At 38.7% G+C, this 64,170-nt stretch overlaps 3 protein-coding genes across 9 annotated transcripts; 1 reads left to right on the top strand and 2 right to left on the bottom strand.

Annotated features, from left to right (window-relative positions):
- Positions 1-6,075: 6,075 nt before the first annotated feature.
- Positions 6,076-15,477, bottom strand: HAUS2 (HAUS augmin like complex subunit 2). Of its 2 annotated transcripts, XM_065872377.1 has the most exons (6): positions 15,385-15,477; positions 11,894-11,986; positions 11,472-11,541; positions 10,137-10,269; positions 7,962-8,070; positions 6,076-6,349 (listed from the first exon to the last, which is right to left on the bottom strand). In XM_065872377.1, exons 1-6 carry the CDS (start codon positions 15,475-15,477, stop codon positions 6,185-6,187), a joined length of 663 nt encoding a protein of 220 aa, XP_065728449.1. In that variant the 3' UTR covers positions 6,076-6,184. The 2 variants fall into 2 exon arrangements, with proteins under 2 accessions (XP_065728449.1, XP_065728450.1); XM_065872378.1 differs by lacking the exon at positions 11,894-11,986 and having other exon boundaries at positions 6,185-6,349.
- Positions 15,478-15,536: 59 nt separating this feature from the next.
- LRRC57 (leucine rich repeat containing 57) lies at positions 15,537-21,247 on the top strand. Of its 4 annotated transcripts, none has more exons than XM_065871593.1 (6): positions 15,537-15,589; positions 15,882-15,987; positions 16,093-16,231; positions 16,903-17,171; positions 19,484-19,669; positions 20,302-20,343. In XM_065871593.1, exons 2-6 carry the CDS (start codon positions 15,904-15,906, stop codon positions 20,341-20,343), a joined length of 720 nt encoding a protein of 239 aa, XP_065727665.1. In that variant the 5' UTR covers positions 15,537-15,589; positions 15,882-15,903. The 4 variants fall into 4 exon arrangements, with proteins under 4 accessions (XP_065727665.1, XP_065727664.1, XP_065727667.1 ...); XM_065871592.1 differs by having other exon boundaries at positions 15,537-15,640; XM_065871595.1 differs by having other exon boundaries at positions 15,552-15,647; positions 20,302-21,247.
- A 2,922-nt stretch (positions 21,248-24,169) lies between these two features.
- Positions 24,170-57,450, bottom strand: SNAP23 (synaptosome associated protein 23). 3 transcript variants are annotated; one of them, XM_065871202.1, is made up of 9 exons: positions 57,349-57,408; positions 56,286-56,342; positions 39,103-39,204; positions 38,495-38,536; positions 38,030-38,078; positions 37,165-37,282; positions 28,015-28,173; positions 26,799-26,943; positions 24,170-25,607 (listed from the first exon to the last, which is right to left on the bottom strand). In XM_065871202.1, exons 3-9 carry the CDS (start codon positions 39,157-39,159, stop codon positions 25,542-25,544), a joined length of 636 nt encoding a protein of 211 aa, XP_065727274.1. In that variant the 5' UTR covers positions 39,160-39,204; positions 56,286-56,342; positions 57,349-57,408; the 3' UTR covers positions 24,170-25,541. The 3 variants fall into 3 exon arrangements, with proteins under 3 accessions (XP_065727274.1, XP_065727273.1, XP_065727275.1); XM_065871201.1 differs by lacking the exon at positions 56,286-56,342 and having other exon boundaries at positions 57,349-57,450; XM_065871203.1 differs by lacking the exons at positions 28,015-28,173; positions 56,286-56,342; positions 57,349-57,408 and having other exon boundaries at positions 25,542-25,607; positions 39,103-39,159.
- Between the last annotated feature and the right edge of the window lie 6,720 nt (positions 57,451-64,170).

The following is a 64,170-nucleotide window of genomic DNA, read 5'->3' as shown; positions in this document are numbered from 1 at the left end:
TGCACCTCAACTAGAGAGACCGTGTGCCACAAACTACAGAGCCTACGTGCTCTGGAGCCTGCGTGCCACAACTAGAGAAGAGAAACCCACACGCCACAACTAGAGAGAAGCCCGCGCGCCACAACGAAAGATCCCGCACATCTCGACAAAGATCCCGCGTGCCTCAACTAAGACCCAACGCAGCCAAAAATAAATAAAATAATATAAATAAATAAATATTTTTAAAAAATAAATAAATCATGGGGATGTACTGTACAGCTTAATGTGGTTCCTTTTAGTATGAATTGCTTTTCAGAGACTATAATCTTGGTGCTTGTTGCTATTGTGTTTGTCATTGATTTAAGACCTTTTTTCCATTTGCATAGTTTTATTTATTTATTTATTTATTTATTTCTATTTTTTAAATTGAAGTATAGTTGCTGTATACATACATTTAATTCAAATTCAGGACCACAGAGTTTTTAGTCTCATTGAAATCTTACATCTATAAATACTGTCTCTCAATAGAGAACAGACTTGTGGTTGCCAAGGGGGAGGAGGGGAGGGAGAGGGATGGACTGGGAGTTTGGGGTTAGTAGATGCGAACTATTACATATAGAATGGACAAACAACAAGGTCCTACTCTATAGCACAGGAAACTATATCCAATCTCCTGGGATAAACCATAATAGAAAAGAATATAAAATATTCTTTTCCTTTATGTATATATAAAATATATATGTGTATACCTGAGTCATTTTGCTGTACAGCAGAAATTAGTACAACACTGTAAATCAACTATACTTCAATAAAATCAAAAAGTTTCAAAAAAAGAGTATAAATACTGTCTTCCATAACATATACTGCTAACCTTACTACATCAACATAATTAGTCATTTGCTTATCTCATGGTATACTCACAGTCTCTGAGTAATAATGATAATAATAATACCATCAATAAGAAGAGTACTGAAAACAGTTTATTTTTTTGGAGTTTTTCTGTTCATAGGGAATATCTCACTAGGAATATTCAGTCAAATTTACTGAATTTTAAAATCATTTGAAATAATTCCTCTCAGTTTGATTAGGTCACCAACTTGATATATAGTCAAATGTTTCATTTTTCTATCAATGTTAGGAATCCTTTAATTTTGTTTTATAATTATGTATTTACCTGGTTCCAAAGTCAAATTTACAAAACGAGATCTATTCAGAAGTTTAGCTTCTTACCCTGTTCCCTCTACCCTGTTGCCTCTCTCCCCCATAGGTAACCATGCTTTTTAGTTTTGTGTGTATATATATATATATATATATATATATATATTTATCTCCCCCTTTCTTACATAAGCAGTAACATATCATACATACAATTCTGACTGGTTTTTTTTGTTTGTTTTTTTGGTCACACTGCGCAGCTTGTGGAATCTTAGTTCCCTGACCAGGGATGGAACCCTGGCCACAGCAGTGAAAGCGCCGCCGAGTCCTAACCACTGACAGCCAGGGAATTCCTGATTCTGACTTTGTTTTATACTTTACAATGGATCCTGTAGATCACTCCTTGTCAGTAAATATATACTTCATTCCCTTTTACAACTGCATAGTGCTCTACAATGTGGATGTCCATGGTTTATATTATCACTCCCTTATTAACTGCAAATTTGGTTGTTTCCAGTCTTTTGCTATCAGAAATATTCCTGGTATGAATAGCCATGTGCATACATATTTTCTATTTTTGCCAGTATATCTTTGCAATAGTTCCTATAAATAGAATTGCTGAGTCCAAAAGGAAATGCTTATGTAATTAAGCTAAATATTCCCCAGTTCTCCTCTGTAGGGGCCATATGACTGATCTTTGCATTCCCATCAGCAATGCGAAGCATGCCTGTATTTTCACAGCCTCATCAACAGAGTATCTCGACAAACTTTTGAATTTATGCCCATCAGATAGGTGAGAAACGATAACTCAGAAGTTTTCATCTGAATTTCCTCTGTTGTAAGTGAAGTTACACTGTTCTGTGATTTAACGAAACTAGCTCTCTCCCTCTTGACTCCTTAGAGTGACCTCACCATGATTTACATGGTAAAATTTCAGGGAATCCAGAAAGGTCTCTTTAACTAAGTTCCACCATATCTAACTCATATGTTTGGAACTTATTGCCTGAAGGAATAAAAGGAATAGCTTAGAAAGGGAGTTACCAAAGCCATCTTTGTTTTGGTTATAACTAATAACAGCAATGACTTTCAATTATTGTGTACTAGGAATTGATTGTTTTTTATGCATTATCTCACTTAATTTTCCCAAGAATCCATGAAGTAGGTACTGTTATCATCTCATTTAGAGCTGAGGAAAGTGAGACTGATATTAAATAAGTTAGAAAGAACATAGGGCTAGTAAATGGTGGAACTTGGATTCAAAACCAGGTATAATTCTAAAGCCTTTGCTATTACTCTCCATATTGTAGTAGCTAAAGGCAAGCCCTGTCTCTAAATCTCCTGAACTTGGGGGTGGAGATGGAGAGAGGAATATAAGATTAAGATGAGCTTGGGGAGATAAGGCAGTTCAGATTACTGATATCCTATTCCATGATTCCCACCTACCGTCAGGTATTCTACGGAAAGACTTCCATCCAGCAGTTTTTCAAGTAAATCTTCATTGACCAAGGTAAATTTTTGTCCCACAAAAGCTAAGACTCAGAAAAGAAAATGTAAGTTACAGAAAATTTTATTAGCATCTACTGATCAAAAATAAGTATATGGGACTTCCCTGGTGGTTCAGTGGTAAAGAATCTGCCTTCCAAGGCAGGGGACACGGGTTCGATCCCTGGTCGGGGAACTAAGATCTCACATGCCGCAGGGCAACTGAGCCTGCGTGCCACAACTGAGCCTGCACGCCTCAAATAGAGAGCCCGTGTGCCGCATACTACAGAGCCCAAGCGCCACAACTAGCGAACAGAAAAAACCCTGCATCCCACAACTAGAGAGAGGCCTGCGCGCTGCAACGAAAGATCCCGTATGCCTCAGCAAAGATCCCACGTGCCACAACTAAGACCTGAGATAGCTCCAAAAAAAAAAAAAGTGTATGTTGCCCTCTAGAGGTAAATTGATTTTTGATAAGGAAGCATATTCAGAGTTTGTGTAGGGTCTCCTTGAAAATGTCATCTCACCACAACCTTCAAGAAATGAATGACTTTTCACTTTTACTAGCCTTCCACATTAAGAAAATAAAGTGATTCAAAGTCTCAAGTAAGATATTTGACTCCTATTTTTTTACCCTAAATTCTGGTAGAGCAACATCAGAGGTCTATAGTCTCCCAGGAAAAGTTCATAAACTGCTAATGGGACTCCTGCTCCTACCACATCCTAATGTAAATTTTTCCTACAAACATTTATGAGGTATTTCCAAAAGGAGAAGAGAAAATATAACTTGGAAATGGTGAAAAAGGAAAAAGAAAAGGCAAAATTAAAAGAACTCTAGAACATGATCTGCTTATCTTGAACTAATTTAAAGTAAACTCAATTACATGAGTAGATTCCCCAAATTGTAGAATAAATCTCTTACATAAATTCATTTTACATCTCAGGAAATTCCACAATACATTGATTATTAATATCTAAACTCTATATTTTGCATGTCAAGAAACCCTTTGGGTTTTCCTATTCCTCAGACTATTTTCCTAACTTTATGGAGGTTTGAGAGGATAACAGGGGTCAGGCTGACAGAGTCACAGATCAGAGCAAGGAGTAAAGTAAGAAAAATGCTGGAAAAACCAGGTAGCATCTCAATTCCTTCAGAATAGTCTTCATAAAGTGGCATCATTATTATGTTGGAAGTGAATTCACAAATCTCACACAACTTCTGGTGTTAAATAGAAAGACATTCAGAGTTATTTTTGTTTGTTATTATCCACATACCTAGAAGCTGAGGAAAAAAAACCTGATGCACACTTATTGACTCTAGCACAGACTAAATTAGCTTTTCTCTTTGTAGTAGACCTGTCTCAACTTACCTCAAGCTTTTGTGAATCAGATAACCTGTATGCTTACACTTTAACTGTGTATATTAAATAAAGAATCTGTCCTTTTAATCATATAGGATTCAGACAAGAGCCACAAAATTTTAGTTAAAAATCACAGGTTTATTTTTTTATTTTGAAAAAGACATAAAAGTCAAAAAAGCAAAAATAAAACCCAAAACAACCAGGTGTATCAACAATTGTGACATATGTGATGTAAAAAAAAATATATATATACACATATATATGTATATATACACATATGTGTATATATATATACATACATATACTCATATATATATGTTTGACAATACATGACAAAGCTTAGTAAGATGTTTGAAACCAAGGCTGGGCTTGAACAGATTTCTAATGAAATACAACTAAATGTTTTGCTTAAAGAGTCTATGCAATGTTCAAGAAATTATGACCACTCTTCTATAACCCATTTGCAAAGGTCAGCAAAATAGGCTTCAAGACGTGTTTTTTTAGCAGGGTAGTTTTGGGTAATGATCCTGTTTCCTTATGAACAACTACTTAACTCATCCACTATGTTGAGGTCTTCTTGCCTTTAAGAGTGTGATGAATACAAGGATGAGTGAACTCCAATGATACAGCGAATAGGACAGTATAAAAATATTGAAGCATCCATTTAAAGCAGAAGAGGGGACTTCCCTGGTGGTCCAGTGGTAAAGAATCCACCTTCCAGTGCAGGGGATGCAGGTTTGATCCCTGGTTGGGGAACTAGGATCCCACCTGGTGCAGGGCAACTGAGCCTGCGTGCCACAACTACTGAGCCCTCGTGCCTCAACTAGAGAGCTCGTGTGCCGCAAACTCAAGAGCCCATGTGCTCTGGAGCCCGCACGCCACAACTAGAGAGGGAAAACCTGCACACCACAACTAGAGAGAAGCCTGCGGGCTGCAACAAAGAGCCTGGGCGCCACAACAAAGATCCCGCATGCCACAACTAAAACCTGACGCAGCCAAAAATAAAATAAATAAATAAAATAAAAATTAAAAAAAAAAGCAAAAGAGAACCCCAAGTCTCAAAATAAGCCAAGGGTAGTTCTACTACTGATATAAATGAAAGCATCCTGAGACTTAGTATACCACTCCCTTTTATATGCATAATAATCTCAGGTAAAATATCTGAGCAATTTGTAAGGTAAAACCTCTATAAGTTTTACAACAATGTGCCTTTTTCTTTGCTTTGCTCTACTTTTCTTCTTTGCCTATTTCTAAGGCTGCCAGTGAACACCCTCTGCAATTGCTTAGTGTGTCAGGTCCCCAAGAGCCCCCTCCCCACCTCCTGGGTTTGATGATATGCTTGGAGGAGTCATAGGACTCAGCATAAGACTGTACCCATGGGTATGATTTACTACAGCAAAAGCATACAAAGCAAAAGAGCAAAGGAAAAGGTGTATGGGGCAAAGTCCGGGGGAAACCAGGCACAATCTTCCAGAGTCCGTGCCAGTGGAGTACCACAGGAGGTGCTTAATTCCCCTAGCAACTGAGTTGTGACATGCGTGAAATGCTGTCTACCACAAAAGCTCATTAAAGATGCAGTGCCAGGGTTATTATTGCAGGAGTCACATAGGTACCTTCTGCCTAGCACATACCAAAATTATCAAAACACACTGTACAAACGCCTTAGTCACAGCAAGCAACTCGTATCAGTGAGAGTGGAGGGAACCCTAGAAATCTAAGTTCCCAGATGCCAGCCAAGGACCAACCTTACAAGCAGGCCTTTCAAAGCATAGCGGTCAGGTCTGCTATTTTGCTGTTTTTTGCATACTTAGTGACAATCTCACAGGAATAAGCAACAAACTTTCAGATTCAAGACTCTTCTAACCCAGAAACAAGCATCTTTTAAAAAAACAAAATAATAAAGTTTGTTGCCTAAGATATGGTTAATGCACTCATGTTAATTATAGTTGTATTTGAGTTTTATTGAAAAGTGGAATGAAAATACATGAAAAACAAAAGAAAATTCAGTTTTGTCTTAATGAACTTGGAATCTCGGTATTTCAATATAAAGAGGGCTCTTTCAGTATTGCTAGTGGCAAAGTCTATAAATACCCATGTTATAATTGACTAGAAATGGATTTCACATGACTACATATAATGAAACAAAAATAAAAAGTTGATAATTACTTTTCATTAATAGTTTGAACATTAATTTTAGAAATAAAAGGTTAAGGAGGCACTGTAACATCATATTTATGAAGAAAATTTTCTTCAGCTAATACTCTGGGGATACAAGAGGAAATTTCCTTCTGTTGTTCTCGCCACTTGAGTATATTCTCTGCCAGTTCTGCTGTCTCAGCCACCAAAATATCCATCTCTGCTAAGGCTGTGCTCTATAACATTTGAAAGAAGGGGAAAACAGGAGAGAAATCATGTGTCATTAATACATTACTATATCATAAATAATTATGACACCAAAAGTTGACAACTCATCTTTTCCAGCCCCTTAATACAAAGGCTCCTTAAAATTGTGCTGTCCTACATGTTTTTCTTTGTGAGTTCATCTCTCCTTTGTCTTCAATGATCACCTCAATGCAGATGACCCTCAATCTATATTGTCAAACCTAATCTTCTTCCTAAAATTTAGTCCTACATTTCAGTTTGCTGGAAATCTCCATCTAGATGCATATTCAATATCTCAAGCTTAATTTAACCACAGTTCAACAAACCATGACTGAACATTTACTGTCTCTGCAAGACATATCAAAAAACAAACTCATTGGCTCCTTTAATCTCTTGATCCTACTTATCCTCAAGTCCCCAAGGCTAGAAACTTCATTCTTTGGATGTGTCCCTTGTCCAAATAGTAGCCACGTGCTAGAAATTTGACCTCCAAAAATCTACACAATCCTTTGTATTCCTATGCTTTAAATCTTTTATCTGAATGACTGTATTTATTCTCCAAGTTCCTCTGCCTTTTGTTCCTCTGCCTAGTCCTCTAACCCACAGTTCATCAAACTTTAATGTGCATAGGAATCACCTGAGGAACTTGTTAAAATGTAGATTCAGATTCTGAAGGTCTAAAGTGAATCAAGTCTGCAATTCTGCATTTCTAGCAAGCTTCCAGGTGATGTTGATGCTCTGCCCATACTTTGAGTGACAAGCCTCAGTCTACTTTATCCAATATTTTCTCCGTGATTAAGGTACAGTCCTGCTCAAGTCAACCCTCTGTGCCCTTCTCTAAAAAACAGAAAAAAACATCCAGTGATTCCCCAGTACTCAGACAAAGTCTAAACTTCTTAGTCTGGTTTTCAAAATATTCCATAAACTAACCCCGAGTCAATCTCCCTCTCAATACCTTGAAGCACCAGCCAAAGTGGAGTACCACTCTTCCCTCAAACTACCTGTGCTCTCTAATTTTCATGGCTTTCCTCACATTGCTGCTTTCGGCTGAACTACTCTTTCTGATGCACATCCAGTTTTCACTGATTCTTCAAGATAGAGCTTGCTATTAACTCCTATTTAAAACTTTATTAAAGTATTCCTACTTCCTATCCTATTCCTAATCTCCCTAAAGTGAAAGTAATCACCCCCTTCCCTGTGTTAAAAGACAGCATCTTCTTTATAATTCTCTGCTGCACTCATTGTGCAAATACAATACTATAAAGTAGAGAGTATCTTATACTTTCTCTCACCAAACCTTGAGAATTTGAGGGCAGGGATTGGTCATATCCGTTTATCTCTCATGATACCTATAGCACAGTCCCTTGCACAATGAAGATAACACATATTTAATAAATATTGGAATAAAACAATGTAAAATGACTTCTAAATAAAGAAAAGGCATCTTGATTTAAAAAAAGTAATTTGCTCATAATATTAGCCAACAAAAAAGTTAGACAAGGAGATCACACATTTGAGATTCTAGTATAAAAGAACTAAAGATAGCTAAAAGCAATGTGAAAGGAGTTGATGAGGTACTTAAATGCTATTGGTAATACTCACCATTTTCTTTAGATTTTCATCTAAATGAGGGACATTTCTAATTATTTCAAGATGATCTTCTAATCTCTCAATGAAAGTTACTGCCAACTCCAGCAAATGCACCATGTATCTGAAGGAGGGAGAAAAAAAGTCAACTCTTTTTTTTTTTAGTTCAGGTATTTTGTGTTCTTTTTCCCTTTAATTAGGACTTTTAATATGAAATTAAGAGAATTACAATCCACCCAATGAGCCTTTAATAACCTTTCTGCATTCATGGAAATATCAGTGATAAAAAAGGTTCTTCTTCCGGGCTTCCCTGGTGGCACACTGGTTGGGAGTCTGCTTGCCGATGAGGGGGACGCGGGTTTGTGCCCCGCTCCGGGAGGATCCGGCATGCCGCGGAGCGGCTGCGCCCGTGAGCCATGGCCGCTGAGCCTGCGCGTCTGGAGCCTGTGCTCTACAACAGGAGAGGCCACAGCAGTGAGAGGCCCGCATACCGCAAAAAAAAAAAAAAAGAAACAAAAGGTTCTTCTCTTTCACTTTAAACAGGAATTAACTTTTCATCCAAACACAAAAACAGAAAGAGACAACACTAATCATATCTGTAGCCCAATCTAATGTTAGACAAACATCAATGTTAATAATTTTCTCATATAAGTAAAAAATTGGGACTTCAGCGCAGTGGTTAAGAATCCGCCTGGGGCTTCCCTGGTGGCGCAGTGGTTGAGAGTCTGCCTGCCAATGCAGGGGACACGGGTTCATGCCCCGGTCCGGGAAGATCCCACATGCCGCGGAGCGGCTGGGCCTGCGTGTCCGGAGCCTGTGCTCCGCAATGGGAGAGGCCACGACAGTGAGAGGCCCGTGTACCGCCAAAAAAAAAAAAAGAATCCGCCTGCCAGTGCAGAGGACACAGGTTCAATCCCTGGTCCAGGAAGATTCCACATGCCACACAGCAACTAAGCCTGTGGGCCACAAACTACTGAGCCTGTGTGCCACAACTACTGAAGCCTGCGCGCCTAGAGCCCGTGCTCTGCAACAAGAGAAGGCACCGCAATGAGAAGCCCATGCACCACAACGAAAGAGTAGCTCCTGCTCGCTGCAACTTGAGAAAGCCCGTGCGCAGCAACGAAGACCCAAGGCAGACAAAAATAAAATTTTAAAAAACTTTAAAAAATAAATAAATTTTTTAAAAAGAGTGAAGAACTTAAAAAAAAATTTCTCCAGGTAAAACCTCACTCCATTTCAATCTACACATTCTTGGTGAAGGGTGAAGACAATAAGGATAAATGTACTTCACTGAAATAGCCTACACATGAAACTACTTTGAATCTTTGTATTTGCAAAATGCCTTAAAACTATTACTCAGTTCTTCTGATATATATAATGTATAATATACACATTAATGATATTTAACTACACTGAATAGATACTGAATATATGCACAAGAATGGGATTTGTATATTTATTATTTTACTGCAAGATAAAAGATCTGACACTTAGAGGAAATATTGATTTGCTCAGGGTCAGTTAGTGAGGCACTGGTGGAGAAAGTTAGCAATCAGATCCCCAGATGACTGCTTTTTAATTTTATTGTTATTTATTATTAATAATTACCTACACCTTCAATTTGATACTTTCCATACTCCTATGAGAAAGAGAGCAATAGAAAGCATCCCCATTCTATGGATTGGGAAACTAAGGCAAAAACTTAAATCATTTGCCCAAGGCTTTGAGGCATATAAACAGCAGAGGTGAGATCAGAACTGTTATTTTTCTCCTTTTAGTTGACATTGTTTTCATCTGTCCCTGCTTAAACTCCCCCAACAGAATTTTTATATAGAGGCAACATTAATGCAACAATAAATTTACATCACAGAAAGCTGTCTATACATAATAAAAATGATTTTTATCCACCTTACTATATGTTATGGATCTAATTTCTTTCATTAAAGTCATTATTTATAATTCCTAAGACACAATGGGCAAAAGGAATGTCTTTCTCTTAACCATTGCTACAATTCTTTAAAAGTAAAGGATTTTCTTTCTGGTTTAATGTATCAGCATTAATAATAATATTAATAGATACGATCACTCATATACTGTTTAATGAATTATGCTATGAAATAACTATTAGTCTAAACAAAAACTACCCTCAGGGAACATGTGTGACTGTTAATGTCTACTTTTTAGTCTAACCTGTGATAAACAGCTTCAATAGGCAAGTTTTCTTGGCACATGGGTTTCAACAGTCTTTGCCTGAGGGACCGCTTTTCTTTTAGCACCGCTTCCAAATGATTATTCATGCTTTGCAGAGTATGACACTTCTGTGCTACACAAACCAGAAACAGTAATTATAATTAGCAACAGGACAAGTTTTGAAGTCACTAATACTATCAATGGTCAAAAATTAATCCCACCATTTCTCTCCTAAATATCTCCCCTTTGCTGTCTTTAATACCAATACCAGTTTCATTTTCAACTATTTTCTCTTACTTTTCCTACTGACAACCCAATCTAGTGCTAAATTCTGTTTCCCAATTCTACTCCTAGTTCAATTTTTATAGCCAGAGCCATATTCTTCACATAAAGTGTCTGTCTCTAATATTCTATATTAGAGCATTAAAAAACAAACATTTGGGGCTTCCCTGGTGGCTCAGTGGTTGAGAGTCCGCCTGCCGATGCAGGGGACACGGGTTCGTGCCCCGGTCCAGGAAGATCCCACATGCCGCGGAGCGGCTGGGCCTGTGAGCCATGGCCGCTGAGCCTGCGTGCCCGGAGCCTGTGCTCCGCGACAGGAGAGGCCACAACAGTGAGAGGCCCACGTACCGCAACAACAAAAAAAAAAAAAAAAAAAAACAAACATTTGTCTTATAAGCTACTTTTATTTCAATATTTTCCCCAGAATTGTTAATGGTTGTCAGTTGTCTCTTCTTTTAAATTTTTATTTAGAAAAAATTTCAAACTTAAAAGTTTCAAGAATAGCTCATTGATTGAACTCTCATATACATTTCACCTAGACTCACCAACTAACATTTGGATACGTTTTCTTTTTTTCCCCTTCTTCTCTACATGCCCATACATATATTTTTGCTAACCAATTTGAGAGTAAGTTGCAGATGTCAGGACCTTTTACTCCTAAAACTTCAGCATGTATTTCCCAAAATAGGAACATTCTCTTATATAACTATACTACAAGTATCAAATTCAGATAATTTAACATTAGTACAATACTACCAATATTTAATACAGCCTATATTTAAACATCACCAAATATCCCAATAATGTCATTTATATTAAAAAAAATTTTTTCTAATCAAATATTCAATCCATGACTACCCTGTGCTTTAGCTGTCATGTCTCTTTAGGATCCTTTCATCTGGAAAGTTCCTCAGCCTTTGTCTTTTAAGCTCTACTGACTTTGTTAGCTTTGGGGCAATACCTGGAAAAATTATAATTTTATAGCCTAGTGCTTAAAGTAATCCAAGAAAAAGTTGAAATTTCAATGATTACTCATTTAACTAAACCACTTACCCAAAAAGGAAGGATGGACAACATCTGCTGCATCTTTTTCTAGTCTTAGGAGTTCAATTTCCAGGTTTTTCTACATTAGAAACAAAAAAACACTTAGCTCATGCAGAAAGTAGCCTGAAGTAAAGGCTTTGATAAAAATGGTCTTTAACTCAGGAATATTTAAGGGGACCAGGAGGATGATTTGTTATGAGAGCCCAGAGATTTACTGAATCTTTTCATTTTGGTGTTCAAGCCCTGTTGCTGCTACTGCTACTACTCCTAACTACTACTATGACCATTACTACTATTATTAACTACTGCAAAGAAAAGCCTATACGACTATGTGCTAGACACTGTTCTGCGTGCAAGAGGATTACTGCTGGAGCCAGTTAAGATTTTTTTCCATACTAGAGGTAGAAAGTAAAAACTCCAACATAACTTACCTGGTAGATTTCAGCTTGAATATCTGTGATCTGCTGTAGTCTGGAGAAGTTCACAAAGCAAGAAGTTGATTTCTTAGATATATTTAACATCTCCTATTGGTAAGTGAACAGAGAAAGCAGCAATATGTCAGAGTTTATGTGTGTGTTGGAATAGCATGGCCATGTGTCTAAAATATGAGGATATATTATGTCCAACGCTGCCCCTGAAAAATGAAATACAGAGTAGGACAGTGCAATGTATATTTCCTGTTTTTTAAAACCTGCATCATCACAAATCTTTTGCCCAAATATTAATATTTTAAAAATAAGAAAAACAAAGAAGAAAATCACTTTGTACTATTTCTTAAGGCATCATGCACAATAGACTGGCATTGCTGATAGCTTACCAAAAAATTCTAAAGTTGAAATTGTTGGAGAATCACTTCTACACAAATGACCTAGTCTCTCAGACCTTCCTGGGGCTAAAATTAAACACTTCCTGGGCTATGGAATCATTCACCTGATTCATTAAATGACCTCTATTGGTTACAAGTCATTCATACTGTCTCTTTCTGCATTCTCCCTCTCTTAGATAAAGGAATGTTTTGTCCAGGCATAATTATTCCTTGAAAAAGCCTACCCCCCCACCTCCTTTTTATCCTTTCATTCTATATTATACTGCTTTCTTAAATTGCAGGTTATCTCAGAATAAGAATATTATCTTGTTCATCCCTTGGCTTCATCTATAATTTTTTCTATCCTCTTTTTCTTCTCTAGAATGTTAGCACAGGACAGAACTTCAGATATCATATAGGCCAGGGATTGGGAAGCTACAGCCTATGAACTAAATGCACCCATTGCCTGTTTTTGTATAGCTTAAGGGCTAAGAATGGTTTTTATATTTCTTAATTGTTGGAGAAAAAAAATCAAAAGAAAAACATTGTGACACATGAAAATTATATGAAATTCAAATTTTAGGGTCCAGAAATAAAGTTTTATTGAAATTCAACTTCACTCATTCATTTACTTATTATCTCATGTTGTTTTCATACTACAACAGCCTAGTTGTGACCCTATGGACCTAAAAGCCTCAAATACTTATGCTCTGGCCCTTCATAGCAAATGTTTGCTGACTGATGATAATCAATTTTATAACATTTATTGAGTTAGGCAATAGAAGATTCAAGGATGAACGAAACAAGCTCTCTGCCCTTAACAAGCTCATGATGGTTGGGAAGGAAAAGGTATTCCAGACAGAAAGAACTAAACATTATAAATGCTCAGTAACTGGGACTTCCCTGGTGGTCCAGTGGGTAAGACTTCGTGCTCCCAATGCAGGGGGCCTGGGTTTGATCCCTGGTCAGGGAACTAGATCCCTCATGCATGCCACAACTAAGAGTTTGCATGCCTCAACTAAAGATCCCATGTGCTGCAACTAAGACCCAAGGGAGCCTAAATAAATAAATATTTAAAAAAATAGAACAAAGCTGAAACAAACAACATTTTCTATAAGAGTTGTATCATATCACATCACAATTTTAAGCATCACTCAATTTTTAATTCACATGGGAGGATGTGCACTTAAGGGATGGACTGCTTAAAGGGATCATATAATACATCATTTTGAAAGAATCAATGACAAATCCTTGTAATAAAAATAGGTTTTTTATATGTAAAGTTTGATTAAAGTAAAATCATGCTACAAATCTTCAAAGTTTCCTCACTGGGCCTAGCTGTGCAGTGAGATTATAAGAAGGTCTTTTCAAAAAACATTTATTTGCTTATTTATTTGTTTATGGCTGCATTGGGTCTTTGTTGCTGTGCATGGGCTTTCTCTAGTTGCGGCGAGCGGGGTCTACTCTTCGATGGGGTGTGCGGGCTTCTCATTGCTCTGGCTTCTCTTGTTGCGAAGCATGGGCTCTAGGTGCACGGGCTTCAGTAGTTGTGGCACCTGGGCTCAGTAGTTGTGGCTCACGGGCTTAGCTGCTCCATGGCATGTGGGATCTTCCCAGACCAGGGGTCGAACCCGTGTCACCTGCATTGGCAGGCCGATTCTTAACCACTGCACCACCAAGGAAGTCCCTATAACAAGGTCTTATGGAGCTATGGATTGGCAAAACAGGTATCTGTCTAATTAGTGTTACTTGAAGGACCCTACGAAGATCGTCCCAAAGACAACCCGCAGCCCAATTCTCAGTCCCAAATGTCTTATAGTATGAATTTACCAAATTACTTTGTTACAGAACTGGACAATACAGGTGAGAGCACTAGGTAATCTGGTAGCAAGAAAACACAGGAGAGAAGTGAGGAAGGTGAGAACTGGGGAGTGCTGTGGTTATGTTTTGCCTATTTTCCAACGCATTCATTCCTACCCCTCGTTTCTCCCCAAATCCATAAGGTCTGGCTACTAGGTCTTCAAGTAATCTAGAAAAGTCCTTCAACAGACGTTTAAACTCTTTCAAGATAGTGTTACAGTATCTATCGTCTATTACAGTTCATTTTAGAGATGATATAATGTGTCAGAAAAGGGAGGGCTCTGGGATCTAACTCTACTTCACTAGTTGAGTCGCCCTGGACACGTTTCTTGGTCTCCTCAGGTCTTAGTTTCTGCATCTTAAAATTACTGTAAGTAGATAGTAGAATTCTCTAATGACTCTTCTAGGTATAAAAAGTTGTCTATTTTTCATAAATCTTTCATCATGTGCATGGTGCTAATCTCTGTAGATGGTTTTACCTTTTCTATTTTTCTCAGTTGCCTTTTTGGTGAAATTCCTCAACTTCCTCATTGTCTCAAATTTTCTTTCCCTTCTCTCAACCTTCTCCCATTCCCTCGTCACATCTGCCATTTCTATTCCATTATTCCCTCACATCTTCAATTTCTCCCTCTGATGGCTTGTTCCCTTTGGCCTATGAACATGCTCTTCCCGCCGAACCTAAAACTACCACCCCTTGGCTAATCTCCCTCTTTTCTCCTTCTCAAAATTAATTCCTTCCTCCAATCATGTTCCAAGGTCTCTCGGGTCTTTTTCACCAATGTTTTTTTGTCCCCCCCGCCCCCGGCCTTTAAAGATGCGTGCTTCCCTTACCGCTCTCCTGTACCCGACGCCTCCCGTAATGCTTCAATATTTCACACAAACGAGCGTTCTTTGGGAACGTATGTTTTAACCACCTACCCGTTATTTCCTAACCCCGCCACCGATTACAATCTGGAGGCGGTATCATTGGATGAAAAAAGGCGGGTAACACTAGTCTTTATTACCGCCCAAGAACTGACCTGGGATAACTCGCCTGCCAGACACTTGAAACACCATCTCCTTAGAGCCCCGCTTTTGCAGAACCCACCGCGGACCAGTCACTTCTGCTGCCTACAAGGAGCTCCATCGGCCCCGACTCTAGAACAGCCCCCAGCCAGCACCCTCCCACCCACTCCCGCAGCCAGCACCACCACCTCACAGCTATCTTCTGTCGCCACCGTGGGCACCCCCTTAATGACGCCATCGCCCCCCACGCACCTGAGTAACCAACCCCGAAGCTACGAAATGTCCCAGCAGTAGCCCCGCAGCGTTTGGCTCGGACGCCGGGTCCCAAAGGGTCGCCTCAGCCATGGCTGGCAGCCGCCTTTCCGGGTGGCGCAGAGAGTGAGCGGAACGCACCGCGCGGCTCGATGACGTCACAGGGCGTTTCCGCCCCGGCGGAAGCCTAGGGAGCGCATCCCAGGCGAGCGCGGGTCCCGGGTCCTACCCTGCGGAGACGGCTGAGAGCTGAGGGGTAGGAGGCGAGTTCGGGGATCCCTGATCCTCTGTAGGCTCCTAGCGGCGTCTAGCCTTGGAACAGCTGCAAAAGCGGCGGGGCCTGGTGTTCTTCCCTTTCTTCCTTGCCACTCTTGAGCTGGCCCCCAAGATCCAGGGATCGGCAGGAGGTGACAGCTGGAGCTTGAGACCTAGCCGGGAGGCCGACGGGGTGGCTGGGTGCAGGGCCGAGTGGTGACAGCTGCTCTTCCTTCCCTCAGAGACCCGAGCCTTGGCGCTAGGATGGGAAACAGTGCCCTCCGCGCTCATGTGGAAACCGCGCAGAAAACTGGTGTCTTTCAGCTTAAGGACCGTGGGCTGACCGAGGTGAGACTGGGAGGGATCCGACCAAGGGAATTTAAAGGGAGAGGGACGGCGGGCGGTGAAGTTAATAGGTAAGGGATTCTCCGCGCTGAGACCCCCTTTCTTCAGTTCCCCTCAGAGTTGCAGAAGCTGACAAGCAATCTCAGGACCATCGACTTGTCCAACAACAAGATCGAGAGTCTACCGCCTATGATTATAGGGAAGTTCACTCTGCTGAAGAGCCTGTCCTTGAACAACAACAAACTGAGTATGGCTTTTGCGCCTGGGAATTTTGCTAGTTATCAGCTGTTAAGAAGGGTGGTTTTTCTCTTGGAATAGAGTGTGGAGTACGATTATAATGTTATTAAACTGGTTTTCAAATAAATGTATCAGAATCTTACAAAAGAAAAAGAAGGGTGTTTTTTTTTTTTCTTACAAGCTGATTTTTGTTGTTATGAAGCTGTTCAGGAGCTCAAGATGCAGAAGAATGTCAGAGTCCTTGAAGCTTTCTATCTCTTGTAATTACATATATAAGCCTCCTCTCCTGGTGTAATGATTGGTAGGAGGTTAATTTGGACTTGAAAGGGACCATCTTTGGGTTGTAATGTAAGCAGAGCTAACTTTGCTGCTAATTTGGAAGGGCGGATGGGATGGGAAGGAGAGGGCCTTCCAAATCCCACAAAATTGCTGTGGGATTGTGCAGTGGCCCCTTCACAAAAGGAGCCTATTATACACATAATGCTTTCCTGAATTTTGATGGCACCCTCACCTTCTGAAGACGATGTTGGTAAAAATGCAATACTTAAAAATGGCACAACATGTGAAATGCCTATGTATATTAACAAGAGGCATAACAGACTGCCATACAGTTTTTATAAACTTCATCAAAGGTGTTTTTCAGCTGTATTGGATTCAGGTTTTTAAATTTTTCTTTGCCAGCTGTCCTTCCTGATGAGTTATGCAATCTGAAAAAACTAGAGACACTAAGCCTAAACAACAATCACTTGAGAGAGCTGCCATCTACTTTTGGGCAACTATCTGCCCTTAAGACCCTGAGCCTCTCTGGGAACCAGCTGAGAGCACTACCATCCCAACTTTGTAACCTACGGCACCTGGATGTAGTGGATCTCTCCAAGAACCAAATTCGGAGCATACCTGACACAGTGCAGGAGCTGCAGGTCATCGAACTCAACCTCAACCAGAACCAGGTCTAGAGCTTAAGGGTTTTTTTCTACAGCATGTATGTGGGTTTACGGTCTCCTGAATAAACAATTGTTCTCTAAACTGTAATCATGGAGAGGGGTATCAGAGGCTAGAAGAGAGGTATATTCTATGGGCTGGACTAATTACAAAGCCCAAAGTGCCATGAAGTTAGTTGAGACACTGGGTGTGTTTGTTGTGTAGGTGTTTTTTGGAGGGTAGGATAGGTAACATGGTGAGGCAATTTCAAAAGTTAAACCTCTGTTTCACAAACTGTGAGTTCTTCAGATCATCCTCAAATATTCCTCTAATCCTCTAGCAAGGAGCTATGTCAGGAAGATAGAGTGGAAAAGAGGCTTAAACTCATATGTTCTCAGAGTTGGACATCAGAGTTCATTCAGTTGTCCTTTTGCTGACATCTTTGTCAAGTGTGTGTCCTGCTTTTGTGGAAAAACCATCAGTGGTAGGATTTTTGGAGATTGTTGGACAGCTTTAATTGCAGTATTTGAAATTTATTTCCATAACTTCAGAAACTCTTTGGTTAACACATATCTGACTGGAGAAACAATCTTTGGTCTAGACATAAGGCACAAATGATGAAACACTGATCATAGTGAGACTGGGTGGTCTTTAGTTTTTCTAGTGTCTATGCTTCTAGATCTGCAGAGTCCATTACAGTAGCCACTAGCCACATGGCCATTAAAATTCATTTAAATTAGACTTAAAAATTCAGTTCCTCGGTTGCACTAGCCATATTTCAAGTATGGCTCAATACAGCCATAGGTGGCTAGTGGCTACCATATTGGACAGCACAGATATAGAACATTCCACTAGTTGCAATAAGTTTTATTGGACAAAACTGTTCTAGAATGTCCTGACCTTACATTGTGATGAAATTCAGTCAGTCTTGAATGAGATTGGCTTTATCTTTTCCTTAAAGTGGATATTCTTGTATGTTCTTGAGCTTTTTGGAAAAAAATTCTGAATATTTGGGGAAAAATATTGGAAAAAACTTGTTAAGCAAATTGAGCACTTGCTCCACATTCACCTATGCTGCCTTAAATCAATGGTTCTCAGGTTTTAGTGTGCATCAAAATAACCTGGAGAGCTGGTTAAGAGATCACTGGGCTCCACACTCATTGTTTCTGATTTTGTAGGTCTGGGGTAGGGTCTGAGAATTTGCAGTTTTAACAAGGTCCCAGGTGATGGTCTGAGATGATACCAGGCATAGTAAATATAACTAGGTGGCTTGGAGCATTTAAAGGGCAGAAGAGCTGAATGAATCAAAGATAACTGCTTGGTATTGAGCTCAAGAGCCTAAAAGAAGAGTGGTGCTATTGGGAATGGGCATGCTGAGTGGGTTATGATGGTGAAACATCCAATGTGTTTTACTAAAAATCAGAGACATAGGAGTGGAATAGAGGTGGGCAGAAATGAATGTAGATAGATAGCTTAAAAGAAGTGATAGCTTTAAGAATGAATGAGGGCTTCCCTGGTGGCGCAGTGGTTGAGAGTCCGCCTGCCGATGCAGGGGACATGGGTTCGTGCCCGCGTCCGGGAAGATCCCACATGCCGCAGAGCGGCTGGGCCCGTGAGCCATGGCCGCTGAGCCTGCGCGTCCAGAGCCTGTGCTCCGCAACAGGAGAGGCCACAACAGTGAGAGGCCCGCGTACCGCAAAAAAGAAAAAAAAAAAAGAGAATGAATGAGCTTTCTAGGAGAAAGTTTAGAAAGATTGAATATTAAGTATTAGGGACTGCTGCTTGAAAAATGTCCATACAATCAAGAAGGGAAGCCAAAAATCAGGAATAATTCAAAAGATAGGAAGAAAAACACAGCACTTAGGTACAAGAAGTGGGAGTTTCAAGAAAGGGATAGCACAGTCAAATGCAACAGGGAATGAGGGCAACGAATCCTTGACTTTGGCAGTAAAGTGGTTGGCATCTATGTACACGTAAAAGATTGGCAGTAATTGTACCAAAATGTTTACAGTGATGGATTACAGGTAACTTTTTTCTCTAACCTCGTATGATTCTCAAATTTTCTATAATGAACAGTGCTTTTATTATCAGAAAAATTTGTTTCCAAAAAGCCACTGGTGACCTTCAAAAAAGATTTGTTTTTTTTCCCCAAAAAAGTGTAGTAGTAACAGAAGCTGGATAACACAAGAGGCTTCTGGAGTGAGTGGGTAGTGAGAAAATGGAGGTGGTAGAAGAAAGAACTAGGACAAATAGTCAAGTAAAGATTTTTTAATTTAGTGAAAAATAATCATTACAGTGCTTATACATTTTCCTATTATCCCTTTTATAAATTGTTCAATAGATAGCTCAGATCTCAGTGAAGATATCTTGCTGTCCTCGCCTTAAAGTTCTTCGTTTGGAGGAGAATTGTCTTGAGCTCAGTATGCTTCCACAGAGCATCCTCAGTGATTCCCAGATCTGTCTGCTTGCTGTAGAAGGCAACCTTTTTGAAATAAAGAAACTTCGAGAACTGGAAGGCTATGATAAGGTATGTATTAGTGTACTTCTGAATTTCTAATCACTGCTCCAGAGAAGAGAAAGGTGAAGTAACTCACACGAGTGTTTCTAGGTATGGGACGTATGTATAATCCATTTATGTCAATAAGGATTTGTTCTCCATTTTGGAGGTGTGTTCTGAGAATCAGCCAAATGGTATTGTGCCAAGATGATATTTTTCTCTAGAGAGCTTATTGTAAAGCATCTTTTTCTTTTGATAGGTGTCCTATTAAGATATAAAGGAAAGAAAAAAACACCCCACAAAACCATGTGCTTTAAATTTGCATCTAGAATAGGTAGATTTTGTAGGAAATGAAGGACCATAAAAACATAAAGGATGGGCTTCCCTGGTGGCGCAGTGGTTGAGAGTCCACCTGCCGATGCAGGGGACACGGGTTCGTGCCCCAGTCCGGGAAGATCCCACATGCCGCGGAACGGCTGGGCCCGTGAGCCATGGCCGCTGGGCCTGCGCGTCCAGAGCCTGTGCTCTGCAACAGGAGAGGCCACAACAGTGAGAGGCCCGCGTGCCGGAAAAAAAAAAAAAAATCATGAAATCCTAAATAACCAATAAGTTAGTTATTTGCTCAGGGAAAAATAACACATGTATTCTTTCATGATTTTCAGTACATGGAGAGGTTCACAGCCACCAAGAAGAAGTTTGCATGATGTTCTCCAGGAGCATGTGAACCATACAGGACACTGACTTGGAACCTGTTGCAATCTGGCTGAATGAAAGGCTCCTGTTGTTGTCAAGGATATCTGCAGTGAGGAGATGATATTCCAGGAGGTTATATTTCACTCAATGATCTTTTTCCTTTCCAGGGCTCATCTCAAATAAGCTAAAGGGAATCAAACACAGGAAGACGCTTCCATTTTGAGTCATGGATAGGGCAAAGGACAATGTTGATCTTTGAAACCATCATTTGTTGGGCTTTGAGAAACCCAGTAGCTAGTTGCTATGTATACAGTGAGGGGATGCTGCCTGGTACCAGAATAGCTCCACACAACAGCTTGAAATTTCATGTGTCTCAATGTGCGAGCTTTCAGAAAATCATTTGCCATTCCACCCTGTGTTGACACTTCATATTTTTATGAAATTCAAATAATTCATGAGAGGCTGCTATGGTTAATCTAAGGATTTATGATTTTACTCCAGTCCATTAGTTCAATTGCAATGTTTATACTTGGAATTTAGGATGTACATAAAGGTATGACTCTTGATTAAAAGTGTACTTTGTCAGAGAAGCAACAACACAACACTAAGAGGTGTTCCCAAGGCTGCAGTAGCAATTTTTTTTTTTTTTTTACTATTGCAGGTGCCTTATTGATAGAGGGCTCTGAAGAGCTAAAACTGTATGCAAAACTTTTAAGATACAAGGGTTTTAATAATCAAGATTTTCCTGAAGCTTTGTTAGAAACAGTCTCTTATTTCTGGTCATCTTTTTGTATTTAGAACTCTAATAATCAAATTACCTATCAAAAAGCTACTGTTACAGTATTTTACAACAACTTATGTTTATCAAATTTATTCTCTGAATGAGAGAATATACTAAAGATTTTTTAATAACTATGGCTGGAAGAAAGGTTAATCCTTTAAAGTAAGACGACAGGGGAACTTTAACCTGTAAATGGCCCTTTGTTTGAAAGTAAACTGATAAGAAATGTTTTATGTTCTTGTTCGGGTTGCAAGAGTACTGAAATGCCTTCATGTGACTTATAAACATTTTGTGGTACTGGAAACCATGCTTATTAAGAGAAACTGAAGCTATAAAAGTAGATTTTTTCAGAGTGTTACTGGCATGAACATTTAGAAAGCTACAACTCTGCTGTTTTCTGATGTTTTGTCTTAGCCAAGGGGCTGTCATTTACCATGTACTGTTAGTTCTCATTTTACAAACCTAGTTTAACCATTACGTCAAGAGATCACAAGAGCCTAGTGTTTATATGAGGAAAGTCTCTCTGACCTTAAATCTGGTCTAGGGGTTCTCTTTTTCCCATGTTATTCTCTGTTTCTCAACTGGGGAGGGATGGGGGTGCCAGTTTACATTACCAATTGAATTTTGTTTTTTATAAACTTTGTTTAATGCTTAATCTTATTGATCTACTGAACATTTCTCTATTTTATCAGTACTTATCTAATAAATCAGAACTTATAAATTAAATAACTTAAATGTCCCAAGACATTTATTAATGGGAGTTTTAAAAGTCCCTACCCTTATGAGAATCCCGTTTTGATGGCTAACTTTCACAACTTGGACCCAGCCTTGTTTCCAGATACCCTCTCTTCACTCTCATTCACTTGCCCAGTCTTACCAGGTTATTCTGCTCCTTAAACCCACAGTACAACATCTGTCTCCTTTAACTGTCTTTACATTGTTTGTTCAGTCAGAATGCCCTCTCTTACTAACACGCTCCTTTTCTAAGTCTAAGCCCCTTCCTGAGAAGTCTAAGCCGAATTAACTGCTCCATCTGTTACGGCAGCATTTCTCACATTCTGTATTCATCTGCCTCTTGCTAGACTGAGCTACTTGAGGGCAGGGATTAAGTAAAGTAATATGCCCAAAGATATAGTACACAAGTATTTAGACTTAAATATGAGCTAATAAAGTGGGTTGACTTGAGGTCTGGAGACTGAGATTCTAAATCACCTACCTTCTTTTAGAGCTTGGTTAGAAGTCAGTGTAGTATACTGAGTAAGAACATGGGCCTTGGAGTCAGAAAGATCCTGATTTGAATACAAAGTCTATCATTTACTAGCTTTATGAATTTGAGCAACTTACTCTCATCCATAATATGGGGAAACACCTCCTACCTCTCATGTATGTTATGAGGATTTGGTGAAAAGATACATAAAAGCACTTAGAATGGTGCCTATGACAGAGTAAGCGCTCAATAAATGGTGCTATTTATTTTACCTGTAAAACATTAAAATAGAATTTAGCAAGTTGTACAGAAATGGAAGGCTTGGAGCAAACTCTACATTAGGATGAAAAACAAATGAGTAGAGAATAAGGAACCTGAATATCAACCTGAAAACTATAAGTATGCTTAGGAATGTAACTGGGATAACTTAGGATTTTAGTAAGGGAGTAACCTAAAGAATAGCGTTTAAAGAAACTAATTCTAAGAGCAATTGAGTATAGGATGTCTGGGAAGTAGAAGTTTAAGTTAAGGGGAGATTCCTAATCCATACATGACATGAAAAGATCTAGAGTTGAAATGTGGTAAACAAAGGATGGATTAAAACTGTGAAAGAAGAAAAAAACAGGCACAACTATAGGGGATAAAGATCACTGTCATTATAAGACCAGAAACCTGAAGAGGGAGCTTATTGTTAAAAAAAAAATTAAGTTCAGTGGAGAATAATGTTTAACTCCTTAATTATAGGTCAGTTTTATGCTCAAGGTCACAAAACTAGTAAATGATTGAACCAAAACTTGAACACAGTTGGTCAGACTCCAGAGCTTGTGCTAACCACCTCAGTCACTACCTTTCAAAAGTAATAGAAACAAGTTTCCAGACAGTGTCACAGGAGAAGACTTTTAAGTCAACAGCTTCTATTTCTAGTGTATTATGAGCCTAAGTTCTAGGTCCTCATTCCTCTTTTCTCAGTAGCAGAAGCTTTGAAAAAATATGTAACCTGGGATCCATGGATGGGCTTTCAAGACCCATTTATGCATGATTCACGTGTGTGTGTTTGTGTGTCTGTTTCTCTGGAGAGATAGGCTGTGTTGTCTTTCATCAAATTCGCGAAGAGATCCTTGACCCAAAAAGAGCTCCACTCTAGAGAGAATAGCAGCTATCATTTAATAAGCTCTTACGTTTGCTGGGCACTGCTCTAAGTGCTTTACATGCATTACCACATTAAGTCTTCACAGCAACTCTATGAGGTAGGAATCATTAATCCCACTTTACGCACAAGGAAACAGGCACAGAAATGGTTTTATAGTCACTCAGCCAGCAAGTGGCAGAGCTAGAGTGTAAATCCAGACAATATGGTGCCTTAGCTCACACTTCTAACCAATTATACTGTTGGAACAGCATACTGGTATGTTTAGAACTATTTCCTTCAGCCACAATAGTGTTAAAAAATTTTTTTTAACGCTTTTAGGAAGGATATTTAAGTATAGAACAGCCCCCAGTGTTTTATACCTTCTTATTATACACACACATTTACTACCACCTGCCAAACTACTCCTTTCTGGCATGTGGCATTTCTATTACTGAAGGCCTAATTAAATCTCACTATAAATATTTTCCTTTTCAGCCTTTGAAAGTTCCCATGTTAACTCTATCTCCTCCAGTAAGTGCGTTGCAGTTTTCACTCATAAACGCTTTCAGTCGCTAGTGTATTATAAGCTCAAATGAATAAAACAACTAGTAATGATTAAAATGAACCTCATGACAAATCATAGCAATGAAAAGTCCTATATTTCCAATGAAAATGGGAAAGGTGCTAATAAAGTCAGGTGTTTGTTGGAGTGCCTTTTGATTTATGGATCTTTGCTCTATTCAGTTTGTCAAATAAAAGCTGACAAAATTATTGCTTTCCACCCCCCAAAAAGTACTCACAGAAGCACATCACTTATTTGAAAAAACAGTTCCATTAGTTAGTTACAAAATTTAATTGTAAGGATCAAACAGTGGTTATTGGTCAAACCAATCGACATTAATAGCTTTGAAGTGTGCAGAAGCTAGTTTTTAAATAAAGGTGACAAATACCAATCAGATTCTTATAACACTGTTCAGGATCTAAGCAAATGTGATTCTGGAAGTTGAATCCAAAAAGCTAAGAGAATCATAGTGCAATCATCAATAAGTAAACCAAAGACATAATTTTCTAAATCATTTTTAAACAGAATAAATTCTAGTTTTTAAAAAAGTTTAAAGCTACATAAAACTCAAAGCAATCTAACTATTTTCTACCTGAGATCAAAACAAGTTTCTTTTTTCCTATCTAAACAATTCTTGGCATTGAGGTAAATCTGAATTCACGTGATATACTTTGTCAAACTTTTCCAAAAAATTTTAAGCCCTGCTGTAGAGAGAAATTCTCATAATATATATACATATTTACATATTTTTTCTTCAAAGACTAATGACATTTATGAGGTTAATAGGCCTGTAATGGGACCATGATACTATTAATAATATGAAAATAAAAAGCCATTCATTTATACCATGTGTTCCTATATGGTGCAATATGAAATGGGATCATAGAATCTATGTACATAGATGAACCACCAAGAGTTCAGAAATTAAGCTCACTTTAAGAAAACTCACTCTGTTTTTTGAAGCAGAGGTTGCAAAGTTGTGATGTATAACAAAAATATTGTGTATACAGGCTCCAAAACCAAGCATTGGCCTAAACTGGCAAAAACTGCAACTTAAACAGAAATTAAACCCAACTAGATCTTCACTGTGGTTATGCAACTTTTGGCTTTAGGGTCTGCAGGTTTTACTGAGGTAACAACCTCTTATCTCTTGCCTCTCCTCCTTGTGCCTGCCCCTACTGCCCCCAGCCTTTTACATGGCTGTCTTTGGCAATGCTTCCAAAGTTTCAAAGCAGAAGAACTTGCTAAGTAAATGGAGAGAATGAAAAATAACATTATATATGATGTATGAAAACCAACCTAAGAGTATGGACTGAGAAAGAAAGTACTAGAAGGAAAACTAAGCCGCAGTCTACCCTCAAGGGAAAAAGAGAAAATAAAAGAATAGGGGGGCTGTTACTCCTAGATCTTCTTCCACATCATCTCCCGATTAGAAGAGTGTGGAACCAAAATTTCAAACTCTGGAAAGGTAATGACTTTGAAGGAGGAGCTAGGGAAGTGAACAAATGATAAAGAAGTAGAGCAGTAGCTTTAGCTGTCAATGAGTTTCTTTGCTCTGGCATTGGCATTGTCAATACGATCTTTGTTGGTGTCAGCCTGGAAAAAAGAAAAATATACCAGCATTACTTCACAAGGTAAGCTGCTCTAATAAACGTTAAATTTCACGTACTTAGAGTAACTGACACATTGAGAAAATTCAGGAAATAGTCCAAGCCACATTACAAAACTCATTTTGGGCAAGAAGTGACAGAATATCAAATTCATTTGGAAAAACCTGGGTGTATAAACATGACAAAGATATAACAGAAGAAGTTGCCAGTATTTCATGAGTTCTATAACATTTTTTTTCATAGTTTAACATGTCTGAAACTAGGATGCATCTTATAATCAATGGCATGTAGATGCAGTGAAAATATAATGCTCTTCTCTGCTATAGATCTGGACCTTGCGGGAGTCCCCTGAACTGAATCATAGAATCTCATCTGGAGCTAGCCTAGATCTCACCCAGAGACTGAAATAACCTACCCCAAGATCTGTGGAACAGATGTATCACCATCCATATCAATATGTAAGTTAAAATGATGGGTAATATGTAGTCTAAACCCACATAACAGCATTGAAAACATCTTATGAACCATTATTTGCCTCAATGAAATCCATCATAAGTGATTAAACAGAAAGCCAAGCTGAAAAACTTACCCCAACCTTTAAAGTATACTGAGATTTTAATGAAGTAACAATAAATAAGAACAGCTTTTAGATGTGACACCACCAAACACAACACAATTTCAGTATATTTTATATCATATGAAGTAAAAAATAGCAACCACACTTTTTTGTTACTCTTGTTTTTGTGTGTCCCCCCCATGAGAACCATTCTGCAGAACTGATTTTTACCTACTGACTCATGAGATGAAGATTCAGGAACTTACTAATTTGTTATTAGTTAACAAAATAAAATTCCAAAAGCTAACTCGCTCTTTCAGGGGGGGAAAAAAAAAAACCCGACAGCTCACAGAAAGGTTAGAGGAGATTGTGAGCTTCATGTGTGAAATTTTAAATAAAACCACTTCGTCCCAAGGTCTTGGTTTCTAAATGAACCAGTTGAGTAAGAGACAGGAGGACTTGACTATTGTTTTTCAATGTGTTAGAACTCATCAAAACTGCAAGGCCTGTGAGGACAGGATCTTATCTCTGTTGTTCTCCCCCAGAGCATCTAGCACAGATGTCTATTAATAAACACTATACCGGATGTCCCATTTTCCTGTGGCACTAAAAAGCTCTTACCTTTTCTGTGATCCGTTCTATTTGTCGATTTTGAGCCTCAATCTCATTGCCTATGTCCAGGGCCATGTTTTTTAGATTTCCTAGGATACTGCCCACTTGAGTCAGGTTCTCTTCCATTTCATCTTCCCTGGCATCATTTGTTATACTATCACAAAAAGATAGTTAATTCAGTACTTTGGGGTGAATTAGAAATGGAGTGAGTCTGGATTTAGTTTTTATAAAAATAAGTAACCAAAATGACCTCAGCAAGTGTTAGACCCAACAGATGCAGGTTACCATTCTTGGGAAACATTCCATAGTAAAAATGGAAAGACTAATCCAAGAAAGCACAACATCTTAAAGCCATTTAAGATTAAGAAATAACTTTAGGATAGTGGTTTTTCAAAGTGTAATTCCCAGCATAACCTGAGAACTTGTTAGACATGAAAATATGCTAATTCTCACACTCCACTCCAGATCTCCTCAATCAGAGACTGGAAGGGACCCCAGCGATCTGTGTTTTAATAAACCTCCCAGGTGATTCTGATGCATGCTTAGGTCTAAAGAACTACTGCTCTAAAATAAGGGTTGCAAAATCCTGGCCCAAAGCCAAATCTGGCCTGCCTTCTGAATTTATAAATAAGATTTTATTTGAACACAGCCATGCTCATTTGTTTATATATTGTTTATGGCTGCTTTTACCCTACAACAGAGTTGAGCAGTTGAGTAGTTGTGACTGAGACTGTATGGCCTGTAAAGTCTGAAATATTTACTATCTGACCTTTTACAGATATCCTTATAGGGATTTGGTCGACTCCTACTCTAGATGATACATTTTAAAACACATCTTCTTATTTACAGAAGTAAAACATGATTACTTGAATAATTTGGAAAGTACTTTACAAAGAAAAGTTAATCCATCCTTGAATGTCAACAATCCCAGTCACCATTTTGTCAGAAGGCAAATATTAATGTCAGAAGGCTGGTGGTCCAGTGGTTAAGCCTCCCCGCTTCCACTGCAGGAGGCACGGGTTCGATCCCTGGTCGGGGAACTAAGATCCCACACACCCCCACATGCTGTGTGGCCAAAAAAAATTTTTTTTAAAATCCAAAAAAAAAAAAGGAATAAATGCTATTTCTAATTAATAAGTTGGGGTTCATGCATAATTACACCCAGTCTCCAGAGAGAGCCATTCATTTAGGAAAATAAAAAAAATATCGGGAAGAGCTGGCATACCGTTTAATGTATCCGCCGCTGGCTGCTCCTGTGGTTGCTTGCTGAGGCTGACCATTTGTCACTCGGCCTGGCTGCTTAGATACTACATTGCTAGGAGAGTTGTCTCCACCATCTCTCCATGTTGCCTTATAGACTTTACTAGACTCAAAGTTCTTTGTCCTATATAAGAGTCAGGAGTGTAGAGAGATACCAAAAAGCAGGAGAGGGAGAAATGACATTATTAGTGCTTGTTACCTTAGGGATGCCCTAGCACCCTTAGAATAAAAGCTACATGCAGCTAGATCTAGATTATCTACACTATGCTCCATCACAATCTGGCATAGGAAAAAGATGAACTGTGTAAGCCCACTGACATTAAAAACATTTTTTTAAAGGTTAAACTACTTCCACCAAATCTTCACTGAGCAGTAAGCAAGTACCAAAATGTAATTATTTGATTTTTCAGGTTCTCCTAGCCTCTGACACTCTCTAGAAAAGAGGTTAATGGACACTAGGAAAAAAATTCCTTAGGAAAGGTGCTCTGGGATGCCTTAATGGTTCCTTGGAAGCATCTCAGATGTTGATGAAGGATGGAAGAGAAAGAAGGCTGAGTGGGCAGTACTTAGACCTCAGTTGCTCACTTACTTAAACTGTAGTAGTTTCAGCTGATCTGTTTTTTAAAGTTAGAATTGTGCATTAAATTTTTTAAAAAAGGTTTCTTTGGGGGTGGTGGTGATGTGATGAATTGGGAGATTGGGATTGACATATATACTCTAATATGTATAAAATGGATAACTAATAAGAACCTGCTGTATAAAAAAATAAAATTTTTAAAAAGTTATTATAAAAAAATTTTTTTTAAGAAAGGTTTCTTAAGAAACAAACATTATGAAGGAAAGGCAATGAATGAGTTCCTTGTCTACAGTGGTACCAGTTACAAATCCTTTGGTTTAGGACTTTTTCATTTAAGAGTTTACTGTTACACCTTAAAAAAAAAAAAAGATCCTAAATCCAAGCCTCTTAAAAATAGAAGCATATGTTTAGATTAACTGACATAGCTAAAAATCAGCCAAAGCCAGAATTTTACCATGGGATTTACTATTTGAACTGGTATAAATGGCAAGAAAAAGAACCTAGTAAAATGACTTTTAAGTGGCTATTACAAAAAACACAAATAAAACTTTTTCTTACTGATTATTTGGCTAGGTAAAGTTTCCACTCACACAATTTTAGTTTTTGCTTTTCTATAAACAAAAACAAAGTAGTATATGGCTATAACATTGGTTTCTGATTTATTCCACATGATACATTAATGAGGAAGTTTTGAAATCGCAAAAGCAAAGGAGAGATTTTAGGAAAGCAGTGGCTCCTTTCTTAATAGGATCCTGTGAGGATTCATGTTTGGCAAACCTAGAATTGGATCTTAGACCTTAATCATCAATGCCACAGAAAGGGTACTATATGTTTAATAAATCAATCTATTTAGTTATTAATAAGCCATGTTAAATCCTTCCTGGAACAAGGTGGGATACACATTATTTAGTACTACTTTTTTCTTTTTGGTTGCATCGGGTCTCAGTTGCGACACACAGGATCTTCGTTGAGGCATGCGGGAGCTTTCCTTGCAGTGCGCGGGCTTCTCTCTAGTTGTGGCGTGCAGGTTTTCTCTTCTCTAGTTGTGGAGCGCAGGCTCCAGGGCACGTGGGCTCTGTAGTTGTGGCGCTCAGGTTCCAGAGTGTGTGGGCTCTGTAGTTTGCAGCATGCGGGTTCTCTAGTTGAGGCACACGAGCTCAGTAGTTGTGATGTGCACTTAATTGCCCCGTGGCATGTGGAATCTTAGTTCCCTGACCAGGGATCGAACCCGCATCCCCTGCATTGGAAGGCAGATTCTTTACCACTGGACCACCAGGGAAGTCCCTGATATACACATTATTTAAATGAATATTTATAAATAATTTCTGTTTAGTAAAAAACCCATTTACGTGTATTCTTTGTTAATAAGATGGGTCTCGGGCAAAATTCTGAAGCAGAGTAATAGCAACCAAGCAAAATAAACAACATATAAGTTTATCAGAAAGTTAACCAGAAATATTAATAGAAGTAATATAAGTGAGGCTTTTATCAGGATGTTAGACTGTAAAACAGGTCAAAGATTGAAGGCTGGAATTCTAATGTCACTAAATAATAAGACACTGTGCTTCTGAGAGTCTTAGCACAGAAGCACTGGGTTGGGACAGACTTGTGAGCTCTTGGTCTAGTAAGGGATATACACATGCTCCAACCACCTCAACCTTAAGAAATAATATTTGAAATTCCTTCAACTTCTGAGAATTCTTCCTTCAATTAGATATAAGGGGCATAAGATGCAAACGAATTGTCTTAACATGATATTGTGAATGAGGTTCAACTAAAGTATAGTTTATAAATAAAGAATCAGACTGGTTATCAAACCCTTCTCCCTTTAAGAGGACTGGATCTTTGATGTTCTTCCAATATCAAGGGGAAAAGGTACAAAAAGCTGACTTGAATTGTCACATTTATTTTCAAATGGATTGGGGAAAAAAATCTCTGCACTACTTTTTCATGCAGTTTTGACATGCTCTGCATGTTTATAAAGCAGTGATTTTTATATGCTGTTGATTTCATATCTTCATCCTTGTGATAGTTCCATGTCTCTTTCAGCACCTCTACTCCAGGTAATAATGCCTTCTGCTTGCTCAAGGTCCTGCCACATGCTGTTACCCTGGAGCTTCTCCCACTGAGTTGTAAAACCCTTAAAGACACCTGTTTTTAAGGGCATTGTCAGATAGCTGAGTATCTAATAAAAACAACAATGGTTTTAATCTAATTTGTCTTCCTTCAAAGGGTCTTAAGTACTTTAAAAGGTAGTATTTCCTAAACTTAACTGAGCACCAAAGTGACCTGGATGATTCTGAATACACAGATGTGTATTTCAGGCTACATTCTGAAAATTCTACTTCAATTTTTGTCAGATGGAGCCTGGGAATCTTCTGTTGTAACTAGGATTTTATTTAAATTCAATAGATCATTTAGCTGCCCAACCAGGGAAGAGAAACAGTGTTCTAAGAGACTTCTAATCTGTTGTAGAAGGAATATTTTAGATTACTATGGTAGTACACCTTAGTATTACTATATATTGGGACACTGAGGAATTAATCTGGAGGAAGCGAACGTATACACAAGGTTTTTTTTTTTAAGCCACAAGATTTAGAGTAAATTGACTTGAATCCCAATCCTAGACCTGTCATTCAGTAGCTACAGAACCTTATGCAAACTTCCATCTTTGAGCATCTTTTCCTTACATGTAAAACTAAGATGATAACAGTACTTAATAAGTCACAGAGCTGTTGATAATAGATGTAAAATTGTTCTGTAAAGCATTAGACAATTTTTTTTTTCCAGTATGCGGGCCTCTCACTGCTGTGGCCTCTCCCATTGCGGAACACAGGCTCCGGATGCGCAGGCTCAGCAGCCATGGCTCACGGGCCCAGCCGCTCCACGGCATGTGGGATCTTCCTGGACTGGGGCACGAACCCGTGTCCCCTGCATCGGCAGGCGGACTCTCAACCACTGCGCCACCAGGGAAGCCCAGACAAATATTTTTGTTCTTTGGTTTCAACTCAACCTGATCCTTAGTTAAAAGTTCATGTCTTTAATTGCACAGATTACCAATTGGCATGTTTATTCTTATAGCCCATTAACATTCCCTAGCTTTGAGATCTACAAGCAGCTGAATATAGTTGGAATATAGCTATATAAAAAGACATCTAGGCCAGGGTTGTTTCTGGTCTACAGTAAGAAAGAAATGGTTCTGATTTGCAACAGAACTCTTCTGCATAACAAAATTAACAGCCCCTCTGGGAAGAAATTAGATTTCATAATAAAATGCTTAAGCAAATTTGTGGCAGATTTTAATGCAATTAAGAACTCCATCTAGAAAGTTAGATTTACCCCGACTGTCAGTTTTGAAGAGTTTAATAATCTTTAACTACTAAATTTTTTCAGATAAATATCACATTCAAAAATGGCATGTTTGAAATAAGAATTTGAAATATCCCTTAAGAAGCTGCTATAAATATAGAAAACAAGTATCAGGATATGAACACAGTAACTTTAACAATTTCTTTTTTGAGTTTTGGTTGTCAACATTAGTACTAACTGAATAAAATAGCAAAAAGAAAGCCCAAGCTGGGGGGCGGAGGTGGGGGAGAGAGGTGATCAGGTTATAGGAAAGAAGAAAAAGAAGGGCAAGAAACAAAGGGTAGAAATCAAACAATTTTCTAACATTTAACCATGGTATTCATAGTCCCCATAAAGATCCAAAATTAAAGAGTCAAACATTATAATAAACAGTAGGCTGACTAGAGGGTTAACTTCCATAAAAAAATTAAGATTAGTTAGCTCTGCATTAATTCAATATGAAACCACAGCAAGCTAACACATGACATAATAGGTATTATGGAACAGATGATAATATATATAAAGAGGGTAAACCCTTATTTAAAAAAAGGAGATAACTAGATATGGCAACATTTTAAATTTATATCCCACCTTGTTCCAAATGGCATTTAAGATGACTTACATTGGCAGTTAATTCCTCAATTTGGTAGTGGCCTAAATCATGGGGAATCCAAAATCATTAGAAGCAATACTTCAAGAGAGGAAATATTGATTCTGGAACCAGAAAGGAGTAGGAAAACTTAACAGAAGAAAGGAAGCTGAAATCAAAGTCTATGTATTTAGCCTGAATTCCCTTACCTTTGATCAGAACTAGAATGCAGCAATTCTCTACAAAGATCAACCTATTTAAAACTTCTTAGGAAACTTTAGGTGTGTTTTTACTTTTATAATCTTAAGTGTTTTTTAGTAAAAACTTAGTATCAGAGCCATTAGTCAAAGGGTGGTATTATAAATTAAGATCCTTTCATCAATCCATCTTCTGGCAGACAGCACTCATCAAGAACAAATTCACTTTACATTACACACCACAGCACAGCTTTTAAAAGTCTCTACCATTCACAATATCCATGCACATGCACAGAAAAGCCATTTGAAGCATCACCTTTAGATAGCAGGTTAACAGCCCAAATTGCGCCACAAGACTGCATCTTAAAGTTCCCTTTGATCAGTTACTGAGCTCAGCTTCTGATGTTAAATCTTCATTTTTAGTAAGCGTATTAGAAAGGAAGAGATTAGGTGAGAGAATGAAATGCAGAAAACAGTGAATCCCAATCAAACAGAACAGAAACAGGTTTAGTTTTCAAAGCATAATGCATTTAAATTCCTGCCTAGTTTCATAGAAACAACCAACATCTGAGAATCTAGATAAAAAGAAAAACATGAAAACTATTTAAACCAGAGCATACTTCGTTTTTCCTAAGAATGTCTGAATGATGATATTCTGTCCTAAAATTATGAAAATTAACATGAAGAGAAGGCAAATACTTTGTATCTCCAGTGAGTAGGATGGAGGAAGCACTCAAATATTGACTAAAATACAGTAATTCAATATTTATTTTAACTAATCAGAGTTGAATATTTACATTTTAATATGACATAAGATTCAATAGTATAAAACCTGTAGTACCAATTTTCAACTTCTCTAGTAAGTGGTCCAGAAATACCAACGTATCTTCAAACTATGTGCCAATATGTTTGACATTTTAAGCACAGAATGAAGAGAGGCAGGTTAAGACAGAGGAATACTTTGTCTGACAATGGTTAAACTGGGACATCAGGCAGTTTACTATTCTGAGACTTCCCATTTTAAACCTGCCTCTTTTTAAACTCGTTAATTAGAATTACAACTTATCAAAGTTACTGACAAAGGGACTTCCCTTGAGGTCCAGTGGTTAGGACTCGGCGCTTTCACTGCCAGGGGCCTGCGTTCGATCTCTGGTAGGGAACTAAGATCCCGCAAGCAGTGTGACACGGCCAAAACAACAAAACAAAAAAACCCCAAACTTACTGACAAAGATATAGGATTTTTAATAAGGATTTGTTCTATTTTGCTTTTAGGATTCAAATAGTAGCAAGCTAAAAGAATGACATTTATTCACAATTTTAAAGTTTAATCCTGGTAGTCTGTTTTCAAATTCTAGTAGTCCTTTAAAAAGAATTAGCTAAAATTAAAATTCACTTCTAATATAGGGTTCTGTTAAGTGAAGCTATTTCCATGTCTTATTAGAAAAAGATCTACTGATATGGCTTTAATGAATACTACTAAAAAAAGAAATCTCAAAGAACAAATCTACTCAAGACATTTTCTATATAGTAATACATCTAACAAAAGCAACAGCAAAAAGGTTCATTCTTTTCTTGCCAGTCAAGCAATGTAGCATACAGTTAAAAACTAGGGCTCAAAAAAAAAAAAAAAAACTAGGGCGCTGCCTGGTTTTGAATCTCAGCTCTTCCACTTGTTAGTGTAGCCTCCTTATGCCTCTGTTTCCCCATATGTAAAATGGTGATAATAAGAGGAACTATCTCACATTAAGGGTATTGTAAGGATTAAATTTAAAGTGCTCAGGATAGTAAGAGCCTAAATTAATATACAGGCTCACAACTCTCATGCAAACCTTTGGATGTGAGACATTTTGAGCAGTACCACACAATCACATACATCAATATTTCTGCAGTGAAACAGATTAACATTTATGCTAAGTGTAATAAAGACTATTAAATAGCTTCAGTTCAGGTTACATCTCGTAGCCTAATTAATAAGTTGTGGCACTACATTCCGAAAAAAACAAACCTCTGGCTTTCAGAGTTTTTTAGATTTCTAAATGGCAGATAAGAGACTGTGGACCTGAGTTGTTGTTACTAGTACCAGAACTAGTACTAGCTTTATACAGAAGACTAAGATACCGTCTCTGCCTTTCAGAAGCTCATGTTATGGCTATTTATATGATAAGCCTAACTGAAACACAGATTAGCAGATTAAGCTTAGAAAGATCACGCCCCTGGCAGGAGTGAAAATAGATAAAGCTGAGGACAAGAGATACCACAGAGGGCAAGGACTCAATGGTGTAAAGGAGAGATGGATGGAAGGGAGGCAATTAAAATCGGAATATTTAAAGTGAAACACTACTCTCTCCTCTTCAGAGAACAAGTGTTCTGTTATAGGAGCCCCTTGATTCCAACTGTTAAGAAGTGCTTTCTTCTCTTGACCCACTAGGAAAGGGCTCTGCTGAGGTTAGAGGCTGACGACGGACTGCTTCAGGACCATACTCTACCTTCTCTCTCAGACTGTCCAAGAAAATCCTGCCTATGCTTGTCTGGGTACACAAAGAAAAATAAAATTAATACTTATGTAGCTCCATTTCCCACTTTTTATGATATCAGACCACCTTATTCCCTGCTCTTCCTACTCATCAGAGATAATTTGCTCTAGGTTCTAGGGAGGACTTCCTCTTCCTTGCTCTTCTCTTAATACGTATCTCAATGAAGTTCATTTACTTTTTCCCCTCTTCCAAGAGGGTACATAGAACATAGGAGAAAAGTGCAAGTAAGTTTGCAAAACATAGTTAAAAAAAGAGTTTAGATTAAAAAAAATCTGTGCATTTCTAACTTGTTTGCTGAAAGTAATCTGCTAAACCCTGATTCGCAGGTCATAGTTATTAAAATATGCACTTTTGGAGAGTCAACCAAGGTCTAAACAGGTCAATAGACTTGTCTTTCTTAGCTTCTTATGCCCAAAACAAACACCAAAGTTGACCAACAAGTAATTTAACTCTATTTTCTCCAGTAGAAATGGCACAGAGAATGCTGTCACATGAAACACTTATCTGAAAGCATGACAGAGCAAAACCTCCTCCATTCCTAACTCCTTTGAGGAGTAAACAAATGCTGAGAGTCTGTAAACCTTCGTATCTCATTTTTGGTTTACCACACCAGCTGAGACAACTGGATGGAAGCAGTAATGCTTACAAAGCTCTTTAAAAATGAATACTCTCAGCAGAAAGGATAGTCACTCAATCTCCAGACAACGTCATTTCAGCCAAAGGTAAAGTTCAAAGTTGCTTTGTTAATGACTCCTCATCTTTGTCTGAATACATGTACTTTTGTCAACACCATGGAGTTTGTATTATCCAAGATTAAGTAGAGAATTTAAATGTTAATAATAAAGTCACTAAAAAGAATGAATTCCTTTCTGTCAAGTATAATCTCATACACTATACACAAATAATTTGAAGACTTTTCATCTCCTAGTTTACTAGAGGCCTCAAATCTTCAGAGTCTTCTTTAATGTTTCCTTCTTCATGTTTGATATATAATCAGTTGATTTAACATGAATTTTTTTGACTTACATTTTTCTCTCTAATCTTGATGATAAAGTTATACCCCACAGGCCTAGTTTACAAAAGGTTCCTAACTAGTTTCTTGGTGTGCGGTTATATACTCCACTCCAATCAATCAACCCCTTAGGCTGGCATTCAAAGTTCCTCTATTGCCCACTTATGTATTATTTTCCACTTCTCATCTATATGAATCATGTAGTACAGTTAAGTCAAGCTCCTCTGTAATCTTTATTTAAATTAAATCTTCCACAGGAAATGTCTTCCCACTTCTTTCATGTCCATCCAGATCTTTCTAGTCATTCAGAGCCCAACTCAAGTCCTAGCTCTCCTATAAGATGGTCTCCAAACCAACCTTTATCAGTTCTATACCTTTAGCCTCAGTTGATATCACATGATCTAGCCCTAGATTTATATAGTTCTTACTTTTTGCTATTCTCTCTCATATAGCCAACCACATGGTAAGTCTTTTGAAGCCAGGATCCAAGTCCTTTATTCCCTTGACCATCCCTCATGTGCCTACCACAGAACATATATTTTATTAATTCTCCTTATCTGAAGGGAAAAGACACTAATTCTATCCTGCTCTGTATTACCCAGATGTATATTTCCTAACCTTTTCTTGTATTATTAAAAAATGAAATTGGGACTTGATCGAAAGATTGATCAAATTTAAGCGATGGTTTGCAGTGAACATGCCCATTTATACAAAAAGTTTGATCTGACTGAAGGAGAAACAGCTTCACTTGATCTAACAAAGTTCCTTATTTAGGCCCTGTCGTACTTATTGGGAAGTGGGGAGGGGTGTGCTCTCACTTTAGATTTATTTGAAAAAGGTCTTGATTTATCAACTCACCTATTACAGGGGCATACACAAAGGCCACAGCACTTGTTTAGTTCTGTTAAAGTCTTCTCTGCTTCTCTCATGTCTTTGTTTATTTGGTCCATGCCTTCTTCTACGCGTTTTAGTTGTTCTAAGAATAAGTTGTGGAAGTTACATTTTGTGTTACATTCTCGGTGCCAACCAGAAAACGCCATTATGATGGAACAGCAAAAACTTTAACCTCGAATTCACCAATAACCCATCACAGTGACTGTATCAGGGCCAGATGGTATTATAGACTGTCCAGAATGAAAATAGTCTTTCACATACTGATCCTGGGGCACCTAGCCTCTGACTGTGGAAAGATTTGTTCTAAAGAAATTTGTATAATAGGAGCATGTGAGGATTGGTTTAGACATCACTTCTGCAACCAAATTAAGTGTACTGTGACTAGACCAGATCCCCAGCATTTCTATTATTGGATAGGCTCAAAACCTGAAGGCTGTCATAAGATTAATAAAAACTAGACCAGATTGCTCAGGGCCAAATCAAACAATGTTTCCAAGCCTGCCTGAATCTGACCTATTTAAGGACTTAACTTGATTTCTGAAAATGATGCAAAAATATCATAATGTCTAGTTCATGTACAACCAATACACACAATAAGCCCTGCTACATAATAAATACTTGGTATACAATGGGGTATTGTGGCCCCCACCTCAAATAGGCAACAAACATGATATAATTCAAATCAGCAGAAAAGAAGTAAAATGTCACTCTTATCTTACAAAGGGAAGGTACTCCCAAAGGCTTAATTAATTTTATACACGGCTGATTTGAAAAGGCTTTCTGGCATCCTAAATCAAATCAAGAATTTCTGCCAATGACTGCAACTCACCCCCTTGTTCATCCAGCGTAGTGATAGTCTTGATTCCTGCATCCTGAGACTAAAAGAAGGGAAAAATGCTGAGAGCACAGCAAAATAAAAACAAAACAGAAACAGAACCTACAAAGTCTGAAAAACAGCAAGAGAGAATCATTAGAAACTTAAGTTTCTCAGAGGACTAGAGCTACAGAGGAAACTAATCTCCCCAAACCAACACACTTTAACATATTAACCCCCCAAAATAAGTCGCAGACTCATGGTGAATTGTCTTCCTTGTCATATTCCAATACTATCAATTAGAAAAACAAAAAAGGCCCATTACTGCATGGTTTGACAATTTCAGCAATTGCTGGTTTCAAATAATAAAGCTTATTGATACAATACCCTTCTGATTCTTAACAGTAATTCCAGCCTGTGCTATCAGAACCCCTTCTATACAGTTACTATACTTAACTTGATGATTAAACACCTTCTTACCTCAATGGCTAAACCCAGGATTCTCCTTGTACTTTCCAGAGACTAGGAAAAAACACAGAGTTTCAGCATTCTACAACAATTCCCCCCCCCCCACCGCCCAAAACACAGGCCATATTCATAATGCTACTCTATTTTTAAAGATTGCCAGCCCATTCACCTCTCCCTTTAAAACAAAAAGAGAAAGCTTATTACTATAATTTTGGTTACTTTCTTCCTACCAGATGGTCCTTAAGAGAAAATTTGGAAGGTGAAGTTAATGGGATTTATAAAAAATTTAATGTAAGCAGAAATCTAGGTATATTACACAGATATTAGAAAATTCTGTTAAAATTAAATGTCAGAATTCCTCAAATCTAGAGTATCTTTGTTGTAAGTAACTGTTCAGTAATGACTAAAAAAAAAACAAAAACCATACAAATTGTTTTCACTTATTTAGCTTTTTGATAAGTTGAAAAAATAAGGAGCTAGTAATGGTGCTCTAGAGCAAATGCATTCTTTGATATAAAGAGACTAGGAAGAAGCCAAAATGGTCTTCTAAGAAGGTCCTCTCATCCTTCCACTGTGAAAACTGAAAGAGAATTATTACTTATTCCAAGTAAAACCTTTACCTCATCAGTAACCTGGTTAGCCCTCAGCTGAATTTCTTCTGCTGACAGATTATCCATGATGAATTAAAACTTGATAGGTGGAGAAACTGAAATGTGGATATTCTGTAAGAATAAGGACACAAAAAACAAGTTTGTTTGAGCAAAGAGTATATATTTATGGAATTTAGGATACTTGGAAAACACGATAAAATAGCCTATCTTTATCCCTATCTATTTATCTGTCTATCTATCTATCTACCTATCTATCTATATTTCAGGTGAAGAAATTAAGGCTGAGAGATGGTAAGGAAATGCTTAAATGCTAGTTATTACCAGAGGTGAAACTAAAACTCAGGTTTCAGGACTTCCAGTGAAGCACTGTTTCTAATAGGAAAGTGGTCCTTCTACTTTGAGAAGGAAGGCATTACTAGAAGACAAGCTTCAAGAAACTATTAAAATGAATTCCTGGTGTACAATGTTCTTTGTACATTGTCTGAATATGGAAAAGCGATAAGGTGAAAAAGTTGAAGTTAGGTAGTGTTCCATTAGTAAAGTAACAAATTCAAAGTCCTGTGCCTGCAAAGCACAGGAAACATTCTAAAAATGTGCCAGTTGTCCAGGCTACTCATTGGAAAAAATGAAATACTTTCATTCTTAACAAGAAAAGGATAATGCTGATACAGAGAGCTCAGAAAAGACCTAGTTTTTATTAAGAGTAGACTCTCCCTGGGCTTCCCTGGTGGCGCAGTGGTTGAGAGTCTGCCTGCCGATGCAGGGGACACGGGTCCGTGCCCCGGTCCGGGAGGATCCCACATGCCGTGGAGCAGCTAGGCCCGTGAGCCATGGCCGCTGAGCCTGCGCGTCCGGAGCCTGTGCTCGGCAACGGGAGAGGCCACAGCAGTGAGAGGCCCGCACCGCAAAAAAAAAAAAAAAAAAAAAAAAAAGAGTAGACTCTCCCTTTCCAATTACTGTATGGTTTGTTATTTTAGTGAAGTCCCTAAGAAACTGTACAATTATTCTTCTATACTTAGTAACTTAGTAACTCATAGTAACTCAGGAAGTGATCTCACAGACATTCAAACTGAAACACAAAACTTTTAATAGGTGAAGATTCCAAGAGTCCTGCTCTCTAATATTAACAGCGATACACTGTTGTATAGTATTCTTCTTTGAGCAGTCATGTGGAGTAATAAGCACTGTGTGACTTACCTAGGTTGTTTTCTTTTTATTACATTTGCTAGCTTCGTTATTAAAAATTTGAAAACCAATTTTACCAAAGCCCTTTGTCAATGACACATATAAAAGTGTGGTTCACATTCTGGATTTATCCCCAGGGGACATGTGGCAATGTCTGGAGAATTTTTTGATTGCCAGGAGTTGGGGTGGGGGGTGGTAAGGAGGAGTAATGTTACTGGCATCTAGTTGGTAGAGGCCAGGGATACTGCTAAACCTCCTATAATGCTCCTTGGGACAGTCCCACAACAAGAATTATCTGGCCCAAAATGTCAAAGTGCTCAGGTTGAGAAATCCTGCCATGGAGTACACTCACTGACGAGCAGGGAACTTTGTTAACGTCTTAGTACTGAACACTTGGAGGGAAAGGATTTTATTATATCTTTGTACCTCTAACACCTAACAGGATCTGACAGTTTGTACCCCAGTAAATGTGTGCTGAATGAACAAATAAGTAGAAAAACAAGATGTACGCTCATTTAAGTGGATCTTAGAAACAAAGCTACATGTAATAGTAGCACAAAGCCTTCAAATAAACACTAGAACCACAAACCAAAAATTGCCATTACATGTGTATGATTTAGAATGGCCTGCTGGTCACATACAGATATTTTTAGTCACATCCATAGCTAACCAACACTTTTATTAGAATCATCTAAACAAAAAGCGACAATATCCCATTCCTAAGACAGGAAGGCATTACATTTAGAGCCTTGTTTATAATTCTACTGTCATTGCTAACCATTTCAGGATTTAATTAAGATTTTGAGCCTTGATTAAAGACATTAATGCTCATAAAACTACTGTTATTAAAATTATTAAATTGCCAAAATTTGCAAATTTAATCTCATAGCTTGTATGCCATAGTAGGACTGTGGCTCTGCCAAAAGGTTCATATACTAAGATACATAATCAAGATATAAAGGCCTCTCTTAAATTAAGAACTGATCATTCATTAGATATAAGCATAAACAGAACCACATGCTTTATTACCTTGCTAATTGTTTATGAGACTTTAGCTTTAATCACACATATGATTATGCTACAGTTTCTCTTCTGTCAGTCTTTCATAGTTGTAATTATAAAAAGAAAAGGAAGTTGCTTTGTACCCTCCCACCGTTTTTGTATGCTTTTCCTTTCTATAATATCCCCATCTGCCTGCCCAGGCAGTCTTGTGCTTTCCCACACAAGGTTCCTTTCAAAGCCTGTCCTTCCTAGGCGGTACGCTCCAAAGTTATCTGTCTCTCTCACGTGAAACTCCTAAATGCCCCACAGAGCAGAAAGTGTTAAGAAAAGCAATACACACTAATCAGTTAGTATCTGGAAATGACATCCCAATTAGGTTTTCCGATATAGTATACTATGGGTAGGAAGATATTTTGGGAGTAAGGAAGCTCAGATCTCTCAAACTGTATAATTTTGTAATTCTACTCCTAGAAGTGATTCTTGCCAATTACAAGTCAATATTTGTTATTCTCCTAGTAAATATGAGCAAAACTCCATGTAGGTTCAAAGAGAGGCTTGAATGTAAAACTGACCTCTGTCAAACTTAAAGATTCCAAGAGTCCTTGCCTTTAATTATCAAAAAGGCAGATTAAAAAAAAAAGGCAGATATAGCTGGGAAGCAGATGTGAAGAGTCACTCCTGGCATAGCAGTGGTGCCATGTTTTAGGACACACCTTTTAAGTGAACTCAAAGTGCTGCCTAGTACTTCTTTTTTTCCCTCCCTGAGCAGATGACACACAAACAAGAAACAGACTTCTGTAAAGTTCTCACATGTTTGGCATGCTGATATCAGGACAGAGCTGCCTAAGACTTCTCTACTCTGGATTTTTGAGGATGTTGAGCACATTATTATAGTAAATGGGAGTAAGTGAGACAAAGCAGAATTGTAAGGGGAAGGCCAAAGAGAGACAAAGAATAATACTCCCTAGGCTATTTTAGCCTTTACTAAACTGCTCAGAAGTGTCAGGCAGGGTGCAAGCTAGAACTAGCTATATAGCTTTACTCGTATTTATTATCTCCAGAAGTTTTTCTCATGCAGTCAGGAAAGCCTATCCAGAATGGTAGAGTAAAGAGAATTAGAGAAGGGGAAGGGAAGGAAAAATGAAACATCACTTGACACAAAGATTCCATTAAACTTACTTTTCTTAGGTATAACCCAATAGATTAAATATCTGTGTCATTTTCCCAGTGCTCCTGGGAACTTACGCTACATGTGTGCCTTTGAGATGAAAATGCAAGATTTTTCTCATTGCCTTTACATCCTATTTCCCTTACTATGGTTCATTTGGGCTTACTAGCAGACTCCTAGTTATCTTTCTTAATTTCTTTTCTATTATAAACCTTGGGGGGAGAGGGGAGGAAGAAATGCTCACTGAGCATGTACTATGTATCATATAACCATCTAAGTTATTTATATATGTCATTATGTCTGTTATACCACTTTATAGGTGGGGAAACTAAGGCTCAGTTTAAGTAAGTAATTTGCCCAAGGTGACTGAGTAAAGAGCAGATTTATTATTCAAGGCTGGATCAACTCTGAAACCAAGGCTAGCTCATGGTCTGGTAAATAGTCTTACTGTTGGATGTACCACCCCTTAATAAGATATGAGAACTGTTGAATATAAGAATATAGGCTAAGCACTCTACCTGATGGCTCATTTCAAAATTTCAGATACTTTCTATAGTAATACCATGAAATCTTATCTCTTCCACAGACTCAAAGATGGTTTAACTGAAGGAAGAACTAGAAAGACCAGAGTAATCATGGCTTTCATCTGTTTTATAATAATTTAGAACCTGAAAAATATCTACATTAATTTAGAAAATGAAAATAATACTACTGGGAAGAAGAATACAAAGTAAAAAGGACTCAGAACTTAATCAACAGGAGATCCACATGTCTTCGTTGATAAAAATGGAGGGATACTCAGGAAGTAATGAAGAAATAGCACTTTAAATCACTGATTCCTGAAAAGACCAATATAAGAATGATTTTATAAAGTATTAACTCAGTTTATACTGGAAGGCAAGGATTTTGCATTAAAATATTCTACCATTAGTTTCCTGCCTATTCCTTCTCTTAAAACATAGTTAATCACAATGTAAGCTGCTCTATGAGTTACACTCATACAGTTATTACTGTACTCTTTAACAGTTTGATAAAATGTGCAATTCTCTTTGGCATATTTTGATTAGACTTTCATGGTAACTAATGTATTTACAACAAGTAGAAACTTCTGTTCAGAGCAGGCTAGCACAGTGGTGAGTAGTGGGAGCTCCAGCATCCAAATTCGGGCCTCAAAAATGTATTTGTTGTGTGACCCTGGGCAAGCTACCTATCCCCACTAAAGTTCAGTGTCTGCATTTGTAAGATAGAGGTCACAGATCTATTTCAAAGGCTTTTTTGGTGAAGATTAAAAAAGATGATCCATACAAAGTGCTTAGCACAGTGCCTGAAGCATAGCTGGTATTCAAGTGTTAGCCATTATTTCAATATCATTAGGGAAGCAGAAATAGTAGGCAAAACAAAAGTAAAGTAACAATGTTAAATATGAGTGATATCAATGTAAATGCAACTGAAAATAATCGCTACTAATTAACTGTTCCATCTGAAGACTAAATTTGAATATTAAAGTTGATGATACTGTATAGGCTATACTATTTTCATGCCAGTCATGAGGCCTGTGGTTCTCCCACTTAATCAATCAGCTCATGGAAGTGATGCTGGTCCATGAAGGTTACCTTTCAGTACTGGTTAATTAAACTTCACTGCTTCTTATCAAAAAAAAAAAAAAAAAACCATCAAGATGGAGAACTAAACCAAGTTTCCGGTTGAAAGATACTTAGCTAGACAAATATATATAACTTTGCATGTCTAAAAAATTAAAGACTGCCCTTAAATGATTCTTTTTTTCTGGCTAAAGCTGGCAAACACAAACCACAAAAGGGCTTAGGTTATGAAGGTTAGTATATTATACAGTGAACAAAGAAGACTTAAAAAAAAAATCAGATATGTGCTATAATTACCGGAGGGTTAAAATATGGGTAGAAAAAAGTCTGGAAGGGAATCATCAAAATATAACCAATGGCTGTTGTGGTATAGTAGAATTAAGAGTGATTTTTCTTCTTTTTCCAATTTTCCAAATAGTTTGTAATGTACTACTTTTAAATTTCATACATTTATTTTTATTGTAAAATATGATAGTTTATGACAACCAAGAAAAGAGATTTATAAGATTGGAGAAAACAAGGACAAGGAATAAATTCTAGACCCTAATTCATAAGCATAATATCAATTCTTAGCCTTTCCTGAGACAGATCTTCCAGTTGGCACATATTCACAGTAAGTGTAAATCTGTGGAAACATTTCTATCCACTAATTGATGATCACCCACCCCAACCATAAAAGTATAGAAATAATACAGTGGAAACATTTGTCCTAAACTGCTAAAAGTTGTTTAGAGAAAAGGCCCTTGCTACGGTTTGGCTGGGAAACATACTTCACATGATGTGGCAGGAGTGGGTTCTAATGGAGTCTGAATAAGTTCTTAGTACTTTCATGGCAAAATACTAAGAAGTGGATAAAAGAGGATCCCATAAAGAAGCAGAGAAAGTAGCTGTAATTGAGAATTTACAACAGCTCCATCCTGGAGTACAGTCAATCTTCTGTCATAGCCCCTCACCTCCAGTGTATTCTTGTTCTCTAACTTTTCTACTGACATTCAGCACCATCAGGGATTCAAAGAAAATGTATGAAATGAGAAGCCATTTAAATGAAAGCCTGGGACTTCACAGTTGGTGCAGCAGTTAAGACTCCGTGCTCCCAATGCAGGGGTCCCGGGTTTGATCCCTGGTCAGGGAACTAGATCCCACATGCATGCCGCAACTAAGAGTTCGCATGCCGCAACTAAGGAGCCTGCTGGCTGCATCTAAGACTTCGCACAACCAAAAATAAATACATAAATTAATTAATAAATAAATGAAAGTCTGTAGGAGTTGCTTTAAAATAATTCGAAGTTGGGACTTCCCTGGTGGTCCAGTGGTTAAGACTCCACACTTCCACTGCAGGGGGAGCAGGTCTGATCCCTGGTCGGGAGCTAAGATCCCATATGCTATGTGGTGAAAAAACAAACAAACAACAAAGGTGGGGAAATGGGTGGGAGTACAGAGGATGCAAAGAATGGCCATGATTGCTGAAGCTGGGTGAATAATACATGGAGGGTCATTATGCTACTTTCTCAACTTTTTATTATGAAAAAAATTTAAAATATATAAAAAATATTTTAAATGGCAGCTAACTTTTTAATAATGTTTACTCACCATTTTGAAAGTCTAGATAGTGGGTAGGGGATTGAGAGGACTCTAACTACAATAGTTGATATTTATAAAGCATTATACATGCAAGACACTATTCTAAGAAATATTAAAAAAATATAAACACACACACATTCATTTAATCCTTACAACACTGTCTTAGTCCATTAAGGCTTCAATAACAAAATACCACAGGCTGGCTATTTTAAAAGTTCTTGTAAGGGCCCTCTTTATGATTTAAAGCACCCTCACATGGTGGGAGGGGCTAGGAGCTCTCTGAAATCTCTTTTATAAGAGACTAATCCCATTAATGAGGGTTCCACCCTCATGGTTTAAACACCGCCCAAAGGCTCTACCTACTAACACCATCACATCCAGCATTACGATTTTAACATATGAATTTTGGAGGGGAGGACATACAAACATTCGACCCTAGCAAACACTGTTTAATCCCACATTTTACAGATGTACAAACTAAGGAACAGTGAGGTTAAGCAACTTTTACAAGTAGAGCCAGGATGAAACCCAGGAAGAGTGCTCTAGAGCATGTGTTTTCAATTACTGTTTTGCATATTAGATGGAGAGTAGAGAACCACATTATCAAGTCATTCAAATCTGTAGCAGCTTTGCCCAAAGAAAAGTACAGTTGACCCTTTAACAATGCAGGGGTTACGTTAGTACTGTAGTAGGTATTTATTGGAAAAAAAAAAATCTGAGTGTAAGTGTATCCACCCAGTTTAAACCCACATTGTTCAAGGGTCAATCTGTATACACATGAAGTCCCTGTGAGACAGGAAGGCGGCTGGGCACAACCTTTAAAAGAATAGCATTGCCACTGAGGACACAACATAAACTGGTTACATAAACTGGTTAGGTCCAAGATGGCGGAAGAGTCGACTTCCACTAGACCTTGGGCCTCAGTATACGCTCATCATAATACATCAACAAGCTAAATGACACACCCACAGGTGCCATGACAGTTCCGAGGCTGACCATAAAAGGCCAAAAAGTGGGTGGTGGCCCAATTCCTGGAAATCCCTGCCCCTTCCCCAAAATAGCTGGAATAATCTTCCCACTCATTAGCCTATGAAATTACCCACCCCTATAAAAATTGACAACCCCATACCTTGGGGCCCTGACCTTCTGAGATGGCCCACACTCTGTCTATGGAGTGGGTATCTCTCCCTGAATAAACCTTCTTTCATTTTACTATGGCGCTCTTGAATTCTTTCCTACGCCAAGCCAAGAACCCACACTCAGCGGCCCTCCCAGCGACTCACCTGAGAGCTGGGACATGACCATCCTCTCGAGTCCCAATTTCTTTTCTGCCTTTTCCAAGTTGCAAGTCTAATGCCATGCTTAAAGCACATTTTAGAGCAGTGATTCCCAGCCTTGGTTACACGTTATAATCACCTGATGAGCCTTTATAAATTTGGAGGCCAAGGCTGCAGACCACACTAATTAAATAAGAATCTCTGCGGGTGGGAGCCAGGCATCAGTCAGTTTTAAAACTCTCCAGGTTTCCAATATGTGGCCAAGGTTGAAAACCACTGTTTCAGATAAAAGTTTTCATTTTTTAATATACAAACAAGTACTAATGGATGATATTCTCCCTGTTACAATTCTGGTACCTAATAGAGGAAAAATATAGATAGAGGTTAACGACAAAGGACAAGAACAACTTAGGCTTCAAAAAGTTAAACACAGAACTACCATGGGATCTAGCAATTTCATTCCTACATATATTAGAAATGAAAACATATGTCCACACAAAAACTTGTACACCAATGTTAAAGCAGCATTATTCGTAATAGTCAAAAAGTAGGAAAAAACCGAGAGGGGGATGAAGATGGCAGAGTAGCAATGACGTGGAGCTCACCCTCCCCAACAAACACATCAAAAACACCTCTACAAGTGGAACAATTCTCAGGGAAAACTGCTGGAAACTGACAGAACAACTCCTATACAACAAAAGCTACAAGAGAGATCTCCACTTAATGGAGTAGGATAGAAAAAAAGCATCAGGTCAGGATCTGAAACCTTGGGAGGGATCTGGAAGGAAGAGAAGGTCTGAACGGGCAGACTCTCACCCTGGGGAACAAGCAAGTCAAGCAACAATCTGGGCATCCCAGTCCTGGGCGTCTGTGCAAAGGAGAAAAGCCCTGTTGGCTGCTGGGAGAACCACTATGACAGTATGAAGGGCTGGAGAAGAATAGATTCTACTTGGGAGGAGTGCACATTTGCTGGCCTGCCAACAATCAGGGAGAAGAGAGCCTTGCACTGGTAGTTGCCCCATCCCTGCAGATCCTGAGTTCAAAGGTGGTAATAAAAATGCTAATTGAATTAAGAAAGATTATCAACAGAAATGCAGGTCACTGTTACAAAGATCTAGAAACTATAAAAATGAACCAGTCAAAAACAGATAATTCAATTGCTGAGATAAAAAGCAATTTGGGACTTCGCTGGTGGCGCAGTGGTTAAGAATCCGCCTGCCAATGCAGGGGACATAGGTTCGATCCCTGGTCCAGGAAGATCCCACATGCTGTGGAGCAACTAAGCCCACGCACCACTACTGAGCCTGCACTCTAGAGCCTGTGAGCCACAACTACTGAGCCTGTGTGCCACGTGCCACAACTACTGAAGCCTACATGCCTAGAGCCTGTGCTCCAGATCAAGAGAAGCCACCGCAAGGAGAAGCCTGCACACCCCAATGAAGAGTAGCCCCTACTCACCACAACTAGAGAAAGCCCGCGCACAGCAACAAAGACCCAATGCTGCCGAAAATTAAAAACAAAAAAACAAAAAAACAAAAAACAAAAAACTTGGGACTTCCCTGGTGGTGCAGAGGTTAGGAATCTGCCTGCCAATGCAGGGGACACAGGTTCAATCCCTGGTCTGAGAAGATCCCACATGCTGTGGAGCAAATAAGCCTGTGCGCCACAACTACTGAACCTGCGCTCTAGAGCCCAAGAGCCACAACTACTGAGCCCACGTGCCACAACTACTGAAGACTGCACGCCTAGAGCCCATGCTCCGCAACAAGAGAAGCCACCACAAGGATAAGCCTGCGTACCGCAACGAAGAGTAGCCCCCGCTCGCTGCAACTAGAGAAAGCCCGTGCACAGCAACAAAGACCCAACGCAGCCAAAAATAAATAAATAAATTTATTAAAAAACAAACAAACAAAAAACCCAAACGTTCATACAATGGAGTATCATTCAGCCATAGAAAGGAAGTTTACATGCTACAACATGTATGAGTCTTGGAAGCATTATTCTTAGTGAACAAAGCCAGATACAAAAGGCCCCATATTGTATGATGCTATTTATATGAAATGTCCAAGATAGATAAATCCATAAAGGCAGAAAGTAGATTAGTGGTTGCCACGGTTAGGGGGACGTAGGACTGACTACCATTAGGTATGGGGTTGTTTTGGGGTGATGGAAGTATTCTGGAATTAGTGGTGATGGCTGCACAGCCTTATGAATATGATAAAAGCCACTAAATGGCATACTTTAAAATGGGGAATTTTAAGTTATGTGAATAGTATCTCAATAATATCTCTCAGCTTTTCAATAAAAAACAAAAAAAAGACTTAAGGTTGGAGAAAGAATAGTCAAATAAAAGAAAAAAGTATGAGTAAGAATTAAAAGGAAGATAGGAAGGAAAACATTAATTTTGTAGCTTTTCCTACGCTAAACAAACTATTTTCTGCCACAGTGTAAAATCTAAGTTAAGAGATATAGTTAAAATAAATGATAGTAGTTATAGAGTAGGCACCACTGAAATAAAAAACATATTTTACATTAAATGAATCACATTTCTTCTCCAGGGAGAAAAATGGTTGTTGGAAAATAGGGTAGAACAACCACATTAAGAAATACACCTGATGCCCTTCTTCATTAACTTCTTCATTCCAACTTCTTGGAATTCTGTAAACATGCCTTTCTGTATTTTTTTTAATTAATTAATTAATTTATTTATTTATTTATTTTTGGCTGTGTTGGGTCTTCGTTTCTGTGCAAGGGCTTTCTCTAGTTGCGGCGAGCGGGGGCCACTCTTCATTGCAGTGCGCGGGCCTCTCAACCACCTCAGCCTCTCTTGTTGCAGAGCACAGGCTCCAGACGCACAGGCTCAGTAGTTGTGGCTCACGGACCCAGTTGCTCCGCGGCATGTGGGATCTTCCCAGACCAGGGCCCGAACCCGTGTCCCCTGCATTGGCAGGCAGACTCTCAACCACTGCACAACCAGGGAAGCCCCTTTCTGTATTTTTAAAAGGGAAAAAATTCCAAGTTTTCTTTCTTATAATGAGAGAAAATTATTTTTTTTAAACTGGTACTCCTGGCTATTATTAATAAGTATGCAAGAGAAAGTGAAACCTAAATAAGGCAACAAATTCATTATTTATATGTTAGTATATCTGAAAACACTGACTTTTGGAAAAGACTTAAAATGGTCATTATACAAGGTTAAACACTGTAATTCTCATCAATAGATCTTAAGGCTACGCTAAAAACTATGTACAGTTTAAAAACTAAAGGCCAAAAATGTGAAGGTCCACCATATCTTAAATTACATGGAATAAAAATGTTTAAAAAATTTTACAGGTGATTTTTTAAAAATAAATTTATTAATTTTATTTATTTATTTTTTACTGTGTTGGGTCTTTGTTGCTGCGCGCGGGCTTTCTCTAGTTGCGGCGAGCGGGGGCTACTCTTCGTTGCAGTGCATGGGCTTCTCATTGCAGTGGCTTCTCTTGTTGCAGAGCACAGACTCTAGGCACACGGGCTTCAGTAGTTGTGGCTCACGGGCTCTAGAGCGCAGGCTCAGTAGTTGTGGCGCATGGGCTTAGTTGCTCCGCGGCATGTGGGAATCGATCTTCCCCAACCAGGGCTCGAACCCGTGTCCCTTGCATTGGCAGGCAGACTCTTACCCACTGCGCCACCAGGGAAGCCCTTTACAGGTGATTTTTATTTGCCTTATACAATAATGTATTTTCTAAATTTTCTGTAAAAATCACTTTAACATTAGAAAAGTTACAAACATACACTGGTTTTGTGTATGTTTGTGTTTCAGAACACTCTAGAACTTTGTTAACAGCAAAAGTCTATGCTATAACTACAAACCTTTGATTGATAATGAAAAACTAAAAGATAAAAAATGTTGCAAGCTCCAATGACAAAAGAAAAATTGATATAATAGTATTTTTCAAGCCCAGGTTATCTATGGGCATTTCAATTCTTACTCCTATACAATTAAAGTCTACTTGACCACTATTTAAGGAAATAAAATGCTGATTTAAAAAAATCAAAACTCTCAAAAGATAATGCAATACATACAAGAAAAATTTAAATATCCCTATTCTTTGACCTTTCCCACTTTTATTAATTTAGAAGAAAATCACAGATATAAGCAAAAATACATTAGTCCCAAAAAAAAAAAAATACATTAGTCCCAGTATTATTTATAGTGTTAAAAACACTGAAGTGGTCTAAATAACCAGTGATAGAGATTTGACTGAAAAATTACGGTATAACTACATGATGGAATGTTATTCAGCCATTAAAAGTTATTTTTGAAGATGTGATATTCTTCCATATTTAATTTTGATCAAATACATATACATGGTTTGAGATGTCAAACAGTTCTACACCAATAAATAGCAGTTCCCCTGACCTTCCTCTTCTCCCAAAACAACTCCTGCTCCCAGGACCCCAGAGGCAAAATTTTCAACAGTATTAGTTATTTCAGTGTTTAACTCCCAACTTCTAAATCATGCTTATGGTGTTGTTTCTTGATATTTGTCAATTTTGGGTATCATCCACTGACTTTCTACAATGAAGATATTTAGCTCTTATACCTTCCCATCCCCTCCTAGTTTTGATGTTTATCCTCACATTATAGACTGGCTGGCTTATTAAATTCTTGGCTGGAAATCATAAGTTCTAAAGCAGTGAAGAAGTATATTTATTTACCTTTGTCTATCCCACTCAAATGTAGATGACCATAAAATCCTTCCAAGAATACTTCTATTAATCCCAAGGAACCCAGGGTTCCATGGAACACCATTTGGAAAACACCAGCCTACAGAAATTTCTGCTTAATTAACCAATTATGTGTGAACAAAGTTTCTGTTTAATTCTCATCTCAGAGAATTATCTCTAAAGAGAAACCTCAGAGATCATCTAATCCAACTTTTTTATGCTAAGAGAATAAAATGCAACTCTTAGGCTTTCTTTACACAGTCGTTACTGGAGAAGTGGCAGGGGTTGGGTATACTTCTTGGAACAGACTTGATGATAGCTGAGAAAGAGAAAGCAGAGGAGTGAGGTCATAAGAGGGCAAGCGAGACAGAGGTCCAGCTGAAGAGTAAAACTATAGGCCAGGGCTGTCAGAAGAGAATTGGTAAAAACTACCATGTAGCTATGGTGACCTCCCCAAGGGAGCTGAAAACTTCCTTTTGCTGACAGAGAGCAAGGAGGAGTCAGCAGCCTACCTAGTCTGAAGGTGTGGAAGAAAGGAACCCTGGTCCTAGAATTCATCTCTCTCAATACATTCCACAAACATTTTTCAAGCATCTACTATCAAGTAAGGGAACATATTTTGATGCCAAGAAAATTACCTTTGTTTCTTTTGCAATGTTTATTTTATGCTACCTGCCTCCAAATATATACAGTTTTCCTTTTCACTTAAGTTTTCTAATTGTTTTATGCACATAAATTCTGTCTCTCTACAAGACTATCGTCTTCCTAGCCTGAGGCTAAGACCATCTGAAATACTGTCAAGGCCTAGTTGGGTTGAATATGATTTCAGTTATAATTCTCCTGTGACTAAACTTTCTACATCCAGATAAGGTGAGATAATTTAATAAATTGTGTTGAATGAGCATAATGTAGTGGTTCATAACACAGACTCCGAGGTCAGATAGACCCTGAGTTCATCCTAGCTCTGGTACCTGGGCAATTTACTCAACATATTCAAGTCTCAGTTTCCTCATTCGTTAGGATCACAGTTCTACCTCTCAGGGTTGTTTCAGAAATAAAATTAGTTAAGGTATATAAAGAGCTTAGCACAGTGCCTAGCACAGAGCAAAGACTCATGAAATGACAATTATTAATGAACTGCTCATTTTCACTCATGTTATTTGTTATGTTCTCTGTGGCATCTGACTCCTGGTATCAGAATGTTTGAGAAGCTACTCAGAAAGTTTCCAGGTAAACTTAGAATCAGAGCCAAAATACTTGGATGGTTGGGATGAATATTTTATTCAGGTTATTGGAAGCCTTGCCAATCATCCTTACCTCACACGTGGTATCTCATGTTGTGAGTTATTAGGTGCCATTCCAGGTGCCTAATAAAGTACTAGTATATGCCCAATACACCTAAGCAGCTCTTTTTTGAAGACTCTTAAACATGAGTAATGGAGAATAAATGGAAAGAATAGAAAAAAGGATTACAGAGAACGAAGTAGAAATTCAGATATGAACCATCACTTACTGCATAAAAGAATTTAGTTTCTCTTTAGAAATATATTTCATTCTTAGATTCCACTTTTAATATGGAACATTAAAAGTGTTCACACACAAAGAAGAAAGGAAGGAAGAAAAAATGTTCACACTTATACTCACAAAGTACAGGTACATGGTATTCCAAAATACTCTAAACATTCTAGGTTAGGCCAAAAAGAATACACGCTCTGATCAGGAAATTTAATTCTTCCTGAAAGCATTTAGATGAGATGAGAGTCTTATTTATGTTAGGGTTCATTTCTTCCTTCTACTTCCCTCTATAGGAACAACTTTAGCAATTCTTATACCAAAGCCCCAAAGCTATGCAAATATAAGAAGTACACCTCTGAATCATACCTATTAAATACCTTGGTTTCAAAGACCACTGAAGCACATGAATCAAGACAGAAATCATACTACTGAGGGAAAAAGTACCACTAAAGATCACTAACCAAAAAGATCAAAATTACACTTCAGTTTTACAGAAGCACCTATTATAACTTAATTGCTTGATGTCTAAAACCTAGTTTTCAAGTACTGCTCAGCCTTGGAACTTCTGCAATTCTACTCTAAGTGATCAGGATATAATCCTGGGGAGGAAGATCTAGGTGTGATTATAATTAATTATATTGAGCACGTCTAAAGGAAAGGCCGTGAGAACAGAAAAGGGATGATCTATATGAAAGATAAGAAGGAGGCTCAAGAATGCAGCAGTCGTTCCCCAGGGAAGACAGAGACGCAGTCTGGCAGACATAAGTATGGAATCTGCCAGAGAAATACCAAGTGTGAGGTAGGGAGGACTGGCATGGCTTTACCTTGCCTGAGAGAAATATTCATCTAAACCATCCAAGTATTTTGGCCCTAATTCCAAGTTTACTTTGATGCTTTCTGGTAAGTTTCTCAAATATTCTGATGGGAGGAGTCAGGTGCCACAGGCAGAAAACACAAGCATTCAGATCCCTGGAAAGAAATATCCCCCACAGCAGATGGAATGGCATTCTTGTTTATACAAAAAGCAGTACGGTGTAGTGGTTAAGTGGCCAGTATTTGGAGGCATAATGGTTTCAAATCATGACTATTGCTTACTTAACTTCTCTGTTCTTCAGTTTTCTCATTAAATGAGAATATAATGCTTACTTCAAGTGTTGTTATAAGGATTGAGTTAATTTATACAAAGCATTTAGAACCCTGCTAGAATGTAATGCTAACTAAAACTATTATAATTATTCATAATAATTATTAAACACCTCTCAGGATTGTGATTTGGGAATCAAAGCACAATAAACTCTAAGAAAATTGTGATTTTGGACTATTAAAGAAGTGCCACAGGGAATTCCCTGGTGGTCCAGTGGTTAGGATTCGGTGCTTTCACTGCTGGGGCCTGGGTTCAATCCCTGGTTAGGGAACTAAGACCCCATGAGCTACACCACACCGCCAAAAGGAAAAAAAAAGAAGTGCCACAACGTAGTCATGCAGGAATATAACGTGTGTATGTATGTGCCTGTGTACAGAGGGGGCAGGATGGCTTTAAAAGGCAGGTAGGAGAGAGGTTATGATGGGCTTATATCCTATACCAAGAAGTTTGGATTTTATTTTATAAGTATCAAGAGGCAGTCTAAAGGTAATCTCAATTGTCAAACCTTGTTAAAATAAATGTTAAGATTTTAAGATGAGGGAATTCCAGAAAAACATAGTGAACAGTGATTTAAATATTTTAGTAGCAATTCGACCTAAACTGAAATCAAAACCAAAATGTCAGTGACTTAAAGGACTGCAAATGGAATCCCATCTCCACCCCCCAATATTACAAAAAGAACAGTAGATGCTGTTTCCTGGTTCCACAATCCACTTCCTCCAATTGTTAGAGGCACTGGATCCATCTGTTCCAAGCCTCTACCCGCCCAAGACAAAGAAAAAACCAGTCCTTGTCATCTACTTCTCTGTCAGTCTACAGACCTGGAAACAAAATATGGCACTGGAATAAAAAGTTCAGCACTCTTAGATGCAAGCAACATCATATATTATAAATGTTAACATATAAATAATGCAGAGTACAAACACAGTTAAAAAACAGATTTCCAGAATATTTAAGACAGAGGAACACACAGGAGGAAAACAAAGCACCTTAATTCAGAGGAAACAAAACAAAAGGCAGCTGATTTCACACAAAAATGTGAAAGAGCACACATCCTCTTTTTCACTTTTGCTATTCTAATCTACTTTCATCTGGTGAAACCAGATAAGTAAGTTTGTTAGAACTGTGTCACAATAATGAAGGCCATCATCACAAGGCTCACAGAAAGAACAAAAAAAGAAAGAAAAAAAAGAAAGAAAGAAAGGCTCACAGAATTTTGGAGTCCACTGGCCTTAGAGTTTAGGTAGTCCAGTCTTCACTTTCTCTTAAAAATGAGTAGATTAAGCCCAAAACAGTATTTTCCAAAGTGCAGAGCAAGAACAAGAAATTATTTTAGTTGTTATACAAGCAATACTTATGCACTTAATACTTATGTATTTATTATAATATGTACTAGAAAAAGTTATAAAATATAGCAAAACCGTGATTTCACAGATTATCACTTTGGAAGAGGGTAATGTTTAAAAGAAAGTCTATTAAAATTTGATGTAAAATAGTAACACAGATGATCTTCTAAAATGCGTAATTTATGATGGTGGTATGGTTCATGCCAAGTGAAGTACCATAGCTGTCCCATGAGCAACAGGACCTGTTTGTTTGCTCTCCTCTTGGTTCAAGGTTGTGTTCTGAATGATTAGAAGAGATGTGACCTTTAGTTCAGTGAGCTTGTTACTAAAGTTGATTTAGAGTAAAAGAAACAAACACTAAGATGCATACAGAAATTCTACTGTTTGTAGGAAAGAGTATAATATTGTTAAGAAAATAATGGCACAGTAAGTCATTCCTCTTCTGGAACTAAGATAACAGCAATTTTCTAGTGCATACTCACATACCACAAGCACCTAAAAAAAGAACTCTAGCAACACTGATAAATATTTAAGTTGTAGGTTGTTATATGATCATTTTATTTACTTTAACATGACCTGTCGAAGGAGCAGGGTAATGTAAGAAGAGGTTTTTCTAATATCAATATTTGTTAAAATTTATATGAATGTGTTTCTTCTCATTACCTCTTGCCAAAGGAATGAATGACCAGTGATCACTGGATGCCTTTGGCATCAACTTTACTGGTGGCAGAAATATTAATATTTTTAAATTTTACTATGAAATATTTTAAGATTAGATGTCAAAGTATTCTTGCTAATGATGTCTCATGAATTTCAAGTGTGGTATTTTCCAGGCAAGACAAGAAAGTGGGAGAACCATTTCTATCTGGTCATAGCTGCAGTATTTCACCCGGACATCTGAAAACCAGTCTTAAGGGCACCAGGGCAGATGGAGTAATATCACTCTCAATTCTCGAAATATCTGCTACTAAGAAGCTACATTATTTTCACAAGGCAAAGGGAACACTGTCAGAAGCTGCCAGTGTCCATAACTCTCCTCTCCCAATAGCCCCCACCCCTCCCCGAAGTAGATGACAAGTAGCAAAAGGCAAAATACTACCCCTTTCTCATCTTCTTTTCCTACCTTTGACGACTTTCGGTTTCCTCTAACTCCCACCTGCCTTTCCTAGTATTGTGGTGACTAACAATGAAAAAAAGTCCCAGGTAAAATAGTACTTTCCAGGACTTTCCCCCCGCCCCCCTTACTCCGTGGAATTCGATCTTTTACCCACCCTTTCCTTCGTGTGTCTTCAGTAAAGCCGCGAGGTAAGAATGGACTTTCCTGGAGAGCATGGACTCCCCAATGCCATGAACCTCAGAAACCTTCAAACAACTAGTTCAGAGTTATCTGGTCACTGTGGCCACCATACAGTCTATTAATCCTGATCGCAGCAACACTGCGAGGGTGGGAGATGAGGGAGTGGGAGTTTACCTCTGCTAGGTTTCAAGGAAGGGATCAGAGAACCACCATCTCTCCACCCTTCCTCCTCTAGCCCCTAGATACTCTCCAGGCACCTCAAGTCCTGGATCCGGGCCGGACCTGCCCAGTCGGGGCCAGAGCGCCCGCTCCTCCCCTTAAGCCCGACGCCACCAACTTTTCAACCGTCACGATATACTCTTTTTCCCTGGGATTATGATCACAATCTTCACTCGGCCAGCTCGTTCAGCCCCACTCCTGGAGACTCACCAAGCAGTTCCGGCCACTCCTCTCCGGCCGCGGCAGCTCGGACACCCGCAGGCCGGACTCCAGGCTGCACCCCAGAGGCGGCCTTTTTGCGCCTGCGCTCGCCGGCCCTGCGCGCCTGCGCATTTCCCCGGCGCGGCGGGCGCGGACACACCCCTGAAGCTGGAGCCAATCACCGTGCGAAGGCTTTAAATCTCCTTGCCACGCAGGCGGAGAGCCTGGGGGCTCGCCCGTTAACCGGATAATTCGAGTCCCGCGCGAAGTTGGGAAGTGTTCACACAGCAAACATTTACTGAGGGCAAACAGTGTGCCAGGAACTGTGCGGGATGAATGCTGAGGAAAAGAAGGCGAATAGAATGCCTTCCCTGCCTTCTGTCTAGATTTGGGAGAAAGATATGTAAACAAATTATGGTGGACTGAATATAATGCTTGACATATAGAAAATCCGAGGCGCTGCTGGCGCACAATGAACTAAGCGCTTTATTCCTAGGGGTATCTGGAAGGGTTCCCGGAGGAAGTGATTTGAATCATGAAGGATAAGTAGGAGTTCCCCCGGAAGTCCGGGAGGGAGATAGAGATTTCCAGACTGTGGGCACTGGAGAGTCCAAGAACATAGCGCATTCTGGAAATTTCCTTGTAGTTCATCCTATTTAGAGGCTTAAACTTCATCGTATATCTTCCGGTGAAGGGGGGAATGAGTTTTTAAAAGTTGGCAATGGCCAGATCTTGGAAGATCTTGCATTTTTGGACTAGTGAACCTGCACTTTACCATGATCACTGAAAATATTGAAGGGTTTTAAGCAGGTCTGGAAACGGTTCCAGGCACCTCTAAGAATAAAGCATAGTGCTGGAAATAAAAAGAGTTTCAAAGGAGTTGTCTGTTCCTAAGGAGTCAAGGAAGATGAACCCTGAGAAATATCTTTTCAATTTACTAACAATGGTGATCTCAGTGAAAGCTATGTGGTGAAATGATGAGGTTGAAAGATAGATTGTACTAGTTTGAAGAGAGAGGAGATGCAGAAACGGGGACAAACTGTACGGCTTTTGGAGAGTTTGGTCTTGAAGGGAGGCTGAAAAGAGGATGACAAGGGGTCAAAGTTTTTGTTTCTGTTTTTTTGTTGTTATTAGAATTAAGACAGGAGAAACTTAAGCATGATAGGGATACTGAGAAAAGACTTTTAAAGAGAAGGGTTAGTAGGTAAAGATCTTGAGTGGGTAAGAGTAGAGGCAATCTAAAGCACTGTTGGAAGGAAAGTTCTTGGAAACAAGATAGAGAAGATATCTCCTCAATTTTAATGAGAGGAAGTATTTGTAAGTTTGTATGTTTAGTAACAGGAAGTTAAAGAATTTCTCATCTGATGGTTTCTGTTTTCTCTGTGAAGTAAGAGACAAGGTCACCTACTGATAAAGAGTTAGGAGTTTTAAGAAAAGTGGAGGAGATTTGGAATATTGTTGTAGAAAGTTATGGAGCAAGTTGACCAGAGAAAAGTAGTAGGACAGGTAAGTGGTGTTGAGGGCCTGTATAAGATTGGAAAAAATGAACTCACCAGTTTCTGCCCTCCTGCGTGGCTTTCTTAAGCAGTAATCACTTCTTGAGGGTAGAAGTGGAGAAAATGAGTTCATTTAGGGTTGGGATGGTGGCTGGTATAATGCTGTGGTTCTCAACCAAGGATATTTTTGCTCCCCAGAGGACATCTGGCAAAGTCTGGAGATTTTTTTTTTTCCTTTGGGAGATATTTTTGACTGTCAGGACAACAGGTGTGTATGTGTGGGAGGTGGGAGTCATAAGGGGGGTACTATAGGCATGTAGTGTCCAAGGCTGCTGCTGCATATCTTGCAATGCACAGGACAGCACAAGTGTTATTTCCAAAATGTGAATAGTGCCAAGGTTGAAAAACGCTGATCTACGATTACCTTGATGCTCACCAACAGCTGACCTTGGTCTTCTACAAGCTTTCTCTTGGACTGTGGCCCTGAGATTACAGGGTAAAGCAATTCTTACACTGCATGCCTTTAACCCTAACCCTAACCCTAACCCTTGGTGTTTCAAAGACTTGTGATGTCACAAATACGGAATTGGAATAAGTTCCTCAATCCTCTAGAAGCAAATCTGGATTTACACATAGATGGAGGGAGCTGCTTACTTTGATTTGAGATATTGAGGTCTTGTTAAACATAGATATTATTAGAAGTTTTCAATAATATAGGAAATTCACATCATTATCAACTTTAATGTAATTTGGTTTATCTGACTAGTTTTAGTCACTAAAAGAAGATCCTAAGGGAATGGTTATGGGCTAACTTTAATGATGAATATAAATACATTAGGTACTAATAAGAAATATAATCATTGGTGTTGATGGATTTAGGCACCATTCATGGACAGGCATTTGACCTATGTTTTGTCATTCACTCCCAGCAACGCCCTGAGAGATAAGATTCACTCCCAGCAACACCCTAATTTTAACTCTGAGGGAAGTGAGGTTCAAGAAAACTTGTAATTTTCCCAATATCACAAATTACTAGTATCTAGGTCAAGATTTGACCTGAGGTCTGTCTGTTCTAAAGCTCTTGCATCTTCCATTAAGTTTCAATAAGTTTTACAAGGAAGGCGTGGTTGGAAATTTAGCCACAACAGTTGCCACTACCTAAAGGGAATGGTCGGGACTTAAGAAGAGAGTAGGAGCAAGAGGGAGGCCCAGAAAGAGCAAAAAGAATGAAAAAGAAACGAGGGAGGCTGGTCACAGCACCGTCCGGTGCAGCGGACGAACTCTTCCGGCCTTTGGTCTTCCTTCATTCTTTTCCAGTAAAGCCTCTTTCCTCTGTGTCCGTTGCTCACTCTCGTGTGTTCAAATAAAGCTAGGTTATTGAGAAAGGCTGAGCGCAGAGGAAAAAAAAAAAGGGAGCGCGACGGCGGTGCTGTGCGCCTGCGCTCTGGCGGCGGCGGCGGCGGCGGCGGCGGCGGTGGTGCCAGGCGGGGAGCGGGTCCGGAGCGGGCCCTCGGACCCGAAGCTGAGGGGGCGGCTGGGGCGTCAGTGGGCTCCGTCGCTGGGGCCTCGGAGGCCTGATGGAGTAAGAGGGTTCGGCTGTAAGTGTGAGTATCCAAGGGCCGGGTTGTGCTGAGGCATATCGGAGCCCGAGGGTCCCGGTGGTCTGCCACTTTAGGGAGGATGTTGGGCTTCAGGACGCGGCAGGTCTCTGCTCCTGCGGGCTGCGGCGCCGGCGCGGCGGGTCGTCCCCTCTCCCAGAATCGGCGCGGGTTTACGGGCAGGCGGTGCTTCTGGCTTCGGGGTACAGGTTCTCGCGGGGGCGTTCCGGCTCTGCTCCCAGCTCCAGAGGGAAACGTGGCTCCAGAGGCTTGACCTTTCGGAGAGGTCGCTGACCTCCTTCGCCCCCCCCACTCCCGGGGCCGCAGGGAGCCCATAGACCCAGGTGCCCTTTATGGCCTACACGTCTCAGGCCACGGACACCTTTCCACCTCTTGTGACCGACAGCCTTCGTTCTTTTTCCTCCTTACGTCTTCTCTTCCTGTGTGATTCGTCTTAATAATAGCTGCTAATTATGGAGCGCTTACTATGGGTCAATTTAATATTTAGTCCGAATCTCAGTGTATAATTATGGAGAGGAAATGCTTTGCACCCCACTTCCCCTTCAACCTGCTCAATTTAATCATCTTTGAGAGTCAGATTAAGCCATCTTGTTGGGAAGTTTGAGATTTCCATGGCTTTTAGCAATTTGGGACACCCATCCTAGTTAAGGAAAGTTCTCTTACCTAGCAAATGAGTCTTTTTCCACCATAAATGGTTTATATCAGAGTTACTCAAGCCAAAATAACTTTTGAGCACTTACTAAGGGCCTAATACTCTTCTAAGCCCCATGGAAAATCTTAAAATTTGTTTTAAGCCCTGTTCTCAAGTGAGTGAAACAATGGAAGATAATATTTAGATTCAATTAGGATTTATCTAACACCTACTACACATGTGCCAGATACACTCAGGTCTGTCACAAAAAATTAATGAGATATTATAATGAAAGGTGGTTTTTTTGGAGCACATTTCAGGTGAGGTCGCTGAGAGTTTGATGGTAATTTGCTCAAGATAACCTAGCTAGGGTAAGTGATGAAGTGGTGAAATTCACATACGATGACAAATCTCATCCTTTTCCTGTTACATCAAGTTAGATATTGTAAGCACTTATGTTGAGAAGCAACTATATTACAGTTATAGTTTCTAGAGTTAACTATTGAGTCTAGAAAATGATAGGAGCCTTAATTAAAGATACTAGATCAGGTTAGTTCACAACCAATTGCTTTGATTAAAAGGAAGATATTTAAAAAGGAAAAACTGAGCGGTGATTATTGTACGTATATACATGCATAGAATATCCCTGGAAGAATACATAAGAAACTGGTAACAGTGATAAGTTGGAGGTGGCTGGGAGTCACCAGCCAGTGGGAGAGGAATAATTTTCTCTATAAGCCTTTTTTTTCTTTAATGAAAACTTCTAAACATCCAGAAAAGTAGGAAAAATGCTACTTTGAATCCCCTGTAAATCGATCACTCAGATTTCAAAATCTGTTAATATTCTGCTGTATTTGTTTTTATTCCTGACATTTCACCCCTAAATACTTTAATGTGTGTTTCTAATAAAAGAACATTTTTTTGCCTAACCCTATATAATAATCACACTGAACAACAATAATTTCTCTATATTATCTAATACCCAATCCTGATTAAAATTTCCCCAAATTATTCCTTTTTTTTCTTTTTACCATTTTTGATCCATCTTCCAATCAAAGTTTGTGCATTGAGTTTGACTGTTATGTCTCTTGAAGTCTTTTTAAGTCTGGAAGTTACCTTTTTTTCTTATCCTTTTCTTTTTTCATCATGACTCATAGAATGTTGTACAATTATCTGGATTTATCTGATTGATTCCTAGTGTTATCATTTAACATGTTACTACAGACTTGAAGGTAGAGGTAATACTTGATTAGTTCAGGTAAACACTTTGGTGACTGTATCAAAGATGAGGCTGTGTAGTCTAGTTTTCCCCAGGATAGTGGTGCTAAGATTGATTAGTGGGTTCAGGTGGTAAGTCTGAGTCTTTCCTTGTAAAGTTGCATTTCACCCCTTGAAACCAGCTGTAAGCCCTTTTGTACCTTTATAATTCTGAAACTTGTGTTAACTATTCAAAATACAAATAATTATCTTTAAAAAGACAAAACTCACTGCAAGAAATTCTCTTTTTTTCCTCTAATCTGAAACCCTGATAACTAGGTGGCATTGTTCTCATTGAAAAGGAATTGAAGTTTGGAGAGACCAAAATTTACTCAAGGTGGTAGACACATTAGTTATTTTTGCTTAATTCCAAGGTCACGCTTTTTCCACCATATTTTGTGAACTATAAACTAGTATGTAAATATAAAATTGTTATTACTCCTGGTAGTTATGCTATTTGTCCCTTTGTATCTTTTTAGGTGGGTAATCAATATCTAATGAAATTAGACTTTTTGGAGTATCAGTAAACTGGAATTGATCTTTGTGGTGTGATAGCCTGTAATGAACCACTCTGAAGGTTAAAAATATGTGAAAGTCAAACTTATTATTTTTTTTTTGCGGTACACGGGCCTCTCACTGTTGCGGCCTCTCCCGCTGCAGAGCACAGGCTCCGGATGCGCAGGCTCAGTGGCCGTGGTTCATGGGCCCAGCTGCTTCGCGGCATGTGGGATCCTCCTGGACCAGGGCACAAACCCACGTCCCCCGCATCAGCAGGCAGACTCCCAACCACTGCGCCACCAGGGAAGGCCAGAAAGTTAAACTTCTTGATGATTTCTGGAATTCCAAAAAAGTTCCCTACCTGGAACCATTATATAGTCTTGGTTCTTGGGCCTAAAGTCTTCTTTGTTTAAAAACATACTATGAGTTAAAAAAATTTTTTTTTTAATTTTAAAAACAATTATACAGTTGACCCTTGGACAGCATGGGTTTGATCTGCATGGGTCCACTTATATGGTGATTTAAAAAAAAATTAAATACTACAGTATTGCATCATCTGTGGTTGGTTGAATTTGTATATAGCGAGGGCTGACTGCAAATTATACATGGATTTTTGACTGTGAGGAGGGTCAGAGCTCCTAACCCCCATGTTGTTCAAGGGTCAACTATATATGTGTATTTTGCTTAAATTTTTGGAGAGTACAAAAGGATTTATAGTGAAAAGTAAATCTCTGACCCCCATGTCCTCAGTTCTTTTTCCCAGAGGTAATGACTGTTACTAGTTTCTTGAGTATCCCACTGGAGATATTCTATACATGGGTATATGTCATCAGGGTAAATTCTGACATTCATATGTAGAAGTATTTTAGTAGTATAACCTAAAATAATACTACTGTTGAAGGTTATACTGCAGTTTTTATTATGTTTCTGTTACAGACATCTTTGCTGATTTCATTCATTCAACAGATATTGCATACCTATTCTATACCAGATGGTGTGCCATGTAATGGGAATAAAATGGTGAACAAGACAGGCATTCCGGCTTGCTGTCATGGAGCTTACACTCTATTGGGAGAGGCAGTTATTAAGCAAATAATTATACTAATTAAATATAGCAAAGATTTAGTACCTGCTTTGTGCAAAACATTATGGACTTTCTAATTTATTCCTCATAACAGCCCTCTAACATTGGTACTGGTATTATTTTTATTTTATAAGTGGAAACTGAAGTATAGAAAAATTAACTTACTGGCTCAGGATCACACGGCTAGTAAGTGATAGAGCCAGGTTTCAAACCCAAGCAGTCTGGCTATATAGATCTTGTTTTCTT

Source organism: Phocoena phocoena, chromosome 2 (genome assembly GCF_963924675.1).
Source record: "Phocoena phocoena chromosome 2, mPhoPho1.1, whole genome shotgun sequence".
Taxonomy (NCBI): domain Eukaryota; kingdom Metazoa; phylum Chordata; class Mammalia; order Artiodactyla; family Phocoenidae; genus Phocoena; species Phocoena phocoena.
This window is presented reverse-complemented; position numbering and strand designations above follow the sequence as displayed.

Coding starts and splice junctions, on each gene's coding strand:
- SNAP23 (XM_065871201.1), bottom strand. CDS start 39,159: ATGGATAATCTGTCAGCAGAAGAAATTCAGCTGAGGGCTAACCAGGTT. Junction 38,079..38,494: donor TCCTGGGTTTAGCCATTGAG/GTAAGAAGGTGT, acceptor CCCTTCTTTTAG/TCTCAGGATGCAGGAATCAA. Junction 25,608..26,798: donor TAGAACGGATCACAGAAAAG/GTAAGAGCTTTT, acceptor TCTTTTTTCCAG/GCTGACACCAACAAAGATCG.
- HAUS2 (XM_065872377.1), bottom strand. CDS start 15,477: ATGGCTGAGGCGACCCTTTGGGACCCGGCGTCCGAGCCAAACGCTGCG. Junction 11,542..11,893: donor TTCAAGCTGAAATCTACCAG/GTAAGTTATGTT, acceptor TTTCTAATGTAG/AAAAACCTGGAAATTGAACT. Junction 8,071..10,136: donor ATTGAAGCTGTTTATCACAG/GTTAGACTAAAA, acceptor TCCCTCCTTCAG/ATACATGGTGCATTTGCTGG.
- LRRC57 (XM_065871595.1), top strand. CDS start 15,904: ATGGGAAACAGTGCCCTCCGCGCTCATGTGGAAACCGCGCAGAAAACT. Junction 15,988..16,092: donor AGGACCGTGGGCTGACCGAG/GTGAGACTGGGA, acceptor CCCTTTCTTCAG/TTCCCCTCAGAGTTGCAGAA. Junction 19,670..20,301: donor AACTGGAAGGCTATGATAAG/GTATGTATTAGT, acceptor CATGATTTTCAG/TACATGGAGAGGTTCACAGC.